General features: G+C 40.7%; 1 protein-coding gene and 1 long non-coding RNA gene across 3 annotated transcripts; both read left to right on the top strand.

Moving 5' to 3' along the window:
• The first annotated feature begins 27,025 nt into the window (after positions 1-27,025).
• LOC121681460 lies at positions 27,026-27,929 on the top strand. Of its 2 annotated transcripts, none has more exons than XR_006022142.1 (3): positions 27,026-27,040; positions 27,140-27,196; positions 27,842-27,929. It is a non-coding gene; the product is annotated as an uncharacterized LOC121681460 (long non-coding RNA). The 2 variants fall into 2 exon arrangements; XR_006022143.1 differs by lacking the exon at positions 27,842-27,929 and adding an exon at positions 27,272-27,451 and having other exon boundaries at positions 27,027-27,040.
• A 3,281-nt stretch (positions 27,930-31,210) lies between these two features.
• Positions 31,211-53,839, top strand: LOC121682501 (CRISP/Allergen/PR-1-like). The gene is made up of 9 exons (XM_042062656.1): positions 31,211-31,309; positions 31,698-31,877; positions 43,527-43,691; positions 46,227-46,245; positions 46,436-46,601; positions 47,615-47,700; positions 48,234-48,311; positions 48,497-48,646; positions 53,461-53,839. The coding sequence occupies exons 1-9, from the start codon at positions 31,211-31,213 to the stop codon at positions 53,463-53,465; spliced, it is 948 nt and encodes a 315-aa protein (XP_041918590.1). The 3' UTR covers positions 53,466-53,839.
• Positions 53,840-72,089: the final 18,250 nt, after the last annotated feature.

Here is a 72,089-nt window from a genome sequence, read left to right as displayed (position 1 = left end):
TTCGTTTCCGTTTCCGCTCCTCGTAAAATTCCGTTCGTTTTCGGTTTTCGTTTTCGTTCCTTGAACCGGTTCGGGGCCCTGGTTGTAAGCCAATAGGGCCAGCATGTTTTAGACGAGTGTAGGTTCTCGTTTCTTGACAGGATGTTCTGCTAAAAGACATGTAACTCCCCATGTGCTGTTGAAAATTCATTACAAAGAATCTGTGTACACTATAGCCTTTTAGCCTACAGACAATTAGATTTTTGTTCTGTCTTTTACACAATGACACTAAGTGTGTCAGCACATTTATATATCAATCAATTTTCATTGTAAAGCAGGTTTTGGGTTGTTGTTGACTATGGGTCTTTCAAGTTCACATAACCTCACATAATTGTTTCATCCACTGCTAATCAAATATGATACAATACTGATGTAATCCAAAGTATTCAAAATATGTTATTCACTTTGAGTACTCTATCGGAATATGTTACAAAATATATTTTAGGGCACATATTCTGTAATCTGTAGAGGAATACATTTTAATAGTAACCTTCCCAACGCTCGTCAGAGATGATTGCATTTCAGCATATGACTGATGAGTGATGACTACTGTTGGATCCTGTTAGCACATGACCAGTAAACATAAATGTGTGAAATGTCTGAATAGATATTTGCATACAGAGTGAAATTGATCAAAGATGATCCATAAAATGATACATAAAAGTAATGGAGATAGATCAGTCAAACTCTTTTTGTTTTCTGATGGGCTATGGAGGGATGCCCCTCTTTTCAGAGGCAGTAAGGTCTTAGGGATTTCAGTATGGACTATTTCTATTTCTATAGAATTATGTATGTACAGTATTGACTATTTTCTCATTCTATTTCAGCAACCAACTCATGTTATTGAATGCTCCCTCGTGTCAGCTTATTTTAGTTGCTTGTCCAACAGGATGGTTGTTTGTCTTTCGCCCTTAATGTCCATTTATTCCCTGACTCCTGCTGTGGCTCAATATGCTTTTGGGGGGCATTCTGCTAACTCAGCTGGGGGTCCCCCTACAGCCAAAGGCTCTCCTCTCAGAGAGAAGAATAGACAAACAAAAAAAACAAAATGGAGGTGGTGATGCGACAGCAGTCGATCCTGCCTGTTGCTAAGGTGTTTAATTATTGCAGTGTCACGCTGTAGTGTTGAGCCTGGGCTGCTTAGTGGAGGAGCGTGTGTGTGTGTGTGTGTATGTGTGTGTGTGGGTTGGGGGGTGGGGGGTGATTGAAGGGTGGTCTGTATCAAAGGGGGAATGGGGTGGAAAACAAAATGCCTCCGACAATCTTGAAATGCCGCCAAATGTTTGATTCAGAAGCAGTTGGCACTTGCCTCATGGAGAGTGCGATGTGTTCATCACCTTATTCAATCATGAGGCCAGTTCAGTTTCCTTTTATCCCAAGCCTCCAGCACTTGAAGGTCACAGTGTGTTTAATTTCTCTCAGCCTCCACATCTCATGGACAGGAGAAAAAAATCTATATTGGTTCTTCAGAAAAATAAAGAAAATACAGTATATATTATGGTGAGGCTTTGGCATGCTATTTGTTATGCTTTGACATTGTGACACTGTCGCTTAAACATGTAGCATTGAGGGAAGCCGCCTGGACTTCTATGCCTCATGATGTACATCTTTCCAACTGTGGGCTCACTCTGAGTTATTAAACACACACTTATTCCAAAGGGAGTGCAGTGGAAGCATGGCGTTCATCACTTAAACAACCCTGCTGTCCTCCTAAGGGTTTGCCAGTGTGTCTGTGTCCAGTAAAATTACTGTGTGAGTGTGCGATTAGGTAGGTCATGCAACTAGCCCCTGAATACAAAAGGTCAAACAAAGGCATTTTTTTTTTTTGAAAGATTTCTTCCCACCTCTAATGTGATGAAAGGATCACAAGGTCAACTTTTTGGTACCTGCAATAACTGTAATCAAGCAGAGCCTTGTGTCATTTCAAAGATGCTTCCATGAAGGTATTGAACCGATGACCTTTGAGATGTCAGCAGCTTTCCTGTGTGCGCACCAAAGCACTCATCATGGCATATTGCATGTCTGCCGTGCATCTGTATTTTCACTAGAAACCCAACAGCTTTAATTAGAGCAGAACTCAGACAGAGCCAATCTGTTACCCGTAGCATGTTATTTCGCTCAAGAATGATACATTTGGCAGTTGCCATATGTGGTTTTCAAAGTCACTTTTCAATTTTCTCCTTTCAATTTTTCAGTAAATCATTAATTAACATGACAAAAATGGGAATTGACAACGTTTCAGAAAACAGGGCAGAGAGTCTGATGAAGAAGACATAAATAATAAACACCTCCCTTCTTTTCATTCCTGAGTGATTTATCTGGGAATAAATCAATATGAGTCAAGATTGGATAATCTCCAAAATACCTTCAGGCGCAACGTTATTTATACCCATCAGTGAAAAAACAATCTACTCTGAAAAAACTCAGGGGATTAACCTGGATAAGGATTGTTCTGCTCCCCACCACAAAAACACTGAAAATAGCAAGCTGACTCCAAATATACTCACTGCTCCAAGCTTACACATCAACATTTTTTTGGAAGTTGTTTTTCGAGGCTTGGACTGCCCAGTGACTGCCCATCTTGTTTATTTGCCATTAATAAATTAAAGAGCAATGAAAACCCCCCACCACAATCAACAGAAGCACAGTGATGAGTACCTCACACTTCTGAAAGGTAACATAAACATTGATCCCATTCAGCCGTGAGTCAGCACTGGATCTCATTAACGAGCTGTATGCTGAATAATACCTCTGAGGACAGACTCAAACACATACATAGCTTCTGTGCTGACACTCAAATACACACAAGTGTGAAGTCTGGCATCTTTCATTGGAAACTGGAGTTAATGTGTATTTTGGCAACTACGCAGCTGTCAATGACTGTGCCTACTTGTTTGTTTATTTGCGCTACTAAAAAACAAGTGATTGACAAATGAATGCATACAATGGATGTTTTAAGTCTCACTTTGTCATAGGCATCATCACCTCTCTAGAACATTCTACAAAGGCACAATAATGTGACCAAGTCAGAACAATGTTTTGGAGGATGAAACTGTCTGTTCGTTCTCTACAGTCTGCACATGGCACTGTGGTGTAGAGAACAGGCTTGTGCAGGAAGGAATGTACACACACACACACACACACACACATACACACACACAAACACACATTTACACACTTGAGCTTTCTGTTTCACTGAGCCCACACACATTTCCAAAATGGAGGACTGATTATTGCACAGGAGATATGCAGAATTGTGGAGTTGAATTATCTTACACACAGCTGCTCAAGAGTTCAAAGAGGCTTTTCAAGACATGCGAAAAGACGAGCAAGTCATAGATTAGCATGCACGGAGCAATCATTCTCTCCACGGGTTCAGAAGGAGAATGCCCCCTCAGTCACCCGTGTCTTATTATATGAATCACTGTATGACTAACTGTCTGGTGGTCCCCCTGCTGAGGTGCTCCGGTAGAGTTGTAAATACTGCTGCATCAATATCAGCAGGCTTGTGCAGGAAAGCATGCAACTCCAGTTGGCTTGCAGACAGCTAGTGTTGGCGGTTGTGTCATGAGCAGAGATGCTTATGGTGATTGATAGAACAGTAGCATCCATTTCCTGCCTTCTGCTCTTCCTGCGTGTGTGTGTGTGTGTGTGTATGTGTGTGTGTGTGTGTTTGTGTGCGACAGGCTGTGTCAGTGAAGCCACTGGCACTGGGAGACATCTCCAACACACCTCTTTGCTTCAGCAATTGGGCCAGTGGAGCAACCTGGCAACACTGAGTTGAATTATTCCAAATGACCTTCATCGAGATAGCATGAAACAAACATCATCATCGGTCACCATAATCATCATCATCATCTTCTTCTTCATCATCTTCATAATCATCATCATATTCATTCCTTCATCATCATCATCATCATCATCTTCATCATCATCTTCATCTTCATAATCATCATCATATTCATTCCTTCATCATCATCATCATCATCATCATCATCATCATCTTCTTCTTCTTCTTCATCATCTTCATAATCATCATCATATTCATTCCTTCATCATCATCATCATCATCATCTTCTTCTTCATCATCTTCATAATCATCATCATATTCATTCCTTCACCATCATTATCATCCAGCAACAACAGCAGCAGCAACAGCGCATTTCTGCTTTTGCAAAAGACAGAATGACAACAAATATTATCTGATTAAATAGATCTTATCTGATTATCAAATCAGACCACATATGGGCTAGCATACGTACATAAGTGTTCAGCTGTCTCTCCCAACAGCCCCAAGACTGCTGTACTGCATTCCCCGCAGCACAGAGCATGAAGAGGTTTCTGACATGAGCTGAAGCAGACAGGCACACACACACCTGCACGTGTCAGATGAAGTGTGGAGTTGTGTGCACTGCATCAGTGCAGCCTTTCAGCCTTTCAGGTAAGTCTGCTGGGTTGGGTAATGCAATTCCCCTTGCTCCCTTTGCACAGTCCGCCCTCTGATTGGCTTGATTGTGTGTTGTCATGTTTGATTTGCCTCTTGGCAAGCATTACCCTAACTGAAAGTGATGCTGTGGTAGGTGTTGATATTGTGTGTGTGTGTGTGTGTGTGTGTGTGTGTGTGTGTGTGTGTGTGTGAGTGAGAGAGAGAGAGAGAGAGAGAGAGAGAGAGAGAGAGAGAGAGAGAGAGAGAATGGACAAAAAGGCATGAGTTTCCCACTGGAATACATAATATCTTCATTCAAATATTCCCCTATTCTGGGGGCCTGGATCTGAAACCATCAAAAGCATCTAGAGAATGCACTACATTAGGACTGAGCAAACTCTGCTGTATCACTCCAGGAATGGCCTTAGGAGTCTATAGATAGCATAACATATAACCATATGGAAAAGTACCACTGTAGGGTAACCTTATTATGTCTATGCATAAACAAAACATATCATCTGCAGAACCATTACTGAAACTTGTTTTATTCAGTATCTGGTACCATATGTTCAGCTGAAAAGTAAAGCTACTGTAGCATGTCTTCCACCACCAAATATGTGGGTGACATCGGAACAGCTTTGAATAAATTTGTCGTCTGAGAAAAAAAAACATTCTTCAGGAGGGAAAACACACCCACAATCATACACACAGACACACAACCACATACACACAAAACCACACACACACACACACACGCACACACACTCACACGCACACACAATTGAGCCTTCTGTTTCACAGAGCCCACACACATTTCAGAAATGAGACTGAAGAACTACTACTCTAAAATCCATGTAAAAACCTATTATTGCACAGGAGATATTCAGAATTGTGGAGTTGAATTACCTTACACACAGCTGCTCGAGAGTTCAAAGAGGCTTTTCAAGACACGCGAAAAGACGTCATAGATTAGCACGAGCGGAGCAATCCTCCTCACCGCGGGTTCAGGTGGAGAATGCCCCTCAGTCACCCGTGTCTTATTGAATCACTGTATGACTAACTGTCTGGTGGTCCCCCTGCTGAGGTGCTCCGGTAGATTTGTAAATACTGCTGCACGTACTTCTGCATCAATATTAATCCGTTTGTGTGTGTCTGTGTTCATCTGCTAGTATAGCACCTTTTGCCATTAAGACTGTTGTTACTTTTGTTTAATGATGTTTGGCTTAATTTGTGTCTCCAATGATGACTTTGGAGATGGCAGCCAAGGAGTAAGGCAGAGCGCTGGAACAGATGTTTATTGCAGATAGTTTGGCCCTTAATTAGGCATTGCGTTGTGTAGATAAGGCTTGTCGGGAACCGCTGAAATGTTCCCTGCAGTCTGCGTACACTTAAAAATTCTGCAAAACAACCCTACCCAGCATTTATTTTTTTATTTATCTCTTTTTAAGCAAGATATTCCTTACAGTACAATTCATATGGGTTATTTGTTCTTATTTGCATGTACTCTGGTCAACACAATGTTCTCAATACACTACATTAAAATAAATTAAAAAGCACATTGTTGGCTCCAGCTGTGGCGCAACTGGCTGGGGCACCTGCACCGTACGCCGGTGACCCGGGTTCGATTCCCGTCCCGTGGTCCTTTCCGGATCCCACCCCTGCTTTCTCTCCTATTCGCTTCCTATTGTAAGAAGCCTTCCGAAATGATATATATATATATATAGCCTCAGAAACATAGAGACGTCGAGCTATATCCTCACTTGAAAGAGCTTGTGTGGACAAATAGGGTGAAGAGTTAAATGGCAATGATATTATTACATACTCGTTAATCTGACTCCATTTGATTAATAATTTGTATCACCAATCAATTACCAAGTAACTAGTTTATCAGCTATGGAGGAGAATGGCATGGCACACTACGAGAATTGAAGTTATCCGATTGGTAGGCAAATGAACAATTTAATAGGCATTAAGTCTTAAAGGTAAATGTAACCAATATCACTTCAGTTGAATGTCCAAGTAAACTCACATGGTCTACTGTAACAAAGTAGCAAATGGTAACAAAGGAAACTTAACCAATTCACAGAGGTAAACTTGACAAGTTAGAGATAACTGATACACCAGATAAAACAATACAAACCCAGAGATAGAGAAAAGGGGAGAGAGAAAGAGAGAGAGAGAGAGAGAGAGAGAGAAAGACAAAGGGAGACAGAGAGAGAGAGGAAGAGAGAGAGGGAAAAGAGAGAGACCCAGAGAAGAGGTCCAAGGTGGAAAAGAAGAGAAGATGGGAAAAGAAGCCCCAAGATGGGAAAGAAGACAGAAGAGCAGAACCCCAAGATGGGAAAGAAGACAGAAGACAGAAGACACCTGGAGGACCAGAGCCTCCACTTTTATCATTCCCTTGGGCCACCCCCGACTCATCAGAGCCTTTGTTGTCTGAGGTGGATGGGTGTGGCCCAGGTGGATATCATAACTTTATGCTACAGTTTAATTCTTAATCTACAACTATGCACAGATACATTCAATTGTACCAAAACCATAATCAGACTGTTGCCCACATTACAAGTATTAATTCAAGACCAAACATAAATGTATTATTCACAACACATATTTACAGAGCAATACTGTATGATAATGAGGTTGGCCTATTTCACCAAGACATCAAGTAGGCCCAGGACTGAGTTATCTCTCAGTACAGGGGTCAGAACAAGGAGCAAATGGTCACTTTATGCATGAGCGGGTGTTGGGGATCTTTGGCCATGGCCAGCTAAGACAATACAGATCAAACACAGGCATCCACACATGTAAATTGACTGCAAAAAGGCATTCCTTAGAAATGCATAAGGTTTGGGCAAAAGACGGGCCTTACACTATCACTCTCCACTGTCCTATCAATAAAGGCCAAAAAAATATACTAAAAAGCACATTGTTCCATCAAAATAAAGTAAGGAGACACATCGGGTAGAATTTGACATGCCAATCAAATCTCCATTTGAATTTAATGGCATAATAAGGCCATGATGTTAATGTAAGATATAAACATTATTAATCGTACATTAACCTTATCTGTGTTTGCACAAGTTGTGGCATAATCATTTCATGGAGAATTTCCAGCTGATAAAACAGTACACTAAATAAACCACCCTTTAAATGGTATTAGCTCAGAAGAATGCGACTCAGGCGTCTCAGACATCTCAGATTTAGCGGCGGCTCCTGTGTCCTACACCACACGAGTCACGACCCTAAGAGTAGGGCATCTAGTCTTTTCTAGCCTCGTCATACACAAGGAGAACTGATCCAGAAGAGATGAAAGGCAGGCAGCTCTATTCTAGGCATAACAAACAAACACACTGCTGGTGCGCACATACGTTAAACACAATGAGCTAACATACAGGTGTGCACACATTAGGTTTTTAAGTTTCTAGATTTTTTAAATTATTTTGAACAAATTTGGAATTCATGTGAAAGAGAAAAGTAAGCAGTACCGTACAGGAAGAGGCAGAAAGCCCAACAGGCTTATTTTACTTCACCAACAATAACAAAATGTCATAACTTTCTAAAACATTATAAAACATGCACTGATATCAACAGTAGCCTGGGATAACCCAGACAAACCTGTTAGGAAATTTGCTCTGCAGGTCAGTCTAGCAAGGAGGCCATTGACACCCATTTCCAATGTTCCAAAATCCCAGGCACCAATCACAATCACTTGTCCAGCATGGGACGGGCTTGATATGATGACAGATAGAGCAGTGCATCCCAATAGCTGTGCAGGGTTAAACAGATATGGACGTGCATTGTCTTTTAAATTGAGTAAACAACTGCATTGAAAACCTTTGTTGTCAAGAAATAATTGATTGTTGCACTTTTGAAACAATTTGGTAAGAGTTTAATGCACCAATTTAAGTTTATTTTCACTGCTGGTTACTCCCCTGGAAGTTACAGTTCAATTAAGCCTTTGCAGACCCACTCTCAATCTCAATTAAGATTTGAGAAGTGGTCTGGTGTTAACCAGGCTACATAATTAACACAGATGAAACATTGCTCTTGCCAATACTCCACAAAGTTACCAGTCCTACTCACATACACAGAGGCTTTGGAAGCTACTCCTTGCATGTCACAATGCTATGTAGTCAGTAAGCACTCAGTCCTCAGTAATTTTAATTTCCTCTGAATGTTTATTTTCAGGCTTCAGAGGAGCAGGATAGCTGAGATGCAGATGCCATCCAATCATTCCTGCCTCGCAAAGCAATATCTGTCAACAGAGCACTTTATGGGAATGGTCTCTGGGACTACAAACATTAGGCTTGATTATGACTGTAAGCACTACGTGGTTGAGCTTTGCCTGCAACTCAACAGGCTGTTTGTGTGTGTGTGTGTGTGTGTGTGTGTGTGTGTGTGTACGTGCAAGTGCATGTGTGTGTGTGTATGTGTATGTGTATGTTACACGTGTGCTTGTGTGTAATGTACCTGTGTATGTGTGTTACCTCTGACAAGGGTTATATTGATAAAGCAGTGAAGACATCAATTACACATGCCAGTCAAATCAATGACATTATTATTGTCTGTAGACAAATTTTGAAGCTCCCACACAAGGTCATTGGTGGACCATGTTGGCAGTTATCAATTGCTTTTAGTGAAAAGATGTCTGATTAAAAGAGGGAATAATGTCAAGTGCTGTGCTTCTTATTACTGTATGTCTTGTGTCTTTCTGTGTGATTTATTTCATACTGCTGTGAAGCACACTTGCCCTCTCGGTCACTACAAAAGCTGAGATGGAGCAGGTCCAGAAAAGTATGTAGCACCACACTCAGTGTAAAATTGCACAGTGAGATATCACTGAAGAGGACCCAGATACCCCTGGTCTTTGTGTAAAGATCCTCTCTGACACAGTGTATTCAGGCTATGGGACAGATAGAATCCTTTGACGTTCTGGAATCATCCACAGAATGGGCTTCATGCCCTTGAGTTTCCATGGACAGCCTGGAGAAAAAAAGTCTCTGCTAATATATATCCAGAGGACCTGGGGAGAAGGGCAGAAACATTTTTCATTTGGTGTGACGCACTAATGATGTCCTCGGCAAAAAACCCCTCGACCAGTGACTAAGAGGACTTTCCGGCGAGCAAAAAGGACAAATTGATCTCTCTGAAACATATCTTCATTTAGGCCATGTCCCTGTGGCAGCTGTGTTCATTAAAATGTTTAATATCCCTCCCAGGACACACATAGCTCATGACTCTGGATGATATTTCAGGACAGTTATGGATAGGTGATGGAAAAGTTCTCACATAAAATAACATCTGCAACATTAGATATTGCTGTATCACAGATTAAAAAAGGATAAGATAACAGCCAATCACAAAGAATGTGTTGAACCAATGTTTGACACTTTGTATGTGTGAAACTGTTGGTCTTTGTAAATTGAGTTTGAGTTTTACAGTTTGAGTTTTCTTTCTAAAATTGATTTTCCGATCAGCCTGTGGTGTTGCACCACTGCAATATTTACATGAATGTGTCATACCAGAATGAATCCAGGCAAGCCACATTTATTAAGATGCTAAAGCAATACCAAGTATAAGATTAAACTGTCCAAATTAATTTAACAGGCTGAATGTACATCATAAGATAACATCTGAACACTCAGCACATTATATTCAGCCATGTTTCTCTCTCTGCTCCCTGAAGACAGCGCCCCCTGGCTCCACTCAAGGCTAACAGATCATTTATTTATACAGAACATGGGCAACTCATGTGTAACAGTTAATTTCCTATTCAAATTAGATGTTGCATTAGGAGCCATTAGCACATAGTTGCCATCACATCTAGGTTGGGTGCCCTTGTCTGAGGTAGACAGGAAGCTGTGAATGGTTTTTCATGTTCTCAGTGGAGGGAGACTTGATGAAATAATATGGTCCACAATGATATACAGTCTATAATAAATCAAATATAGCTTAAATGAATTCATATTAATCTCTGTAACCTTTCCAGCGAGTCTTGTAACCTCATAGTTTTTTATGCCACTCAGGGCACTGTGTGTGTTCCATTGGCTCACTGAAGCAGGCTACACAGGAAAACAGGCTTTTAAATCATCATTGCTTCACTGGTGGTTAATAACATGGGGTGAGAGAGGATTTTGAGCTAATCACACATAAGTGGATAATTATGAGACTTTTCAGAGATCACTGAAGTGTACGGTATCTTGAGAGCATCTCTAGAGCATGGCCATACCATTTGCTTTTTAATATCTCCAGTCGGTAGCCTGGCTATCCAGTCGGACATGCAACTAAGAAACACAAATCAGGGGGAGGTGCCTTACCTCATGTCCTGTCTTCATGTTTAGAGAATGGGTAACACTTTACGGTAAGGGTACATGAATTATCATAAATTTATGCATGAATTAATTCATGATTTATGTATTACTTCATTCCTTAATAGCTCATTAATCATCAGGAATTTACATGAGTTCATAGTCTGTCATTCATCACCTCATACATGAACAACACATCAACTAAAGCATTAAGTATGGTGGGTACATCATTATCATTATGATTTATGATTTATTATGACCGCCGCGCAGCGCATGACCAATTTTCCGTCAAGGATTCCCGGGACACTGAACTTGGTGGGCATGTAGCCCCACATGGATAGCATGAAACCACTGTTTTTCGTTTTGATCTGTAGCCCCCCCGCTGGACTGGACCCCCCGAAAGGAGGGTAGGGCAGACACAGTTTTCTGTGAATATCTCGAGAACCGTACGGTTTAGGATGACCACCTTTTTTTTGTATGTTGTCAACCCATTCCATAACCACTCATTTCATGTATAACGCCACCTAGTTAAAAACGAAAAGGTAAAAATGAGGTGTTGTAATCGCAGGTATCTGTGACCTAACATGGTCAAAACTGCACGAAATTGAAAGTGTAGGATCATTATGACACCCTCCGAATGCATGCCAAGTTTTGTGGACTTTCATTCATGGGGGGCCATACAATAAATTAATTTTATTAATTTACACACACACACACACACACACACGGTAAGAGTACATTAATTCATAATTCATGTACTCTTACCGTAAAGTGTTACCAGAGAAGGACTAACATGGATTTATCATTAATAACAGTAAACTTAACACAGTAAACTTAGTAAACTTAAAACAGTAAACTTAACACAGTAAACTTAAAACAGTAAACTTAACAGTAAATTTAAAAGGAGGATGGTTATTGTCTGGTTTTGGTCCAGGTATAGGTAATGGGGGATGGGTGGTTACTGTCTACAGTAGTTTTGGTCCAGGTATAGGTAATGGGGGATGGGTGGTTACTGTCTACAGTAGTTTTGGTCCAGGTATAGGTAATGGGGGATGGGTGGTTATTGTCTAGTTTCGTCCAGGTATAGGTACTGTCTAGTTTTGGTCCAGGTATAGGTAATGGGGGATGGGTGGTTATTGTCTAGTTTTGGTCCAGTTACAGGAAGTCTTCTGCATCCCCTCTCAGTGTGAGCTCTGGCTACACATTACAAATAAACACCATTTCACAGCTGTACTGAGGTGAGCTTAAAGGGAGTCTAAAGCCTTCTGATTAGCACTTGTTTAGCACCACAACGGGGCCCAGAGTCCAGCTGACTCTGCAATAAATATGGCCCGGGGGTGGCTGGCTGTGACCTGTTGAAGTCAAGGACATCAAGGACAGTCTCATACAAATGCACCATGTTCACTTTATCATAGTCTTTCACTTTATCGGCATGACATTTCGGGGGGGGGGGAATATGAAGATATATAAAGAGAAATACTATAAAAATGTGGTGCACTAATATAATTGTCCCAGCTCTTACAACATACTGTCAATGGCAGAGCAAAAAACATATTGAATTTCATTATAAAAGCTTATCATAGGAGAAAAACAACAACCTAGGATGTCTGATGGCAAATCTATGTCGAGGTGCGCCTTTTCCCTTGCCTCAGCAACACAAATGATAAGTGAAATAAGTGGAAAGAAGGCACATTTCTCTCCTTCACCTTCCACTGAAAACGCTATAGTGTCGTTCAGCAGACTCAGCACATTTAAGTGCATGAGGCCGAGCGAGCAGAAGGGAGTTTCTCACTGAAGCTGAGGTTAATGCATCTCTCCAGGGCGCTGCCCTGGCGCTACGTAAATGCTCCTACTTTGTCAGGCTCGATTCTCAGCTTCCTCATATACAAGTCTGTCATCCCGATAGGTTGTCATAGCACTCGAGTGAGAATGGTGTCTGTGGAACTGGCCTTAAGACATGTGTAGAGAGATAGCTTCCAGCACTCTTCTTCTGTAAGTAGTCCTGGATGACCATGGACATAACTACACAGAGTCTTTTCACTGTGTATAGTACAAATCAACACTGTAATGTGTATAAAGTATTGTAGTATATTCGCTTATATATAAAGCAAGACCGCTAAAAAATGCAACCAATTAAATCAAACAAAAACAAAAATGTGCAACACACACACATCCAGGAGAAAGGTAGTACTGGCATATCAACTTCCTGTTTATGATAAAACATTGGTAAATATGTTTTTTTCTATAGTCATTGTCTTCAGGACCCCATCTCATGATAATGTAGACGGACTTTGTAAAAATGTTGTGTGCCACTCCTTCCAGCAAACAGGAACAGTTTTTCTTAACCTTAATCAAGCAACTGATGTTACTTAACTGGTTAGATAACTTTAGCTATGTTGTTCAATTAGAAATAGCAAGTTAGCCCAGCAGGAGCCTTTGTCTGAGGTATGCTTGTGAAAGTGTGCTATCTGTGGATAGTAGACAGCATAATGAGAACAGGTACTACAAATTGGTGCAAATCAGCTGGCACAAGAGCAAGGCACAAGCAAAGCTAATGTTCATTTTTTTAGGGATTAAACATGCAGTATATTGCTACATTCCTTGCTGTCAATCCCATTAGATAAGAACACTTGACATATCAGTGGATATTGAGAGGTGGTGTTAGTGTAGTGCCCAAGAAGCTGGGCTAGCATATAGTAGCCTGAAAAGTTGTGGGTTCAATATCCAGCTTTCACCATTGTGCCCTTTAATAAGGCACTTAACCCGGTGTTGCTCCGGAGACAATGGCCCTTGTGATATAATTGAGATATGGAAGTCGCTTTGAATAAAAGCCTAAACGTAAATGCTAAAATGAGTAAATGGAATTATCAGCGTAAATGTGAATATATAAATGTACACAGTTGGAAAGTACATGTTGTGGAGGGTTTTACCCAAAGGCAGTGACAGCATCAGTCCCAGTCTTCCAGGTACCCAAAGCAGAGTCTGTGTCCCGCCTCTACACTGAGAATTGGTTAAGCGCATAAGTGGAGAGGCACGGTCAGGGTGACCAGTTTCTAAGAGATCAGATCAGACATATGTCCATTATATGTGATGCGCAATTCAGAAACTGTCTAATCTCTCTCTCTCTCTGTGGGGGTGTTCTCTCTCTCTCTCTCTGTGTGTGTTCATGTTTGTGTTCAACAGTGACATAGCCGCCTTACTTCAGAATATGCAGTCAGGGGTGGAGTTTGTAAAATGTTTCACATATTCGTTTTTCTTACCATTTACCTATATATTTAGCATTTACATTTACGTTGATTTTTTTGACGTTTGCCAATGCTAAATGTGGAAAGACTGAGAGGGATTCAATTTTAAATGGTACCCCATAGTATCCACATAGCCTACTTCAGTAAGTCCTCTCAAGCTCTGCATCCACAAATCTGATATAGAGCGAGAACTGAGTGAGGATGGTACCTTTTGAAGATCTGACAACACTAATAGTACCTCTCTTACAATCACACATCTTTTGATTTCCCAGCCACACACAGCTGAAATGAGTCAGACCCGAGGACCAGCGGTGGACAAAGGCCTGTTGCTGGACCTTCATCCATGTCACAATCTGATATCTGAAGCCTGTTTGTTCCTCCTTTCAAATGGAGCTGTGGCGATAAGAGAGGACTACAAAGGTAAACATTGCACAGTCTTCCATGCTACACTCAGTGAGGATGCAAAACACTTCAAACAGCACACCACAGTGGCCCACAAAATGCCTGTTGGGAATTGACAGACTTGTATTTCAGCTTGTAATTTTAATTTTGGAGCACATTTATCATTCTTTTTTTGCAAAAAAGTAATGAGATTATTAAATGAAGAAATGAAGCCAGTGATTATGAATGGCATCAAGGCATTTACCTTGATCCTTTTTTAATTCAAGTAGTTATCTTTTCTAGATGCTTGCATAGGTGTTTTGTGTGATATGCTTGTTATAGGCATAGAATAATGAGAGGTGAACCGATTTCTGAGTTAACTGGCGAAAGCCCTTTACTTCACATCTTCACTTGTCGCCTACGCTACAGACAGCACATCCAGCACAAGCACTCAACACAGTAACAGAAAAAAGAATGTTCAGAATTCACACATGATTCAGATTAAATTTTGCCCCTGTTATGGATCGGGTTATACTATGCACAACTGAAAATATACACAGATATATACACAAATATAACATTCTACTTGTGGATTTGACTGGAACAGTAGCAACACTTGCATGGCACATTTCCATGGCTTTGGTATGTTTTTCTCCTGTATGGAGTTCAGAGTCTGTTGAGATTGCATCCTGTTGTGTCCACAGTCATTATGCATGAAGGGTCCCAGTGCAGTGACAATGGACACATGCATGCCATGCTAATCCAATGGGGACTGGAGTATCTATGTAAATAGATTAAAGAACACAGGCATAGCCTCCAAATGACATGACTACATTAATCTCTATTATGATTCAGGCACTAATGAACAACGCATGGCATCCATATGCATGCCGTGGTGGTTAAATACAATTGTTTGACAGGGAAGGGGCATAATGAGTGTTGAGCCTCATTCTATCAACTGACTGTGTTTACAGCAGAGCATAGCAGATAGAATCATACAAGAAACCTAAAACCTACGTCATAACTCAAACCAGTCTGACCACTTTGCAGTTTTGTTGATAAATACACTTGCTGGCATCTGTTAGATCTGGCATCTAACAGGCTTGGTATCAACATACTGTAATACATAAAGTAGGCTTCATTTAAATCACTGAGTGTTATTTGAGACGCATGCTTCAGCACTGCGTCATTACTATCATCTTGCAGAGTTATCTGAAGGGGAGAAAAAAGGTGAAAAGTGAAAATGCAAATCATGAAACTAAACTTTGACATTTCTCATCATCTCACTTTAATCAAGCGTGAGCATGTCAGACAGAATATATACTTCCCTGTGCAAACTTCCAATAGAGTAGGCCAAGACAGTGTCATCTGTCAGGCTGTCACCTGCAGACAGCTGTAGGATAACACAGAGCTCTCCCGAGTCACAGTGTGGTATTGGACTGCCGCTGCTTAGAAAGGCAGCGTATTCCAAACAGCCGTTGTAGAAGAGGACGACAGGAAATCCTTTTGTGAGAGGCAAGCTGTGACTTTGTCTTGCTTTTGTCTATGGAGGACCGTCTGCACACTTCTGTGGAGATAAGAGCTATTCAAGTCATCAGTGATCCGCCACAGCAGGCAGAGCACAAGAAATTCACTTCATTTGCACAAAGAGAGAGAGAGAGAGAGGGAGAGAGAGAGAAAACGTGCAAGAGACAGAGAGATAGATAGAGAGAGAGAGAAAGAGAGAGAGAATCTGTGCTTGTACAATTTTATTAAGAGCTGTTACCTTAGCTATTAGACATGCCACACTAACTTGATCAGTAAGTAATACATATTACTGAAGCTTGGTACATTTACAAATAGCATAATGTATTACTTACATATATGTAATTGCACATTGCTGTAAACTCACTTGATTTAAGCTATTACTCAGAAGTTTGTGCCCAATTACACAACAGTTAGGTCCGGTCAAACTATTTTATTAATTTCTGAATGGACGAGAGGCATTACCTTTGAGAGGCAGAGGCAACCATGGATACCATCTCAGCACTTGTGCTGTGTACTCAAGTTTTGTCTCGACTTAAGAAATACAAATCTATCAATGTGACAACTATAATGGATCAAACTGATATGATTTTTGTTAGCAAGCCTTTGCCTGTTAGCACTACCTGTCAGCTCTACACCAGATTAGACTACATATGGAGTGTTGGTTTAGATGCGTATAATATGGGTGCAAAGAGGCTATAAATCGCACATTCATTTGCAATCAGTGAAGGACACACTCTGAAATATGACTGTTCTCGACTGCCAAACATGCTTGCATAAATTCTCCATCTGGCAGCTCCCAAGGCTTTCATTGTATTGTGGATTCACTTTGCGTCAGACAGAGAGCGAATCAGATTCTAATGTCTCATCAAGAGCTAATCAAATCTAGCAGAATAGCTTGTTTTAGGAGATCAGTATCTCTACTGCAAATGCTATACATTTGTAATTTCATTCGGTTCTGTTGTCTACACCATATTATGAGCTATTGTTTCTCTCTCTCTCTTTCTCTCATTTGTAGAACAGTTAATTTGTTTAAAATGTATGGCAATCTGTTGCTTATTTCTGCAGATGAGTTCTTGTACACTGCTGTTTCTGTAAAATGTAATTATTTACTAAATCCATGTGCTGGGGCAAGTTGTTGAATTGTAATGCTTTACACTGACTTATATGTTGCTGATGGCCAGAGTAAACATGCTTTAAATAGGTTGCTTGTGACCTTCACTCATGCGATTCAAAGTTTTGAATATACATAAGACATGAGGGCAGAGATCTAAGACAGGACGTTATGTTATCAGTATTCTCCCCACTGCTTTCCTGGTCTCCCACGCCTGCCTTTCTGCCAGGCAGAGGAGAAAAAAAAGAGCCCAAAGCCTGTCTATGCTTTCTTCTCTCCTTCAAAACGACCCCCCCCACCACCACCACCACCAACACTTGCAAAATTTAATCGCATTGCAGCACATGCTGTCTCTGGTTCATCCCAATGAACCAACCAGCCAAACCCAAACATGCAGAAAAAAATGGACTGAGACAAACAGTCAAAAATGCAAGACTGAGCTTGGACGCTGCACTCCGAGTGCTGCACTTCTAAATATATAAGTATAAGTATAAGTATATATACTCTTTTGATCCCGTGAGGGAAATTTGGTCTCTGCATGAATGAAACATCCAGGGGCTCGTTTCTAGAAAGCGTTGTTTGCTAACTTGCGTTGCAACCTTGGTAGTTCGCTCCATCGTTCTTGGATTTAGTGTTTCTAGAAATTAATTTGAGTATTGCCTTGCTTTTTGATAAGCTAGTATTATAATCTTCACAGACTCTTAAAATCAGCACAGTGATAAATGGTGTAGTAGCTAAAGCAGGTGTCTTGTCATCCCAGCGTAGATTCGTTTTTCTTATGATGTGAGATTTGCTTCTCGCTACCTGCAGGTGAACTAGTGTGACACATAGATTCAATTGTTTTTGACTGATGTCTTGTACCTATGGTCTCTCGATGTAGAGTAACTATATACATAAATATGTATGGTCAAAACCTATTGTTGTGTCTCGTAGGCCTACTCTTACTCAGAGGTGAAAAGAAGAGATAGGATGCGAACTCCGGCCGAGCGCGTAGTGCACTGACGCACTGCCGTTAAGCCACGAGACAATTAAAAACATATGCGATACCCAGACATTCGTCCAGGCTATATATTTTTTCCAACATAGATATTTAACACAAATAATGACACATATTGGTCGGCTTCAGTAAAATGTTTTATATACTTGCAATAGGTTTAGGTTTTTGCAGATTACGATGACAATGCCAGCATTAATCACTCGGTTTAAATTAGAAAACTGTCAGCATAGGCCGTGGCAGAGAATTTCTAGGAGGTGGGGTATTACACGTTGCCACTGTTTCCACCAATGATAAGTATCGCTGCATCATCAACAACGTTGTTGGAACTACAGTGTTCGAACGTTGGAGGTAGCGAATTGCGACACAGGCACGAAGCTTTCTGGAAACAGGTGTAACAATGTCGTTGTTTGGTCGCAAGTTGCGTCGTACCATGGTGGTTGAGCAACGTCGTTGCTAACTTTTCTAGAAATTACCCCCAGAGCGATTCAGATGCACACTGCTGAAGGAAACTGAATAACACAGTAGCTAAGGCTGTTTTGAGATTTAGTTACGCTATTGATTTGTCAGCATGGACCTTGGGAGATTGGAGTTTGAGGGAAGACTGAGCTGGACATCAACACAACTTTGGAAACTGACACCTCTGCTCCAGTTGAGAAGACTATTGACTATTCACTTTTGAGGTGACTGTTGACATGCCAAAAAGGTTCACTGAAATCTCACCCAAGTTGCGCTAATTAAAATCAATAAAAACTGTAATAAAAAACATAATTCCACAACAATATTGAATAATGTATTTGAGTATTATTGTCTAAGTCTATTAACACCCTGGTACACACGTGAAATAAGGCTGTAAAAATCCAGAGAATAATTTAAATGACCTGCTTATGTACATTTTATGAATTTAAGACTAATTGCTTTACATGAGGATGACAGTATCTTAACATACACTGGACCTTATTTCTGTGTATCCAAGTGTATCAAGTCATTTTCTGGCTCCAAGTCCAGGGCAGATTTGGGCTGGCCTTCCATAAAGTTGTGACAGCTGTGCCCACCTTTTCCTGCTCTCAGACTTCCTGTCAGAAATTTTAATGGGAGCTGCTCTCTTCTCCTGTCCTGAAGTTGCTCCTCTGCAGAGGCAGAACTGCTAGGACATTCTGGAGACCTTTTCACAGCTGTCTTCATCTTCAAGCTGCAACATGACACAAAGGTTTTGTATGAGACAGCAGATGTTCACAAAGTTTCCCTCAGCTTGTATTCACCTTAATCTGAAATTTCCTATTCACCGTTTGTGAATAATGAGGGTGTACCACTGAGATGCTGTGATTAATATTGGCCATAAACATTCTGAATGTCTACAAAGACAGCATAATTATTAGCCTAGAAATCTAGACGCGCCCCTAGCATTTGCTGCCAGGGCTAGTCTAGCAACTCTCCGTTGGCTTGTGAGCTCCAGAAATCAAAACTCAATCAGGCCAATGAAATCGTGTATATAGAGTCATTAGGTGGGCTTAACATAATGATTGATGGCAGAGTTGCAACGGTTTGGCTTGAATTCCCTGCTACTTGAAAACAAATAAGATGGATGTTGCTGTTGACGAACAGTGTGACACGAGTTAAGCTTTTATTAAGTTGGCAAACGTTTGAACTAGCCAACTAGCTCCGCTGGTGGGAAACGCATGGGACTCATAGCGCTGCCGCTGTCCTATTGCGTGCAGAGGGAATTTGAAAGACAACTGATTATCCCACCCCTCGGAGCCTGTGAGCACTGCGAACGGTAAGTGCCCAGACCCTACATTTTAATGTGGGTCTGGCTCGTCAGGCTACATAATTATAGAAACAGTTAAGAATGAATTGCTACTTCCCCAGATTCGTTTACATTGTATTATATGTTTGTATTGCAAATCTTCTAAAATGATATGCATACATAATAATAGAAAGTACAGTAAATACAAGTTATAACATCAGCAGTTTTGTTCAGCAAATGTGTGTCACCAAAATAAAAACAAAACAAAATAAAACAAACTAATCAAATCAAATCAAAGATTTTCGAACCAGACTTTATCCAGCTGTATTTGAAATATATGCATTTTTTTACTATGTTATACATTCAAATGTCAGAATATTTGCAATACAAAACAATATCTAACTGTTGTAAATAATCAGCTGGGAAATTGTTGGGGGAACATCAAATTGTCAATTTTTCCCCCTATTCACGTGTAATATATCCTTATACAAGAGGCAAGAAATAGCCATAAACAGGGTAATAAAACTATATTATAAAACTATTTATTATAAATAAAATCTATTCTACAGTGTAAACACAATACATGTCTTGTTTGTGAAAATAATTAGACAGTAACAATATTCATATTATCATAAAAGGATGTCAGATAGTCTTCCCTTAGGGACAGTTTACTGGAAGGATTTAAGGAGTTGTGTAAAGACAGACCTATTAGAGAAGTTTAGTTGTCAGGGGGCAAGGGCCTGCCTGCCAAATGTGTCAAAGGATTTCTCACAGTGACCTTTAAACATCCAACTTTTAAAACATCAAAAAGAGAAGCAAAAAGGAAGAGACACTTTAATCATACCCTATTTAACAAGCCACACTTCCATTAAAAACTTATTGAACTAAAAACCTTCCCAACATCTTAAATAGACTGGGACACAAGAGGACGCTGCAGGGTAATTGGCCCAGTGTTTCATGGGTTATTAAGCTTGAGCAGGACAACAGGTATGAACATGCCTTAACTGATGAGGGAGTCTCCACTTCCCCCCTCATTTAGCTAGGCCTTCGTCCAGTTTTCCATTTGAGGTTCATTCATGGCATGTCCCATTTAAATCTGTGTGAAGAAATGTAATCATTGAAATTGATCAATACAGCGATTATTTTTTAAAATATATCATTTATATTTCAGGTTTTAATATGATATGATGTAATTGACCAGTCTAATATGGCCTTGACCATTCATATCTGACATACGATTTGTGTGATTAAAGAAAAAATGACCATTTCTGGTGCAAGGAACTCCATTAAGGTTCAATTTGTTCCCAGAGATATTGATTTCAAGGAGGTGAATTTCTGCCACTGACACAAACCCATTATGATGAGCGCTTAGGTCATCTTCTGGGTGCAACGGGCACCATCTTAAAGCATTTGCAGTTTGTATTTAGCACCTCTATCCTCATCTCTGGTGAACAACCAAGGACGAACAAGTTTTATTAGGACAGGGAAAGACTAGACACTGCCTCACAAGGATGCTGTAAAGCAATAGCCACCCACCAACAAAGTCCATAAACAAACACAGCAAACCTTTCACACATCCATGACAACATTTATACAAGGTCTGAATATGTAGTCACACTTCTCCTTCCAGGATCTTTCTGACTGCCTCTGTTTAGTAATTCACTACCATGAGGAAATCAGCTCCACTAGTCTTGCCAAGCCAGCTGATGTACAGAACTGACCGACTCAGCTGATCTTCCATTGGAAGTGACTAGACACAGCACTTATCTTGTCATTAGACAGCAATATGCCAACATTTCTCCAATTCTTTCATAGTGCCTCCTAAAAAATAGCACAATCAATTAGGACCACAAATCGTTACAGTTTACTAACACAGGAAAGATCTATGATGGTGAGGCGAAAATGTGAAGCAGTCTACACAGACAGCCTAACACTTTTAACACTTTTATATCACAACTAATATATCCTATACACAGAAGAGAGAAGCACACAGATACACACTGAAAGGAAAAGTTAGTTTCATCCTCAAATTTTTACTAAACTTGTACAACCAAGAAGCTGCTATTTCATTAAAGTTAAACATGTACATTTTAATGTAAAAGTTCACATCTGTATGAAAACACTCTACAAACCTTGTTGAATAAAAGCCTTCAGACTCACAACCTCCTCTTGGAGAGCCATTATCGCCACCTCTTCATTAGGTGGTTGTCAGTTCTGGGTTATCTCCCACAGCTCACACTCATAGAGAGCTCTACTAGCCTTCTCTAAATCCTGCAAGTGAACAGAATATACAGCATGAATGAGAGTGGCGTTGGTAAAGGGTATACTCGCGTAATATGTAATGTCCTGGGATATTCCCACTCATGAAGTGTCTCCCATCCGAGACTGCTATCTGAGACTGTAGGGAAGCTGTACCAACTATCATACAAAGATATGGTTGGAAAGGTATATTTTCAGTTCACTTTGTGTCCCCAGTAGGTTGAAGCTAATTTCTTGTCATTCAAAAGATCAAAACTACTCAAACAAATGTATAAATTCTCAGAAACAAAGGGTTATGTTCTGCATTCAAAAATAGACCTTTAACAAAAAAGTTAGATTCATAAGTAAACATTAATTTTTGATTACCTTTGGTCTATGTGATGATGAAGCATCAACATTTGTCAGTGAAGCGTATGGCTTGGGTCGTCTTGGTCTCAGGTCTTCTGGTCCATCCCCCGGTGTCCTTGATGTAGCTTTCGAGTGTTCGAGTGTCCCTCTTTAAAATGTAAAAAAAAAAAAAAACGGTTTCAGTGCTCAAATATACTACATGACCATACATGGTCCTTTTCAATACAATTAAACGTTTACATTTCCATAATTTAACATGGGTGTGAATGGTTTTGTAAGAATGTCAGTGCACAAAGCATGACAAAGTAGTTTGATAGTGCATAAAAACAAAACACATTAGGTGCTACTTGCAATACCATTTCCATGAAATTAAGCCCCGGTCCGTGTACCTTCTGTTCATTTGATTTTCAAGGTTGAAACAGTGATAAAAAAAAAAAACGGATTTGAAGACCTTTACCTAAAACAGCGCTTCCCAGAGAAAAATAAAACACGAATATTGAAGCATTTTGTGGAAAAAATAATCCAATATACAATGAGGGTTTGAATTTCAATATTGTAATTTCAATTAGTCCTTATTCATGTTAAAAATGAAAACCCAGGCACGCGAGGCTACCGCACCACGCACTCCACATTCATGCTGACAACAATTTTTTGCCACTGTCCGAATGGATAATTGCTAGCCTATGTTCATCAAAGGGAGCAAGATGGTGATGTTGAAGGAGAGTGATCTGCACATAGAAAAAAATCGCCAGAACATTCCAAGCTTCTCGTTTTGATCGATAATTTATGTCCCAGGTGTGCTGCATAGTAGGGAGTGGGATTAAGGTTGCGTGCACCCTTCCAAGAAAGAGGGGAAATGTCACAGAAAGGACAATCGACATCATGCATTTATTAGGCTATGTTTCGTAGACAGGCTTAGCTTGTGCATGTGTTAGTGACTAGCCTTGTGTGTTCTATAATGATTTTTCGACCTGTCTGTGTTCCCCCCGCTCCTGACCCAATAAACGTAGGCCTACTGATTTGAACCTTGTCGCCTCAGTTGTTAGGCCTACAATATGAATATAAATATAAATTAGTCGTAGGCCTATACGTCACTTTGAACAGAAGCGTCTGCGAAATACTATTACCATAACCATAATATGTAGCCTACTTGGTCATAGAGCTGGCTACTATAAGCTTCCTAATCACGTCCACTCCACCCCCTCCCCCCCCCCATACAAGGACGGCTCATTCTGGATTCTTTCTCCATTACAATTCTCTTTTACCAACATAATACAGGCAACGATAGGCTATAGTCGCGCATACAGAACAACAGAGGAGCCCAAATATGCCTAGGCTACATATGTTCGTGCCTCATGCTAGGCCAGTGAACTCTGCGTTCTAAGGCCTCCACTCCCCTTGCTCCTAGTTGAGACAACGTAGCTGACATTTCTGACTTAGTTAGCTTGTTTACAAACATGTCTCTAATTAAAATGTCATAGGTTTCAATGTAGGACAGCCTAGCGGGGATAGGCTAAATGAAAAATTGAAGAAAGTGCCGATTTCACATTATTGTTGTGCGGATTTTCGGTCGTGGGGATAGGCTACAAAGTTTAATATCCAAAACAAAAACACGAGGAAATTTCCTATTTTGTTTTTAAAAAAATACAGAAATAAGGTCGTTTTTCGATTTTCAATTTTCGTTTCGAATTTAAAAATCAAATGGGTACACGGACCAAGCACGGTACTTGTGTCTTCAATTTCTACACGTCCACTCTAATACTCTCCAGCACATATCAATAGGCCTACTGTAGGCCTATACCATTGTGCACTGTTTGCATGACTTTTGGCTATGCTATTACAACATAGGGAGGGAAAGTGAAAACCAGCGCCCCAAGTGGTTGCGTTCCTATCGAAGAGCGGCTCCAATGTTAAGTCCCATAGACCTATTTTAAAAAAAAATATTGTGAAGCCAAATCAGCGATGTTATCCACCAAAAATATTTTTCAGTGTCTATACAGTAATAATATTCTAACTGTGAAAATGTCAGACCCTATTTTGCATCCAAAATTCGGTACAATGGGACTTGAAACGGAGTGGCAAGGCTCTCCATAGACGGGCTCTGGTAGCATGGTTTGTTTATTAGCCTGGTTAGCATTGACACTTAACACTTTGAGCTAGCTCTTCATGTGAGTAGAAGCACAACACCAGTTATCCTGACATAAAGGTTATCACCACGCGGTTTACATCACGTTCCGTTATTACAAAAATATGTTAAGCCAGTTAAGCAAATTGCGTATTGATCAGTTAGAGATTAAGCGCCCAAACATGTGACGTCACATGCAGCTGTAGTTCCTTATCACCTTGTTACGACAAAAACTCAAAACAATTCAACTGATCCTAAAAATAAGGTATGACCACTTGAAGCAATAGAGGTGACCCCAGTGCCTAACATATGGAAGGCATTAAATTAAGATCCCAATGTGCACCGAGATATATTTTTTCAAAAAAAAAAATCGCATCCACTCCGCTAAACTCTAGGAACGCAACCACTAGATGGCGATGAGATTACTTTCCCTCCCTATTAACTATAAAGGGGAGGGGACTCATATTGATACAAATGTAAGCATGTTATACTGCATTAGGCCTACCCTAGTTGTATTAACCTCCATATACTTTAAACCCAACCGTACATTTATATAAATGCAAAGTATGTGTTTTCACACGATATTGAACTGTGCTGTAGCCTAATGTGGAGCTGTAACACGTGCTAGGGAATATACAACCTAGCATAGCTTTAACCTCCCTCACGCAAAGTCCACATTTGCATCAACCCGTTCTCCAACGTACCATAATTTTCAAGCTGGAGATTTTGGCAGGCAGGAGGTCCTCCTGGCGAGAGCACAGCTTATCCGAGGGAGCGCCTGCCGGCTGGCCAAAGCATCTGATTGGGAAGTTTTATTGGCAGTGAGGTGGGTGACCTCCCGGCTGCTTCCCGCTGACAGACCGAAAACGCAGGACTGTAAAGGTCGCAGATGGTCAACCTCTGATGCTAATTATGCCTTGGTGCCAAGTCACCGAAACAACACTGCCCCCGGGCAGGTCTTTTCAAATGCTAATTTATGGATTATGATGAGACAGTAATCTGTCACAGGACTCTGTTATTGGCTTTCATTGATATCGTTTTTAGTTATTTTCAGTTCAATTCAATGTGTGTCCGTGTTTCCTCTAGAATGTCGCAAGATTTAGTTTTTGTATGACTTGTTCAGTGAGTGACTACTACATGTATCCAAAAGGGAAGCCATACACATGAAGAGATGTTGATATAGGTGTGAGTGACTTTGCAAGAGGTGCGTGGCGTAGCCACAGGTGTGCAAGGGACAGAATTGTCGCTTTGGCACATCACATAGGCTAGCCCAGTGTTTCTCAAACTTTTTTTCTGGGGACCCACTTTTTAAAAATGACAGACTATCGCGACCCAACTCGTGACTGTGGTAGTTAACCAACTAGATCAGTGGTTCTCAAACTTTTTCTTTCATTCCCTACTTTGATCAAGGGGACACCTCGAGCCCCACCTGTCATCGCTCTAAGAAAGTGGTAGGTCAAGCTTAAAATTGTCAAATTTATTGAAATAATGACAAGTTCTAAATATATCCTCTTCAACAGAGTTAAAATCAGCTGGTGCTGCAGATATAATAATAAATAAATACATAACACACATATTTATGTTTCCCAGCAACATATTAGGAAGCATAGGCCATTTTACAGCATTGAACAATATATTGTAACAATCTTGCAAAGTTGTCTCATAATGGTTTTATTGGTTACGCACCAAAACACACGAACGTCATTACACAGGCAAAACAAAGGAGGTCAATTAAACAAGCACGATACACAAACAGGGTAGTCACATACACGGGGTAAACACATGAGGTACAACATAAAGAAAGACTATACCAGCTAACACATACATGAGGTAAACGCAATTACTCATACTAAAACCAACATCAACATTACACACACACACACTGCACAGCATTATGGGAGCACAGTCATCAACAGCTAGGCTCAGATCATTACAATATTCAATGAAATACCAACATGCTGCATTAAATGGATCCATAATCCAGTCATACTGAGCACTGCGGGAAATATTTTTGAAATAAACTTTGCAGGGATATGATGTAGGCCTACTGTTTAATACATGGGATCACAAGAGTGCCTCCCAATCAGATGTTTCAGCGATTTCGCTCAGAAATCTCAAAGACATAATAGGCTACTGTCGCGATCGAGGCGCCTGTCCCATACTCCAAGTTTTTGTTGGTGAATGCAGTAATCTTATTTGCTAGGTGAGGTAGGTGCTTGTCTTTGCCTTGTAACTGGACCTTTAACTCAAATGTATCGCTAAGATATATCAAATATATCGCTAAGATAGGCCAGCTTCGTCAAGAAATGTTCATTAGTGAACGTGCTTGTGTAGCAGAATTGAATATTTCCGCCCAGTTAGGGCTCCCACCAAAGCTAGCCGATAATTGGCCAGCCCATTAGTGGTTTTTGTACAAAAGCTTGGTGACAGCCTTTCTGGTTAGCTGGTTTCTGCTCACCTGATTTCCGCCACTCACGCAGCTTGCCTGTGGATTCTCCCCCTTTGTCTGCCCAATGCTTGTTGATGGTAGGTGTGGTTTCACATCGTGATCTTCTTTCATTCACTGTTGCATGTAGTAAACGTAGCCTGTTTACTGTTGCATGTAGTAAACGTAGCCTGAGGAACATAGCAGCTGCTATGTTCCTCAGCGTTTGTCTGGATAGTAGGAGGCAACTTCTATCTACTGGTATGTAGCCCTTCGAGTGTTCAGTCCCACTTTATTCATCAATTTTAGCCCTAACTTTCTATTTTAATATATTAGAGACTGTAGTTGATTGCAGCTAACAGCTGGACGGGGAACAACTACAGCTTCTGTGTGAACGCTGCTGCTTTGCCTACCGAAGTTTGCCTGTATTGGGCCTGTAACTGCCCTCACGTCTCACCAACACGAGTTCCTTATTGCTGCTACTCTTTTATTGTTTCGCCTGTAGCGCTAGCTTACTGCTTGTGCTGTTTGAGTTGCGTTAGCGGCGCATATATGAAGATGATCTGAACTGATATAAAGTGACTATAAAAGCTAGCCAGCTGTACTCCTAGCTGGCTAACCTGTACAAGCAAAAGGTCTGTGACGAGCGCTATTGTTTTTGTCTGTGTGTCGGATGAATGAGAGTCGAGTGATTTATTTCTTTTCAGCTGTTTACCCATCCCCTGTTAGTCGCGTTTTGTCGATTTCTGTCCTGATTTGTCACTGGCAGGAGGCCCTTCTTAGGACTGCGGATAACCAGTGCCCTGTATTTGTTACTTTATGAACTTTCTGTTATTCTGTGTATTTAGTTTTGTTTGACTGTGGTGTTGTTAACCCTCTCTGTACAAATTTCCTTGTCCCTTCCAGGAGCTGAGTGCCTATGGTGGAGGGGTTGCTCTCTTCGGGTGCTGTGTCTTGTGCGGCGTGCCGCTTTACAACCCGGGTGCTGTGTGTGAACCATTTTGTGTGCGTGTGGACACGTGTGTTGTGGTGTGATCTCTCTATACCTCTCCATAGGTAGGCCTCAGCTCCAGTGGACCCTATCCTCCTCCTTCCCTTATTGTATGTCAAGTGTGAATGGGAATTGTGTTGATTGTTTGTTTTTTATTCTTTTGTTAATAAATTAATTTTAACAAATGAAACCACGTCTCTTGCCATCAGTCAACGAACTTGAGTGCTTTCTGTCTAAATCTGGTACTCCTATTTCCCTGGGTGAAATCCCCAGGGTGGCGTAGTCGCAATGTCCATGGGTTTATACCCCCTATTTGTCCCATACTGCCACACTTGCAGATTCAAACATGCGCTCTTCCTCCAAGAAGAGGTGACTCGGAGCTCAAACACGCGCGACAGCACTTTACCTCGGGAAAGCCACCTTGCCTCGCTGTGAAACAGTACAGCCTTTTGGTCAGCTACCATCTCTTCGCAAAGTGCGGAGAATAGACACGCTTTTAAGTGCCGGGTTTTGATATTCACCACTCTCACAACAACGTTCAAAATCTCATGTAGGTCAGGACTAAGATGCCTTGACGAGCGCTTTCCTGTGAATAACACAGTGCGTCCAATTGCGCATCGGGTGCTACCTGGGCCCAGGCTATAGATAGAAAATAAATAAAGAGAACTCCTGTTTTTCACGTCAGTTCGCGCCCCACCTGGTATGTCTCCGCGACCCACAGTTTGAGAAACGCTGACATAGCCTCACATGAATTTCCCCTGGGGATCAATAAAATATCCACCATCGCCATTGGAGACCCTAAACTGACTGTGTTTGTGCTGCAAATTAAGAGGAAAGCATCTTTTATGTTGAAGTTGGAATACTTCGTAGCCTAATTTAGCTTTACTTAGTTCCCAGCATGCATTGGAAGACAGTTACCGTGTTTATTATTGTTTTGATGTCAAACAATATGGTTGAAGCAGTTTAGCCAGAGAATGTCTAATAAGGGGAGAACTGCCACTCTCGGAAAACTTCCGGTTTCTGAACTGGTTGCAGTTCCTTCTGTGGTTCCACATGAGGGCGCTTGTCCACGAGTGCAGAATGCATGGAGGTCTATGGAGCTGTACCCCTCAAAATCCACTTTTCTCGGGATATAATTTTTTTTCAAGTCATTTGAATATTGTATTCGAAAGGGGAGGCAAAGAAAATACACTTGGTTGAGTATTATATTTTTTTCAAGTCACTTAATTGTTCTTAAAAGCCTTTCAAACGTGTCAATGACGTCACTCATTAGCACAATGCTAGCGTGTTATGGGCAACAACGACCCAACCTGTAAGAAAACAAAAGGACATAAGTACTCGATCATTCAACTTTTGACCTATAACCCATGTTGAAGTTATACAAACTACAATCAAATCTGAGATTTGTCAACGACAATCAGGTGAAAGAGACAAATTTAGCCGTCTAGCTCCATTAAATCCCATTTATTCTGCACTCATGGCGATCGCCCCCAGTGGAAATCGGGTGGAACTGCTACCAAAATTCGGTACAATGGGACTTAATATGGAGTGGCCAGGCTCTCCGTAGACGGGCTCTGGTTTAGCCTTCTTTTGCTAGTGCTTTGAACAATATAACATGATGGGATATGCCTATGGAAAATGTTTTATTTAGGCTAGTTTATTGTGAAGAAAGACACAGTAAACGTGAAAGTAACCCTAAATATACAGCTGTTCTATGAGATTTTGTAGGAGGATACAGACAGTTATCGCAGGCTTGAGATGAATGAAAACATTTTTACGCAAAGGGCATGATGAATATTAATAGTGTATGAACGTCGAGTTTATACATGCACTTGATCTCTCCTTTCGTGAGCTGATATACATTCTCCAATATCACATAATTTTCAGTGCCTATTTAGTAGTCCACGAATTTTCTCTGCTCGAGTTTTAAAGATGAGTCAAAGAACGTTCCACTAACATCCCCGGAACCAAAACTTTAACTGTGAAGGAACGTTCCGTTAGCCTGACGTAGTCATACTCAATTCTAGTCAGAATATGAGTCTGATACTGCTCCATTGGGACATAATTATGGGGCATGTTTCAACCGATACATGGGGGGAATGCCTCTGCACTCAATTGGATAGACCTAACCAATCAGAGCAACGAAATAGCTTACCGTGAGGTGTAGGAAGAAAACACACGAACCATCCTTCTTCTCCACAAATGCCTTAACATTGTTTTCTGGTCTTTTGTAAAAGTTAGTGCCGTCAATAACTCCTACAACACTAAGAAATCTAAGAGATACATAGTAGGGTAGGCTATTAGGAAGAACTGATAACCTATATCCCCTCCATTTTTAAAAATAATTCTGTTGAATACTGATATGCTTCAAACATGTCAAACAGCTGGGAAAGGCTGTCGCATATCCCTCAAACAGGTGGTCAATCAGAGATTTCAAACGAACGAGGGAACATGTCGCAATGCAGACATGCAATGCATGTCACAATGGAGTTTTCCCACATCTCAACTTTGGCCAAACTTTTCAGTGATAAAACCTCATTAAATAATATGCATCTTCCATATGGGGTCTTAAAAGCCATGTATCCTATCCACAGCATTTTTGTTTCAAACATTAGCCTAATCTAAGCGTGCTCAGATGACGTGATAGACCAAGCGCTGTTGCTCACCTCTCTATCATCGTAAAGCCCGATTTGATTGGTCCGCCCGATCTAGGGCGAGCATACTTGCTCCACAATGGAGCAATGCCAGACCGAACTTCCCGACCTCAAATGTTGTGGGCGGGACTAAGTTCGGAATCGCACCCAGGTTAACGTTCCGTTGCCGTGAAGAAAACTTCCCTGAGCGACCGCGAGGGAACGTTAGTAGCGAACGTTCCCACATCCTTCCGCGATGTACCGCATCCGTTCTTCCCCGAACCGACAATTGTTTGCTGGAATGATCATTTCTGGCTAGTCCCTGGTGTGTACTTCAACCCATGGCTTATTTCACAGAGAAAATCCCAGCAGTCCTTAGATGACCTCATCACAATTTCAAGACAAGATTTCTCCATAATATAAATTTCCTTATAAGTCTGTGGTCAAAATTAATCCAAGACAACTGGTGTGAGACTGCAGCTTTATTCACGACGCCGGGAGCATGTTACCCACATGAAATGTCAAAGTAACAAGCCCACACATCTGTGGGTGAAGCCAACTCTTATACCCTTACCCCACACCCATGGAAAATCACAAGTTGTCACCCTCCAGTGATCACTTAACCATCTGGTATTTTAACAGAGATAAGAAATGTTTACGACCCCCCATCCTGAGGGTTACCCACAGTTCGGTGACACAGGGGTTAATTTAACTAAACATTCCAACCTAGGAGTTGCAAAAGACACAAGGGTCAGAGTAGGGTGATGGCAATTAGATTTCACTACATGTATGTAAGGTATACTAAACATTCAATGAGAGACATATAAAATTTATCCCACAAGTCAATAATACATAATGTATGATGTTTGCTATCAATTCATACAACTACATAATTTAAATTCTTTTCATATGGCCCTTTCAGAGAGTTGGCCTACAAAGCATAGGCTACTCCTAAAAAAAACTCTAGATTTGCACTCAACCAGGCAAGTGATTTATATTATCAACATCTCATAGGGCTTTTTTCCTGCTGATGCAGCGCAATTGATTTCCACCATCTCAAATGTACAGCCATGTTTTTACTCCTCATCCACATTCACTCTTTTGTGTAGCCCAGTGCAGCTCTTGTATCTGGTTCCAGATGGCCAGGAATAAAGAAGCAGCCACCAGCTCAAGATGGCAAAGTAGAAATGCCAGAGGGCAGAAGCCGTGCCAGTCCGCCGAGAGCCTGTGTGGTCTGATAGAGGGCACTGCCCCTCTTCTGCTATGCCCACATCACCCCGGGCAGATCACGGCCGCACTGCTCTTACTCAGCATGACTGTCAGGAGCCGGACAGCACCTTCCAAAACATTCCTACCCCCCCCCCCCCCATCTCCTCCCTCTCTCTCCCTCCCTCTCCTCTCTCTCCCTCCCTCTCCTCCCCCTCTCTCGCCCTACTCTTTTTTTTCTCTCTTTTTGCCACCTAGACCAAAGTTGATGTGGCAGTGAACAAATTATTTTCACAAATACCCTGAAATTGCCCCTTCCAAAAATATGTATACACAATATGCTTCCATTGTTAACCAACAACCATAAAAAACTGCTGTACAAATACAGCATCAGTCGTAACCTACCCTGATGTAGGAGCTCGAGTGTAGTGTACAGCATTTTCCACCTTCAATATGAATACAATCAATCGATGGATACATTAAATTCAATTAATCAAGATCTCAAGTGTTGCAAATAACGCTCTGCATTTTACCCATCAGGGGGAGTGTGCACACATACACACACTCTAAGTGCACTGAGGTCATCAGGGGCACACATACCCAACCAGGGGTACGTTTCCCAAAACCATAGTTGCTGAACCTGAAATTCGGGACGCTTTTTTCCCCCCGCGGGGGTGGTAGGCTTACAGCGAATTTTCAAACCTGTACCAAAACACATTTTTATTCAAACATCAAGTCTGCCTCAAAATACAACAGAGAAATCATGAACTCAAAATGTCATTGTGGGGGGGAAAAAAAACAATGACTGCGTAACAGTGCAAATCAGACCTTTCAGAATAAGGATAATAGCCTAACGCTAATAACAAGCCTTGCCAAAATTATGGGTCATTAAGTAAGAATACAAAATAATTGTTAGATTAAGTAGATTATGTTAAAACGACATGGACATTAGGCCGAACTTCCGACGTATTTTTCTTGCACACACGCTGGCTCTGCCTGCTGCGCTGCCTGCACAATGTCCTCGGCTTCGCGAAATCAGTGCATATTCTCGCCTAATTATAGAACGTCAAAAAGAAACAAAGTAGCCGGGCTGCATCCAGACACTTAGCTGCCGTCGGGGGCTGCATGCAGTCGACTCAGACTCTCTACGGACAGTTTTTAATGTTTATCAGAAAATAACTACTCAGGATTCTGATTGAGTATAATTTTCGGGACAATTAGGGCAGGATTCGGGATTCAGGACAACTGCTTGGATATCGGGACTGTCCCGAATTTTTCGGAGGACGGAGGGCACCAACCAATCAAATTACGGTTATACTTCAAGTCATTTACATAGCTACCGTCGGGAACACCCACTGGCATGCATTGACGGAACGCAACTGTGTGTAGGAGCCGTCTCTCTCTCCCGTCGTGTGCGCGCTACACTCAGATGCACATGTGGTCTCGCATGCATGCTCTTGATTGCTCACTCTAGATTCCGGGAGATTTTATCTAATTTGCGGGCGTCAGGGAGCCACTATCAATATGCAGGAGACTCCCGGAACTTCCGGGAGACTTGGGATGTCTGCTTTGTCAGCAACTATGGTTTTGGGAAACGCGCCCCAGATTAGTGGGCAGCTACTGATGCGGTGCATGGCTGGGGGGGGGGGGGGGGCAGTTCCCTAGTGTTAGGTGCCTTGGCAAAGGTACCTTATCCGTTGATGTGGATATGGGAAAGTGCTGTTCAATCACTATCATACTTGATATACAGGCTAAATGCAAATATGGCAATGTATTATATTATTTTACATTAACAAAATGTAGGAAAATAGAACAGACTGAAAATAAAGTAGGCACTGATCTTTAAAATCCTGTTTCCTGTAGCCTAAATGTTGACAGTCATTCTTAATATTCACAATTGGTGCACTGGCATGTTTAACTGTTAGCTGCAGTATAATGTTAGATTATGTGTAAGTTAAGTACAGAACTGACTGTGCGCCCAAATTTTTGTCTGTGCTCCTAAATTTTTTAACTTGGGCGCACAAGTGCTCCTGGAAAAAAATGTTAGTGTAGAGCCCTGCCTATCGAGTGGGCTACGGATGCCCCTGAGCATCCAATGAGAACATGAAAGCCAATGCACTGTGCTGGTTGGACATGAGAAGAGGTTGCTGCAGTGCATCTTTTGCATATACCCTTGCCATACATTACGATGGAGTAGATAAATGACTTCAATGACCTCATCAGAGAATTGGAACTTCTGGCGCAGTGACAGGCCCATCCAGCATTGACGATGCTGGAGACCAATCAAGGGCAGGCCTTGGTGAGGGCAGCTGGTGAGGGCAGGATCAAGCTGGGAAACCCTCGCTGTGTCTCTGATTGGTTGTTGGCCGAACACCAATATGTAATTAATTACCAAATCATCTAGAGGACTAATAGTGACAGGACTTGTCAATCAAACTGGAGTCTTGTGTCATCTTTAGGCAACTCATAGACACAGCTAAGGGTGTCATAATCCGGACAGACAATATGATTCTGACAGGGAGAATTTCCATAGGGTGATCTGACCAGCAGGTATCAAATACTTCCTCATGATGGTGTGATAGTGTTTTACCAGCATGCTTTGTCACAACATTCTACATGCCATGGATAATGCCCCATGTTTACGTAAATATGCAAACTCACTCTCAAATAGCCCAGTAAGTTCTCTCACTAATACCTAGAAAACCAACGAAATGCTGAACAACAAAGGAAATATTTGAAAACAATTCCATATCACATACCACTAGAGGGAGTAAAAGATTCACATTATCCACAGTTTATCCCCATCACTGGAGAACACTTAATATGTTCAGCTCTTTGTCAGGAGCATCAAAGCACCAATAGTAATTTCAAATGTCCTTATTCTTATCTTAATCTGAATGCACTGTTAAATACTTAACCTGACCACACTTGTCAATAGGACATTAAAGCACTTGTGAGAGAGAAGAACCATAGGTGGTTAGTTAAATTTGATCCTACTCCTGATCCCAGCTATGGGCTGTTGTTGACTAATTGTGCCTATGCAGAGCCCAATGTTAGTTGCACTGCCTTCGCAAGGCCAGTAGGGCAGCAGTGTTATCAGAATAGCATCCCAGCCCTCCACTACTCTCCTGCTGAAAGCTGCTAAATAGGACTGTGAAGATTGACAGGAAGTAAGTGGGAGGGGGAGGTAGTGTGGGATTGGGAAGTGACCATTTGTTAGATTCAAACCTGGGTCCCTGTGGGCACTTGGACCCATACAGTATATGGCATGGACCAGGGATGCCACTAGACCTAAAACTCACAGCAGTTCAATACTGGGGAAGGTGCCCCAGTAAAATGGGTCTGGTAACGTCACTGGCACGGACACTGCAGTCGAATACGCCACAGCTTCCTTGAGTCTTCCTTATCTGTTGCTATGAGGAACATTTGCAATGGAAACCCAACCCATTTCTAGAGTATTTGCTGAAGTCCCCTGAAAGTTTAGCTTGCTGCCAGTGTATCAGGGAGGAATTAAGAATAACTTTTAGAATTTGTTGCATAGTCTATTCTACATATGCAACACCTTAATTAATCGATAACAATTTCATACCTTTGTAATACCTATTCAACATCATCCTCTTGTGGCAGCAATTAGAATTGTATTGTCTTTAGCCATCATTATGTTGCCAAATGCTTTGAAAAAATGTTTCCCAGTTTGTCTTGAAACTTACTCATCTAGATGATGAGAGACAACAAAAGATGAGGAGTTTTGCAATGTATGATATTAACAGCCTTATGAAATGCCTTCAACAATGAATAAAGAATGTTACTCAAGAAAACTACGCAAAATTGACAGCTGATATATGCTAACAGAAAACAGATCATGTTTGATCACTAGGAAGCTAGGATGTTTTATATGTCATTTACAGATGGTGAAATTAAGAATAAACATGAACAAAGATTTTGTCATAAACACATAAAATCAGGAGCGTCCATAGATACAGGCTAACGAGTGCAGAGCGCAACAGGATATACGTCCATAGACACTGGCTAATTCATATAGTGCAGAGGGCATATTTCCCAATAGAAGACTATGGCAATGCGGAGGCTATGACTCACCTTAGGTAAATCATGTACCGCCAAATGTCAAAACATTTAAATCCTAATCTAAGATTAAATGCGAATTCGATTAAATGTGAATTTGCATTACCGAGGTGAAGTTAGTTTGATATTCGGATATTCGACAGATATTAACTGTAAATACAATTTGTTGAAGTAAGTTAGAGCATGTTGTCATTCATAGACAATATTGATTTGAAAATAATAGTTTAATGTGACCTTCCATTTTGCTGTTCTAAATGGCGTTTACAAATGGAAGTTCGGGAAGAGCGTGACGGAATTTGCCACGCTTCCTTCTTCAATCAGTCAGATTACTTATTCGCAGTCCTGGCGAAGTTACAGCATTGGCATTACTCCGCTCGCAACCCACCACCTCCCCTTACGCCTCGATCCTCTCTTCCATAGTTAAAGATGGGTGTATGGCAGAATCCTGCCCAACTCCAGCCTGTGCAGTCGACTCCGGCATGATTCCGCGAAGCACTTCAGGACCCTGGCCAGAGACCAAACAGGCTCCTCTATTATGCTTTTATGTCTTTATGCAAATTTCGGAATGTGAACTAGTAAAACACCATTTGTATCTGTGGCCTAAAGCCATTGTTATGACATCAAAGATCAGAAATATCAACACATCTGTAATTACACGTGTAACATCTGTACCACATCTATATTCTAAATAGTTAAAGTGAAGGAATGAGGAATATTTGCAAGGTGTTTAACATGAATCCCACACTTAAGTTATTTTGTGGCATGTCTTACATAACAATTCTCTGTGACACACATACATAGGTAACATGCACAGGCACATATACTGTGTTTTTATGATCAGTCAGTCAATCTTTACTGACAGGGCTGTTCTTCATCAGCTCACCACGGGCCAGCGCCAGACATCTGGAGAATGGGCAGATATAAAATCATGACCTTCTGTAGGTATGACCTGGGTTTCAGAACGTCCACTCACTCAATCAGACGTCCAATAGTAAATAAGTAGGCTACATTTTTTGGAAGATTTTATTCACTGTGCAGCACATAGAAAATAAGTAAAACACAAAATGTATCAACACTATCACAACAAATATCATTACAACAAAATACAAAAAAATGAAATACATAACATTTGTACCATTTGGGAAAATACGCTCATTTTTCACCTCCCCTCAAGTTACACAATTGATTTTTACCTTTTTCCAGTTCATTCAGCCATTCTCTGAATCTGCCGATACCACTTTTAGCTCCAGCCTAACATAGATCATTGAATCGGATTAGACTTAAAACTTGTCTCTTCTCAAGTTAGAAAGTATAATAAGACTAATGGAAAAGGAAACGTGGCACTTTTCTAGGCTGATTTGACATGAAACTACAGTATACTCTCATTCAAACTTGTTGGAAGTTATAGCCTATGGATACTATTTTCAGGTGCTGCGTAATAGTCATTGTTGTGCCGATCAATCAGCTGATCAGCTGCACTATATCAGGCCTACCTCCACACACACACTTTGTCTGGCCTCGTCAATGTTAAATCAAGGAACCAGCCATAGACTCGCTCCCTCACCTGCTCTTTTTTGGATTCAGTTAAGTTTTGGACGTGTGAACTTGTTTCTATGGACTGATGAACTTTGTGGGACATTGCCCTCTATCTTCAGTTGCCTTAGTCTGTTCTCCTGTGTGTTTGCCTTATTTTGAATTCTGGACCTGCAAGTACTTTTCTGTTTACCTTACAATAAATCCCCATTACCATGAACTGTATCTCCTAATCCTCCTTCTGTGTACCGTGACACTAGCTTAAGTTGCTGCAGCCAGGCCCAGATCTAGACTGCTTGGAGGGGCAAAGATTGGGGGGGCAAAGTGAAATTTCGGGTGGGCACAATGAGAGGACCATTTTCCTAGTTTTAATACTGTATATGAGTATATTCTTGCAGTAACATCATGTAGGCTTTGTTTTGGGAACCCCAAGTGTTTATGGTTATAGTATTTAACAGATGTTTTTGTCCAAAGCAACATATAAATAACAACAATACAAAGGAAAAGAGTTACATGTGTCTTCTTTGGCTGATTGAAGACTAGGCGTGCTGCATCAATCTGAATCAGTTTTAATGATCTTGCTGCACAAGCAGGTAGGCCAGCTACCAGTGAATTACAATAGTTCAACTTGGAGATAAACATGACCTGTACAAGAAGTTGTGTGGAATCTTGTGTCAGATAAGGTCTGATCTTCCTAATTGTGTAAAGGATAAACCGACATGATTTTGCAATTGAGACTACATGCTCAGAGAAGTTAAGTCAGTCGTAAATGACGACGCCCAGGTTATGTGCCGATCTAGTTGGGGTCAGTGGAGATGAGTCAAGCTTGATGTTATTCTGTTGGGGAATAGCTGTTTTAGCTGGAAACACCAAAAGCTCAGTTTTTGAGAGATTACGTCGAAGTTGCTGATCTTTCATCCAGACTGAAATATCCTTAAGACATGCAGAAATCCGATGGGAAACGCTAAAGTCCTCAGGTGGGAAAGGTTTCACCTGGTGTAAATAGAGAAAAGCAGGGGCCCTAATACTGATCCCTGAGGCACCATCCTAAACACAGGGCTGGGACACTTCTGCTTGCTAAATAGGTTTCTCTGCTGTTGACCTGCTCACAGTCCTTGGTGGCCCTGTCAGTGCTTTGTAAAATGTTGCATTAAGACCACTAAAGTCTACACAAAATAAATGCGAGTATCTGAGGTAATGTTCATTACCAAACACCCACTAGACTACTCGCTAGTTTCTGTCTTCAATTTCTTACATTTCAAGAAAGGTGTTTCAAGTAAGGAAGAGGCTACAAAGGCTAAAAGTAAAGTAAAGTAACTGATCATACTTGTAAAATATTTTGCTTGCATAAAAGGATAGAGTCATTAAGTATAAACTGCTCACAATGTAGATTGTGGCAATGTGGCAATCACAGAACAAAGACCTTTTTATACGTACTATTCTTTCTATTCTATACATTCTTTTATTTCTTTAAAAAATAAATTACTGTATATGAAGAGACTTTCATTAGAAAACTCGATAGTTAGGCCTATTCAAATACATAATGCCCCACCTTGATTAGAACCTTGTTATGGAAGAACATTTTTGAATTGTGTTAAAAATTACTATCGGCCGATATATATCGGTTGTCGTTTTTTGAAAAACTCAAATATTGAAATCGGTATCGGCCTTCAAAAACCCCATATCGGTCAGGCTATAAGAGATGGAGACAAATTGACATACACACACACGCATGCACACACACGCACAGACATACACACATGCACACACACACACACACACACATCTACACGCACAGACACACAACCACACATGCACACATGCACACACACTCAAACACACACACTCACCCACTCACACACACGCACGCACACACACAGAGGCACACACACAAACACACACACACAAGCATACCCAAAAGTTGTAAGAATAGGGAATGGAGTAGGAGATGGAGAGAAATTGACAAGCGTGATTTATTTTCGTGGAGAGGATGTACAGGACTGAGCGACGGTCATATGTTGTACCGCTATGCGGTACGTCTAGTTTATTTCAGCATTTATTTTAAAGTCATTTTTGGTCCTCCATATGATTGGCAGATTCAAAAGCTGCAAAATAAAGTTAAGCAATTTCGTGGGGCAGAAGACACATTAGCCCCATTCTAGATCTGGCCATGGCTGCAGCCAACAGCTGAAGTAGCCAGGCAGATACAGCGCTATAGTCTGGGGGCATAAACATGAGGGATCATGAACATGCCCCCAGCATGTCTGGGACAGGCGTGCCTGCAGGTGTACGTCCATACGCACTATGCGTACCATCACTCAACAACAAGAGAAAATTTACCTTGTGTGTGTGTATATTCACACCATATTGGCCTACCATACCTTTCCAACTATGCACAGTATCCCATTAGTTGCATGCCATCAGGCTATTTACAATTTTCTATTAATAAAGTTAGTGAACACTTATCAAAATTAACACGGACACATGTTTGAGCAGGAGAGAATACGCATGCAGGCACGCATAGGCTACTTGTTTTCTCTTACTCGGCTTTCTATATGGTTATCAGCACACAATGTCGAGCTAATTCACTAACTCAATACTCATCATGGATATCACAAGTTTAAACAACGGAAACAGAAAGGATGGAGGCAGCAAAGCTAGAGGAGCAATTGGTGTGCTTGTCAGAACGACTGCATTACAGCTGTTTAAAGCCAGACGTTACAGTAGCTATAACACAACTAAAGGTAGCTTTAGCCTGTATAGGGATGTATAAAGTTGCCCAAATGAATAGGTAATTGTAGACGTTGTTGTTGCATTATTGCATGTGGATGTTGTTATGCTATGAATGCACAAACCTAAAGGAAAAATACTGTCCACGCGTGAACGTTTTTTTTTGGGGGGGGGTGATGGGTGTGCGTGCCATAGCATTAATTCCTGCAGGCGCCCCTGGTCTTGGAACCAAAGATTCTAGAGCGCTCCTTTCTAAGATTTTTGCTTGGAACTGTCAAATTGCAACATTCTTATCAAATAAAATTCTAATTCTTTGCCCCCTCAAGAAACTACTGTATCTTTGCAGGATATAACAAATACCACATTACCACAGCTATTTTTGAGCCAACTGAGGTACACTTGTATTGCTTGTTAGTTATGAATGGGGCTTACTCATCAAATGTTTTTGAACCTTTTCAATGTGTCAATTCATTATCTGTCTGTAGACCTTGAAGAACACAATGCACTTCTAAAATAAATTCTTCAAGCTCATTTTTATGCATAATGACTAATGATATAGAGAATATGAAGTATGCCGATAATGCTTGATAGTGCACTATGTAATGTTCATCAGGTAGGATCATGACCCATTTAGTCATTTTTTGACAAACTGTCTTTGTGCTAAATGGTGTTGAATATTGGCATTGCATTGACACCAATGGCATCAATTTTACCATGGTGTTGTTTTAAACTGCAGTTCTGCAGGAGCCCCTGATTCTCTGTAAGCATGGTATTAAAAATATATCACCATTGTATTTGATAAGCATCTAGTCTCATTAGACATAGGAAGAACAATGGTACCTGCCTCAGTGCTGGCTAAGCTATCCTAAAGATCCTAACATACAGCAAAACAATGTAAAAGTTAACTTAAAAAGAAGGGGGTGGTATTTGCAATTGGAATAGTTACAGTCCTTGATTATGATTGGCTGATACTGTTGTAAAATCCAGCACAAACATACACCTTGGCCACATTTTGTTATGTATTACTGCCATAATAAACCAACTTCCCCTGGGAAAAAATGAAAGTTGTATCTTGTTGGCCATTGGGTAAACAGGATGTAGCTTTATTTTATGGAACCACAAGGAGCCAACACAGAAATAGTTCACAGTGTTGTGTATAGGGGTAAATCCTTACCATAAGCCTTGCGTGATGATGGCTTTACATAAACTGGCAGAATTGCCATCACTTCTGAATGATATTGTTGATGATATAATTATAGTGGTGAATAACAGGATTACAGTTTTTCTTAGTTGCTTTGGTGCTTTTTTCAGATCAGAATGAAAATTCTCATAACTATTAGTTCAACCTCCACAACATTTAGTCATTTGTGCACATCATAGTAGCAATTTCTCCTTCCTCTGAACAAATTGCAAATACTTTTGGACATGTATCAGTTGCTTTCATACAATTCTCTGCTGTTTTTTAACATTATCATTTGCTTATGTCATGTCAGTCAAAATGAACTATACTTATGAATGCTGAATAGTCGTTCCAAATAAAACTAATAGTCTTCATTTCATTGCTTGAGTCATTACATACAAAATTGTTGAACTAGTTATCAAATTCTGTCACAATGCTTTAGAATTGCAAAGAGCATACAGTAAAAATGTACGTATTCAGTGTCTTGTACTTACTTACTCACCTAACTACAGCAATGTGTAACTTTACTGTAGTTTTCAAATGGCTGTGCAAGTGCTGTATAGTGCTGACTTGAGCATGTTCAGGTAGTGTCACCGAGTTCTGACCTTTTTTTGCATTGGAAAACACTGAGAGAACTGTCATAATGAAAACATGACAAAGCCATTTGACTATCTTGTTCATAAACGATGGTGTCAAGACTTCTAAGTTTGATGACACTGACAGTTTCATTGACATGAATACCTGCTTTTGAGGAATGGACTATCCATTTTGAGCAAGTGACGTGCTTTTGCAGGTCATCCACTAGGTTTTGCAGTTTGCACTAATTGTTTTGAGAATTGCACTAACTGCTGTGCAAATGTTAATAGTGATGTGAGAAAAGCACCAAAGCGACTGAGAAAAACTGTAACGTCATTGCCATGTTAAGTGATGGCTGAATTACAGCCACAAGAACTTAAGAGAACCTACAAGGCTTGGAAATCATGTTTTGATTCTCCTTTCTCTGGATGGATTTGAATAGAAAGATTTAAAGGTCACTGAATTAATTTACAGAATAATGCAAGCAGGTGTGTGTCTCTCTCTCTCTCTCGCTCTCTCTGTGTTTGTAACAAACACGTGTGTGTGTGGGGGGGGTAGATAAATATATAGATAGATAGATAGATAGATAGATAGAGAGACAGAGAGAGTTACGAATGTAGACCAACAAGGAAGTATACAGTATGGAAGTGTAATGTAACATAAAGGTATGAAGGTCAAGGAAATAAATGGATACATACGAGTTGGCATTTATCAGGACTTGTTTCCCGTGTTCCCGTGGTGACTCTCCTCAGCCTAAAATGCCCGTATTCTCTCTCTGCCATCTCAATAGTATTTTTTATTATTATGACAAAAGTCTAAATAACTAATCTAAGAGTTTGTCTTACTTTATAGGCTGTGTTTGGTCATATTTATGAAAAAAGTTACATTAATCTATCCGTTGTTGCATTTAAACATAGTAAAGTGGTCAATGTACTGTGACATCGACCTTATGTAAAACTCACATCATCTTTATATTATCTCACTTGTCTGAATAGCCACATTGTATGGAGAATATGATCCTTGTGGCACAGAAAAAGAGAAAAGACCCGGTGATTACAGAGCGCAGAGGGCCCATCTGTCAAAATTGTTGGTGCCACATTCCACTGAAGTCAACAAAAGTAATATGCAAATCCTCAGAGAGGTCACACAGGCTCAAACCTGTCTTAATTTGCATAGTTTGGACAGATGTTTGCCATTTTCTTTTATGTCAGCATTGAAAGATGTTGTCGACTTATAGAACATATAAAATTGCATGGCAAAGCTAAAATGTTTGCAATAGGATGAGCAAAAACTTATGTCAGTGATATGTATGTAATGGAAGCACACTGTGTCGGACCATGTCTCCTATTGAGAGAGAAATTACATAATAAACCAAAGCACACAGATTAATTCAGTGAAGTTGATTTAGTGAACAGGTCTAGTTTGACGACTTTGTTACTCTTTTTTTGTCTATTAGTTCCACGTTCAACTTAACACATTAGTGTTGAAAACCACATTCACTGATCACATTTTGATCATTTACATTTAAATTTAAATAACTTTGAATAATTATTTGTGGATTACATCTCGACAGAATAACTCACTCACATACATGGTACATCGTGACAAAAATGGTAAGATCTTAATTATGTGGTGTTTATGAATGTTGATGGATTTCAGGTCCCCAATGCAGACCCCTTTTATGAGATTCTTTTACAGAGGCAGGAGAGTTTTATGGGCAACCGTGTCTCCAGACCCCTCATCTTAATGACTGTGCCATCTGGCTGCCAGAACTTCTATCTACCACATAATTATTTACAAAGACCCGACCGGTGTGGCAAACAGGTTTGTGGTCATCTACTCCCTCTCTCTTGTTTTACGCTATCTTCCTCTCTAGCTGTGTTCATACAGCCTATATATTTGTCTCACACTGAGGAAAAAAGAAATGACTCATAAGAACATCTCTTCCATGATAGACAGCTGTATGGTATTGTACAACAACAGGCATCCATGTAATCTATATTGTTGTATGCTGTAATCTTAGACTAAACTGAGTAATAAAATATGAATGTTTCCACTTCAATTCTGGAAAAACACTGACGTAATGTCTTTAGTGTTTTGATTTTGTCGGAAGCCAATATGAAATGAGCGCTTCTGCACAAGAGGGGTTTAATGGTCAAGACCATTAACAGGTGGGTGTTGCACACAGGTGTTGCACCAGAGCTGGCTTGCTGTTGACGTCTTAGCAGACAAAGCAAAGACGCAACCAACTGGACCAAAATAATGACCTTGGCATGGAGGTGTGGACAAGATGACCAATTTCAAACCAATGATTTCAGCATCCAAGATCATCAGTCTAAGTCCTTGATTTAGACATCCAAATTGTATTAATTTCTTATGTTTAACATAACAAACATGATGAAGGAACTCCCCTTTTTCATCAACATACTGGGTGCCTATTTAGCGCTGTAAGGGTATGCAATTTGTAGAAAAATGGTGAAGTGTCATGCTCCTATCCGTGACAAACAATAACATTAGGCAGTGACTCTACATTAGAATGAAATTTTGTTAAGCTACTTCCATCATTTTTGGTTTCACTTGTGGTTATCATTCTAATCTGACCTAATTATTATCTAGGGCTTAAACTGATTAAAGGATAAACAAATAAAAAAGTGTAGAATGTGTAGAAGAGTAAGTAAGAACTTAAAGGGAAACTTGGCAACTATTTCAACGTAATAAATCCGTTTAGAAATCATTTGGATGGTTAAATGACCTATTCCGGTGAAAATGGTGACTTTCCCTGCTGCCCCTAGCGTCCCCAGGCGGAAAACCAACCTTGCAACATTGAGACTGCCGTCCCAGAAAGAGAAGTGAGAAACAAGAAACTCGTTTTAAATCGTGTTTCTTACCTTGTAACATCCATATTGTTCTGCCGAACTTATGCTAACCGTTTCGGAAACAAATCCATGTGCTTTATCGTTACCTTTTTCCACAGTGTAAAATAGCATAATGCACAATTTCTCCAGCAGAGGGGGAAATATAGCTAATCCTGCCAAGTTTCCCTTTAAGTAAGTTAGAAAGATCACAACCAAAAGGCCTGGACATTCATTGGGAATTGTTTGGAATTATGTAACCGATAAATACAGAAAGACACAGGAAACTTAAAACTTTGAACTCTATTCTATAAGGCAAAGTTTGTTCTCCTGATGGCTTATTGGTCTCCCCCAGGTTTTACATGAGCAACAGCAAGATGCTGTGCAGCTGAGGAATTCTTGTTCACTCTGTTGTTATGTAACTGGGTGACTTGACTACATTGACTACACTGAGGACCACATGAAAAAGGTCTGTGCTGCATTCACACAACCAAGCTGTGTTTAATCTCTGGGAGGGTCCGTAATTAACAAAGAATGCAGTCATTTCAACACACTCAGGCGGCACTGAGCTCTCCACCTTAAAGTGTTAAAAAATCTCTCTCTGACAGGTAATAAGCTCCTTTACACGCATTTTAGGACACTGGAACAGGTCTGTGTATACAATGGAGTTGAGTTGTGCTAAATATAATTTGGTTTTACAAAACCTTGTAAATCATTGATTAATGATTTCCTTTCAGGAAGCATCAAATCTTTTTAGACGGTTAAAAATGAATTCATGAATATGGTCGGCACAATAAATGATGAGCATTGTTCTCAGAAAATGGCTCTTCATTATATGATGATAACTAACTTATACACACATATACCCATATACATACCCACCCATTCACACACACACACACACACACACACACACACACACACACGCAGACCCTGCTTACATACTGTCTTACACACCCATAAACACACACCCTTGTGAGCACCCTTCCCCATCACACAAACACACACACACAAACACAGTCATGCACTCTCACACCTCTCCATCAATGGAAGAATACCTGCAGGCCATGAGAAGGTATGTCTGCATCTTTGTAGGTTGAGCACAGGCATAAAGCAGGTTGAAAGGATGGGGGGGGGGGGGGACATGGGAAACACATATAAAGCCAGCTGTGGGAGGCTCAATGCGACAACAACGACAAGTCAGCGCAGCTAAACCATACTATTTCCAAACCCTCCGCACGTAAAGGTGAACCACTGAACTCTCTCTATGAGGGACTCTATTAATTCTTAGAGTTAGTCTGTTAACTGGAAAGACACATCTGAATATGATGTATTAAGGTAACAGTGTGTTTTCACTAGCTATCATGTATGTATCTGCATCTTGATCATTATCTTGATTTATTTTTTGACTTTAGGAGTCTGCTTTGTCATGGAAATTTCATGTTGTGCAAATTGTAATTACTAATTTATTTATTGTGGTGTTATCCATTTATTTCTTCATCTACAGACCAAAAACACAATGGCAGGTGAGTTCTTTCTCCCTCTTTGTTTAAACAACGTTTTCTTGCCTATGGTAAAATATTTTGTACAGTACATCTTATTTATCTTCTGGTCCATAATATATTGCTATCAGATAAACATCAACACACTGCAGCAGGTCTTAACAAGAACAAAGAGCGCAGACGTTTAACCATCATCACCACCCTCTGTTGACAGATGCTAGATTCAAGACAGAGTTCCTGCAGACCCACAACGAGTTGCGGGCCAAGCACGGCATGCTGGCCCTGACCATGAGTGATGCCCTGTGCAATTCCGCTCAGGCCTGGGCCGACCACCTGGAGAGCATCAACAAGAACAGCAGCATGATGACCCTCCAGCCAGGGCTCCGAACCGGTTCAAGGAACGAAAATGAAAACCGAAAACGAACGGAATTTTACGGAATTTTACGAGGAGCGGAAACGGAAACGAAAACAAAATGGTCTTCAACTGTTCCGGAACAGAAACGTTATTCTGAAATCCACAAAACCGGTTAATAATGTTTTTTTTCGGTCTCTATATATTTTATAAAATTTCACAAAAGCATATCCTAAGTGTTCTACTCGTTTGATTGTAGGCGAACAGCCTAATAATTTCATTTCTGCAGTTTGAAAAAAAAACCCCGAATAAATGGACATTTGGTCCAAATGTGTATATTTTGTCTTGCTGTTGTAATGTAACCTATCCGTCTGCCACTTCGGATCTTAGGCCAGCTCGTAGCGTAGGCTACTGAAACTGATTTGGAAATTGCTTGTAGCCTATGCGTAATAGCCTATTTTGCCTGTCCACGCCTTGTCGTTTTAAAGTCGGGATTTGAAATGTTTGCGCAATTATAGCCTATTCTATGCAAACGGGATTAACGGGAAATTTGAGATAGGCCTTGTCAGCAACAGACAGGTTCGTTTATAAACAGGGTTGGAATTATAGCGCAAGCCTTTGAAGATCTCCATATGGATAAAACTTAGGCTACAACCAGGTAAGGAGTTTAGCACGTATCCAGAAATATTTTTGATAAGAAATGATTTATAGGCATAGGTTAGGCCTACAGTAAGTCTATAGGCTATGGGATGGATAGCCCATCTGAATGTTTTTGGATGCCGGCTGTGATTTATTATTTTTGGGCATAGTTACGGTATAGGCTAAATCAAGGGGAAATAATGAGTACGTCTATTCTAAAGTCCACAAAAATAGACTTGATAGGCTCGCCAAACACTGCCGGAACTTTAAGAACGAACGATATTTTGCGTTCCGAACCGGTTCAGGACCGATATGTTGGTGGCGGAACGCATGCAAGAACGAAAACGTTAAACATAGGCCTACCTGAACCGTTCGGAACGGAACGTTTGAAAAATAATTTAGTTTTCAGCCCTGCCTCCAGCACAGCGACACCAAGAACGGAGAGAACCTCTACTTCTCCTCGAGCTCCGCACCCATCAAACTAACCGGTATGCCTGCCTGCCATGGCTAACACAGGGCACCAGAGGGGAGTTGTCTAAATAGTTCTTGCTTACTGAATTCATTTAGTAATTAAATTATCAATCAATTTAATTTTGTTTTCAATTTAATCCCATTAAAAGTCCAGAAAACATGGGATATATCAGGGCTTGGCTTGTCTGTCGGTCATACTTTACTTGAAAAGTGCTTATAGACTACAGATGGTGAGATGGTAAACAAACTATCTGATGACACTCTGTTAATAGCAAAGTATGGTTGAGGTTAAGGTTAGATGTTGGGTGTTAGATGTGCTTTTCAGTAATTGTTCAAGAACAATGTGACTGAACCTGAATTTCAAGAAACTATTTCTAATGTCTGTATAGGTGAACTATCTAATTAAAGTCATACCTGCTTGTTTAATTACTTGCACTGCCAATGGGTGACATTTTCTTTTTGTTAGTTTATTGTTTGTTTTCTTTACATTCCTATCTTCTGTCTTTCTCATTCTGTCTGTCTTTTGTTCCTCGGATGTAAATATCTTTAGGAAAAGAGGCAGTTGAGAACTGGTACAGTGAGATCAAGGATTACGATTTTAGCAATCCTGGTTTTGGATCCAACACAGGTAAGCTGACTGTTACAGTACACTATTAAACTCAACCTGGCTATTAGACATTGAATTACATTTCTGTGTGTACTTGTGTTTCAGAATGTTTCAATGCTCATCTTAGTCTGCTTTTGAAAATTTTGAAATGTGAAGCTAGGCAAATTTTGTCCTGCTCATGTGGCTATTCGTATTATTCTTTTAAGGCCACTTCACCCAAGTTGTGTGGAAGTCTTCAACTGAAGTTGGTGTGGGTATTGCCATGGTTGGAAATGCTGTCTTTGTTGTAGGCCAGTACAGTCCTGCAGGAAACATAAGCAACGAGGGCTATTTTGAGAAGAATGTCCTGCCTGCAGGTAAGCATAGTTAAATACAGACACTTGTCAGGTTTTCAGTTCTAGACCCTAGACTTAAATTTAGGTCCAGCAATATTCTATCTTATTGGGGGCCAAGCAGCGAAGCTGCGAGGACCTCATTGTGTTTCTACGTTTTCCTATTATTATGACCGCCGCGCAGCGAAGCGGCGGTCATATAGGTTTAGTCAGATTTTTTTTTCTTTTTCTTTTTTTTTTTTTTTTTCTTTTTCGCATGCCCAAATTTCCGTCAATGATTCCCGGGACACTGAAAGACCGGGGTACACGAAACTTGGTGGACATGTAACCCCACATGGATAGCATGGAACCATCGTTTTTCGTTTTGATCTGTAGCCCCCCCGCTGAATTGGACCCCCCGAAAGGAGGGTAGGGCAGACACAGTTTTCTGTGAATATCTCGAAAACCGTAGGGTTTAGGAGGACCATTTTTTTTTTGTATGTTGATCTCAAGGGGCCATGTCAACCCATTCCATAACCACTCATTTCATGTATAGCGCCACCTAGTTAAACACAAAAAAGTAAAAATGAGGTGGTGTAATTGAAGGTATCTGTGACCTAACATAGTCAAAACTGCACGAAATTGGAAGTGTAGGATCATTATGACACCCTCTGTATGCACGCCAAGTTTTGTGGAATTCCGTTCATGGGGGGCCACACAATAAATTAATTTATGTTACTATACACCAACTGGCCTGTAGGTGGCCGGAGACAGTTTTCTGTGAATATCTCGAGAACCGTAGGGCCTAGGAGGTCCACCTTTTTTTTGTATGTTGGTCTTAAGGGGGCATGTCAACCCATCCCATTACCACTTATTTCATGTATAGCGCCACCTAGTTAAAAATTAAAAAGCAAAAAATTAGGTGTTTTCATCTCAATATCTCTGGCTGACAAGGTCAAAACTGCATGAAATTAAAAGTGTAGGATCATTATGACACCCTCTGAATGCATGCCAAGTTTTGTGTACTTTCGTTCATGGGGGGCCTTACAATAAAATAATTTATGTGTACATTTAGTGACGTACACCAACAAGGATTCCCGGGACACTGAAAGACCGGGGTACACAAAACTTGGTGGGCATGTAACCCCACATGGATAGCATGGAACCATCGTTTTTCGTTTTGATCTGCAGCCCCCCCGCTGGACTGGACCCCCCGAAAGGAGGGTAGGGCAGACACAGTTCTCTGTGAATCTTTTATGGTATGTTGGTCTCAAGGGCCCACATCAACCTGGCTCATAATCACTCATTTGTGATTTGCCCCCCCCCCCGGTCAAAAATGAAAATGCAATATTATTCTGCTTTAATCGCCCCTATCTTCAGTTAAGATGTTCAGAACTGCACCAAATTTTATGTGTATGATTGACCTGGCATTCTCTGGGGGTATGCCAAGTTTCGTAGAATTTCATCCATTGGGGGGGCTAAAAAAATTAGGTTATGTGTACATTTAGTGACTGTACACTCATTGGCCTGTAAATGGCGGTGCACACATATAAACATGCACACACACAGGCACCCACATACTATCGGTATTAGAACGGCCGATACATAATTACAAATTCAATAGGATCAAAAGAAAGCCAAAATATTCATCATCATCATCATGGCTGCATTTTCAGTATTGGCGATAAGTAGTCGTTTGTCCACTAGATGGCGCATCGTTGCAGTGAGACGTAATTTTTTTGGAAGTTAAAAGTGGGTTGAAAAAATAATGGACACTTCCTACAAGGACTGTAATTTACCGCAGCGAACATCTAATAAGGACAGGACGATGTTCACATGAAGTGTAAGTGAGGATGAAGTGAGGATGTTTATCGGACATGCTTGGTTTTTACTGCAGGTACGTTAATCTTGTAATATCAATAAGGACCTAGGTAATGTTACCGTTAGCGTTGGTTGAGTGATGGAGGCCCATTTGATTGATTGCATTTGTAGAAAACTATAAATGCGGTTATACCAAGCAAATTGATAACAGCACTGTTTGTATCTTTCGACTGTCATTTATTGCACGTGCTACAAAATCATTCTGTGCAATGGAAGATTTACTAACGTTACACCGGTCTGATACAGTTTTGCCTATACATGCGTGAGACTGAGACGCCTGTTTATTTTGTTTTAAGTGCGTGCAGGGTGTGAGAGGGGAATCGATGTGCTTTGATTCCAGCTTGGTAGTTGTAGTCTGTGAAATTAAAAAGCACGTGTGTGTGAAGTATCCAAACAATGACACCTTCATTTCATTATGGCTGCTTTAGCAACACACCTTAAGCTACTGTGTAGTGGGTCCCATTTAGAAGTGGCTACTTCATTTGCGCTTTCCTTGACTCATGGAACTGCGTGAATGTTATTACGACTTTTCGCCACGATATGGCAGTTTAAGTCCGCTTGATACTGTAAGTCGTAAGCCATTGGTTTCCAAAGGAGATTTTATTTGTGTCGCCAGCATAGCCTATTGACAATTTATCTTGTAAATAGGCCTACCTTATAATCCTACCTGTAGCTTAGGGAAGCTAACCGCTTTCTATTATGATCTAGTTTGTTAGTTACAGTTTTGTCATAACTCCCTAATGCATTTTTGCATTTAGAATAGCCAGAGCGTGTATATCTCAATCTGAAAATTAAACAATATCGGGTGCCTATGGACTAGGCTGGGTGAACCCAGCCTGACCTGCCCGCTATTTATTTTTTGATTTCTTAAAAGATTGAGCTTGGTCTGGTGAAAGCCAGACTAGCCATGGACCTCAGTTACACAATGCAAGGGAACATGAATCAGCCTATATTTGCACGAACAATAACGGACAAAAGCTCTTCAACTTTGGCCCGTTAAAATGTGTATGAACAGTCTAGCGACGCATTTCATCAAGGCCCATTTGGACATGTCAGTTATTTGCACCACTGGTTAGATGTAAAACAGCATTTCGTTTCAGACTACTGTTACTTAATTTGTGCATTAACAATAACGTTTCAGACTACTGTTACTTAATTTGTGCATTGACAATAAAGTATTACATGAACTAAAGATCTTATGTAGAAGAAGAAATATTCACAAAAAATCCATCCATCCAAAAATGACCTTTGTTTTTGATAGCTGTTGAAAACGGCATGGAACTGACAGAGATGTTTTTGTTTATAAATACATAAAAAATAAATAAATAAATAAATAACATTATGCTGATACCTTTTGCTTTTCCCAAATACAATGTAGCCTACAGGTGTAAGTGACCTTTCATCAATCCAGTTGCAATGGATGAACTGTGATGACCTGCCCTACTTGTGATTGTTTAGAGATTTTAAAGGTTTTATAACAATGCTACATCTTCTTTGGCTATTCTACAATCTATTCACCTTTTCAGCACAAGTAGGCTACTTTCTGTGCAGCCGCACACACACACTCAGGCATGCCAAACAAGCATACACAAAAGTTTCAAGAGTGGGGGATGGAGTAAAAGATGGAGACAAATTGAAGTGTGATTTATTTTCGCGGAATGGATGTACAGGACTGAGCGGCGGTCATATTTTGTAACGCTATGCGGTACATCTAGTTATTATTATATGCAATGGGAGTCTATGGCAGCCCATAGAACCGTATGGTAAAAAGTTGGGAAATTTGGCACACTGATTGGGGACGGTCCCATGATTCATGTCACCAAGTTTCATGTCGGCAACTCGAACCCTCTAGCGCCACCAACAGGCCAAAGTTGGATGTGCGTTCATGCACGTAACTTTTGACCTGTTGGTCCGATTTTCAAAAGTCAGGTATTGTTGGAATCCTTGGACCAAGCCGAGTATGACGTCATTTTCCGCCATGATGGATTTTCCGGCATTTTGGATTTCATCAAAAACACTTAAAATGTATCAGGGGTCACATACTTTCTCTGATTCCCACCAAATTTGACACAGATCATCTTCAGACCAAACCTCACAAAAGTTATCACTTTTTGTCTTCGGAAGTATTACCGTTCGCCCGTAAAAGCCAATCAAAATTTGTGGTGAAGCCGCCAAACAGGAAGTGAGCTCATATCTCAGCAACCCTTACATGTATCAAAACCGAACTTGGTACATTGACTCATGACCCCATCAGGAGGACCCTCAAGAAATTTGGTGACCTTTGACCTCTAGGGGGCGCTGTAATTCACAAACATGCCTTTTGGCCTGTAGCTGCTGCTGTGCTTAGAATTAAATTGTACTGGTGTCTGGTAATACTGTGAAAGGTCCTTAGGTCAACTGAGGGCAACTTGTCACATCAATATAATTTATTCGGCCGCCATATTTGATTTGATCAAAAACACCAACAATTTCGCACAGGTCACAAATTTCATCTGATCTTCACCAAAATTGGCACAGACCATCTTCAGACCATGCCTTGTCACTTCATTTATTTCTGTAACAATTGATAGAAGCGTTCGCCCGTCACATCCAATCGAAATTTGTGCGAAGCCGCCAAACAGGAAGTGAGCTCATATCTCAGCAATCGTTGCATGTATCAAAACCAAACTTGGTACATGGACTCATGACCCCATCAGGTGAATGCCGAAGAAATGTTGTGACCTTTGACCTCTAGGGTCACTGCAATTAGCAAAAATGCATTTTGCCTTGTAACTTTTGACGTGCTAGACGTGAAACTTGCTTTGACAGCTTATGGCCATACGTCTGATTGCAGCATTGAGCTAACAGCATTTCGTTGCCATGGTTACTCCGGCCTATCTGCTTGGCCCCCTCATTGCTGCTTGCAGCTATATTTATATATGTGATTTAATTCTTCCCTGTATTAATGAACGCTATTTTCCTTAATCCTTTCCTTTCAGCATAAACATACAGGACCCACTCATTCCTCCATCGTGCTCCAAGCCATAGCGATCATGTCAATGCATTGAAAAATCAATCAATCCGTCAATAAATCAGTCAATCAATTCAATGTCAATTCAATCTTTTTATCAGACTCACGAGTGCATAGCATAGAAAAAGTTAAATAGTTCAAGATCAATCAATCAATCAATCAATCAATCAATGATGTCAGCGTTTTCTAAGCCTTGATGAGTGCTGCAAACAGCTTTTTCTAGGGCTGACACACCCCTCTAGTCTTTGTCTTATTATGTGAGTATGTTAAATGCAAATTGGTATTCTACACAGAGAATAACTACTCAAGTACAAAATATAATCATACAACTGAAGTATTGTCCTAGAGTGAATGTAGAAACATTGATCAGTAAAGATATGGTTAGCGCATGTTTTATCAAATCTGTTTTTTTTGTATTATTCGAACTACAGTGTATGAATTCAGTGTAGAATGTTTGTATAGGCTATGGCATTTATAATCTATTTCTAAAACAGCTAAGGGACACTGATTGTTTGGGAACATTCTCATTTTCTGTGAATAAAATATTTTATGAAAAAAAGACAACAAAAAACAACAAAGGTCCTTATTTCATGTGTCAGTTATGCACCTTTTATATATTTGCTCGTGATGCCGATTAAATAGCAGCTACATATGCAGTTCAATATGTAAATGGTGTGTACAGCTACATACAGTATGTGACAGTCTTCAGAGTCAGTAAAGATACACAGTATTGATTGATAACACTGCAATGAGAACAAAGGAAACATTATTAGAGACATCTACATGAGATTTACTCCTCAACTTGAACTGTGCAGACTAACCTGTTAGCAAAATTGAATTAGCTCTGAAGGTCCGCTTGGAAAGGGTCCCATTGATGCCAGTTTTCAAACTTCCCATTTTACGACTTGGGTGTAACCAGCAGTGAAATTCAACTTAATTGGGTGCATTGAACTCTTACCAAGTGTAGCAAACACATATTTCTTGTAAACAATGGTTTTAAATGCAGTTGTTTACTCAATTACAAAGAAACCGTGTTCAAGAGTTTGGAATTTTCTGTTAATTTGTTTTGTTCATTCAAGTTTGAACAACAAACACACAACAGCAATGCTTTGAAACTAAAAAGTAAAACAAAATGGGTGTAAAGGAGGGTGGGGATGTTGAAATAAAATGACAAAGGGGGTGCATACAATACACAGCAAGTGTAGAGTTTTATATCAAACATGTCTTAAATAATGGAACACACTTCCTCTAAACTCAGGGCAAGTCGATCAAAGTTGGAACTTAAGTCTGACCTCCGAGAGGTCTGGAATGCAGCGTGAGATGAATTTAGGGACTTTCATTGACTTCCTGGCTCCATGGTTCTTTCAAATGCAAATTCAGAAGAAGGTTGGATAAATACATGATTCAGTGCTCCTATCATATCTCATTTCATGCATCTCATTGACCACCCTGTTTCGTCTACTATGGCAGTCAAGTCATGACATGCACTACCACATCTCACATCATCTCAGACAGGGGTGCCTTAATACCACCTGAAGCCCCTGGGCTATGGTTTTTTTTGAGGAGACCCCCCCCCCCAAACTGCGAATATTAATTAAGACAAAATGATTCCCGACCCGCGATCCGACCCGCTTATTTACAAAATGTGCGCTTTTGGTTAATGTAGTCTAACATGCAGTGTAATCTTTCCTCCTGAGCCTACAGTATGTAAAACCTATACATAAACAAGAACAGAAAGTCCTCCTTAATCACGTCAGCCTACCCATGACCTCGCTTATCAAATACCGCACAAAGTGATGATTAATCAATCAAGAGGCGCTTGAAATGACTGAGGCAGGGACTGAGCCTGTGATTCTCTGTGCATAGTAAGGTAAGGTAAGGTGCAAATGAGTCCAACAGTGCAACAGTGCAAGAATAAAGTCTATATATCTATATATATATAACTATTTTAAGAAAAGGTATAAGTGTGGCCACAGTTCGGCTGTGGCATGGAGGGATGGGTTATGCATATGTGCTAATATAGCACGCAAACAGTGAGGCAGAAAGACAGTGGTAAAAAGTGGCTAGTGGACAGGCAGTATCCAAAAATGGAGGGGGTGAAGAGGCAGACAGACTATGCAGAGAAGTCTATCTCTCCTCTTCCCTTAAGTGAAGCATTGAACAGTTCAATGGCCCTGGGGACAAATGACTTTCTCAGTCTGTCTGTTGAGCAAGGCAGTGAGCGAAGTCTCCAGCTGATCAGGCTCCTCTGCTTAACAATAGTGCTGTGGAGTGGGTGACACTCATTGTCCAAGATGCTGATCAGTTTGTTCAGGGTCCTTTTGTCTGATATTGAAGTGATGCACTTCGGTTCAGCTCCCACTACAGAGCCAGCTTTCCTTACCAGCCTGTCAATTCGCCCCGCATCCTTCTTCTTTGTGCTTTCTCCCCAGCATACCACTGCATAGAAGAGGATGCTGGCAACAACAGACTGGTAGAACATCCTGAGGAGCTTGTGTAACGGTAACAGATTATGGGCTATTCTCCCCTCGAAACACACAACAACACAACGACGTAGTATAAAAATATATAGTTTATTAACAATCAAGTTTTAAAAACACAGTTCAATAAATAGCTTCGGGTCAGGTGAATAAGTATACTAGCACCTTAACACAGCGGTAGCAGAGTGGTCCTTCCTAAACCAGGGGCTGGGATGGGGCTAAGCTCCATACAGAGAGAACCAACCAAAAGGGGGCCGTGTGTGCGCGTTTTAGCCAGGGGCTCTATCTAAGTATATGGGCGCCACTAGGGGTTGCCTAATGCACCAAACAAGGAAGGCTAAAGAGGTAAGCTACAATACACAAAATCACTCACAAAATGGTAATAAGACACACAGCAACCTTTTGTGAAAAAGACACAGCAAACATATACGTGGTGACTTAGAGGAAGTGATAACACAAGCTGCTAAGCTACGGAGAAACACTAGAAGAGTAGCAAACATGCAGGGTACATATAACTCGCTAGAGCCTCGCTACTGACGCACGATAAGGGTTGGCTCCCTCTACTGGCGACTAGTGGCAGTTGTAAGTAAACACGGGGTAAGCAGGTCGTGGGTGGGGCCACTGATACTAATTCCCCCAACTGAGCCTACACTACAAGTGGCAATATTAAGCACTACACACCAATACTACACACCAAGCACAGCACACAAATTCTGTAGATACCACACACACTCACACACGTGATATCAAGTAACATTAGTCAGTAGGTAACACAGTCGAACTAATATTGTACCAGCGGCAGCCCCTCACTACTTGACCACACCCTGCAATGAGTCACAGACAATGCACTAATAAGGGGGAGTTGAACTAGGTGAACAATATATTATTGTCCAGTACCACTCGTGGCCCAACCCCCAGGATTGAAGCGCTGCCTTTGGAAACAGTCTGGAGTGATGCGTCCACCAATGCGCTGTCCCTTTAAATGCGTGGCCAGACACATCCGTCGGGGATTCCTCCGCCCCCTTGACTGTGAGACAGAAGCGTCAATTAAACTTCCGCATACACTCCCAAAACACGGCCCAGATCACTCATACAATGCTCAAGGGGATGGAGGTTTTACTTTCCTTAAAGGAGAATTCCGGTGTGATATTGACCTAAAGTGTATCGAAACATGATACCGAGTGTGAACGTATGTCTCATAGCCCATCTCGGCTTGTCCCCTGCACTCCAAAATCTGGCGCTAGTTAGCCGATGCTACCAACATCTTTTTCAATAGTGGTGCTTCGGCATCGGGCTAGCCATGCAAATAAATCACTGTTTTACACCCATTTACGAGGCTCAATGTATCTCCACACTTCATTGGTAGACTTCCTAGGGCCCTGACATTTAACCCTCTAGGCGCCACAGGCGACTATAGTCGACAAGATGCGGTACTGAATAAAACGGCCGATTTAGTCAAATAGGGTGTCATATTTCGTTCGACTTCCACTCCACTAGATGGCAGACATGTCATACGTCATCCCCGAGTCGAAAAAAGGACACGCTTTAAACAAAACTTTCTAGCTACAGCGCGTTGAATCAGTGTATGAAATACCGGAGCTAGTGTACGTGTGAGCCACTTTGTCAGAGCGATATTGTCAACGTCAGCGAGTATTTGCATTAGATTATCGTCTAATGGCATCAAAAAAGTTTACCTGAAATGAAGTGTTGGGTCTTCTATTCGTGGACCCTGATTCTGAAGGGGAATATCTGCCTTCAGAAAATGACGGTGATTCGTTTAGTGAGGCTTCAGATGCGTCCCTGCCTTGCAATGATGCAGCTGGACAAAGTGAGAGTTTACTCCATAGTTTAGCTTACACCAAGCACAAACGTTGAATCGTTTGCCCAATGTCACTGGTGGGAATAATGTTTCACAGGTTCGGAGTGTTCATCGGGAAGTTAGCAGGGTGTTAGTGGTGTGGCGAACGAGGCTGGAGGTAGCCTAATATCCATAGCGCTAGCTTCTGTCTTCTGAACGTGTGCCTCTCCACAATCGCGGCGACAGTAACGTGGTGGAGCCTTTGTCTAATGCCACTGGGTATGTTAGACGAGGTCGAAGTGCTCATAGGACAGTTAGGGGGGAACGTAGTGGCAGTGTGGGGAGTCGCAATGAGAATGACAGTAGGCCTAGTCCGAGCTGCGCAAATTCTCTCCACTCGGCGCGCGCGAGGCAGATCTGGCCATGCTGCTCGCATGGTGGAGGTGGTGACACGCTCTCTCCCTCTCCCACACACACACACACACACACACACACACATTAGGTCATGCATAGTCTATCACAAGATGATGGGAATGCCGGCCCTGTATGGATAGGGATAGGGAGTCATTATCTCTACAGCAAAAGGCCTGCTACATAAAAAAAAAAAAGTCAGCCATTTAGTAATGATTTACACTGTTGATTTGCTATCTACTTCCCTGATCATTTAGGACATACAGTACACTATGTGTTCCTTTTTGTGTGTTCATGTCCTTGTGATGTGTGTGTCTTTGTCAGCTAAGAAAAAAAACAAAAAAACATCAACAAAAAGAAAAAAAATACTAACATTGTCTCTTGTCTTGTCTCGTCATCTCACTCCTGATCTGTGCCTTGCCTTGGCAAATGAGCTTTTGAACTAAACAGGTCTTGTCTACTTGTGTTTGTGTGTCATCTGAATAATATATATGTGCCCCATACATGGAATCAGAGTGCCTACTGTATGTAGTAAATGGAAAATCTCTACAGCAAAAGGCCAGTCTACTGCTACATGCATTTGGTTTGTTTCTGCCATTTATTAGTAATGATTTACACAGTTTGTTCACTACTTACTATTTACCTGAGCATTCAGTATTGTGCAATATAGCATTCAGAAGGTGAGGGACATTTTGGGGGGAAAGAAGTGGTGCATTTATCATTCAAACATGCAACTTTTCATGAAAATTCTATAATCCAAGATGGCCGCCACCATATGACGTCATAATATGCAAATTAGATATAAACATTTAATCTCTACATACACTTTGGGTCATCCTTAATATTTCTCTAATTTACAGAAAGTCTCTATCTCTTATCACTTTTAAGATATAGCCTTTTGAAATGAAGATGTCAAAATTGATCGTTTCGGAAAAAAACCTCTGGCGCCTAAAGGGTTAAAACGAGACATTGAGAACTTTGAAAAAGCACTGGTAGTTTACTTACAAGACGATTTATACAGACAGTATCTTCACGAAGTTTAACGTTTGCAGCCATCTTGAATTTAGTCACGATAAGTCGAGCAACGAGTAAGAATGAACAGCTATGATAAGGGATCAGATTCCAAAAATAATTCAGTGGAAATGCATGGATTCCAGTTGCTGCTACTGGAAGAAACTGGAATCCATGCATTTCCACTGAATTATTTTTGGAATCTGATCCCTTATCATACCTGTTCATTCTTACTCGTTGCTCGACTTATCGTGACTAAATTCAAGATGGCTGCAAACGTTAAACTTCGTGAAGATACTGTCTGTATAAATCGTCTTGTAAGTAAACTACCAGTGCTTTTTCAAAGTTCTCAATGTCTCGTTTTAAATGTCAGGGCCCTAGGAAGTCTACCAATGAAGTGTGGAGATACATTGAGCCTCGTAAATGGGTGTAAAACAGTGATTTATTTGCATGGCTAGCCCGATGCCGAAGCACCACTACTGAAAAAGTTGTTGGTAGCATCGGCTAACTAGCGCCAGATTTTGGAGTGCAGGGGACAAGTCGAGATGGGCTATGAGACATACGTTCACACTCGGTATCATGTTTCAATACACTTTAGGTCAATATCACACCGGCATTCTCCTTTAATGACGCAAAATCGGGTGCGTTGAGGAGTTTCAGGTTGGCAGTTCATCACGTCTGGTGGTGGAGGATTTACTTTCCTTAGCGATGCCAAATCAGGTGCGTTGAGAAGTTTCAGGTTGGCCGTTCGTCACGGGAGGAAGGTCGAACTCGTTCCGGACTGGAAAGGAATGGGGAAACGCGCAAAGGCAGGGCTACTTTCCTGTAACGTGTGGAATTGAGAATGTTGATATGAGGTCTTTCCAATTCCTTCTACTGACGGATGTTCAGGGGGTCGCGATCTCGGCGGCAGGCCTTCAAATCAGTGTGATCGGTGCGTCCTTCCAGTAGTGAAGATCCACGGTGCTTTTTTATGCAGTGGCTGCACCAATCCTCGTCGTTCGTTGATCACTTAATTATTTTTGGCCAGCTGTAAAGAATGGCTCACAGCCAACCATGGTAATCATCCCAATTCAGTCCTGTCCCACCCCCCGCATAGTTCAATGTTACACACACTCACCAAACCATAAACCTATCTAGAGTCCAATTTATATGAAGTTCATGTAGGCTTATGGTCATACAGTCTTAGCCATGCATCCACCCTCCCCTACACTTGCTGCACACATTGAAGGACCGCAGCCTCCTCAGGAAGTACAGCCTGCTCTGCCCTTTCTTATAGTGCATCAGTGTTGGCTGACCAGTCCAGTTTATTGTCCAGATGGAGACCCAGATTCTTGTAGGTGCTTACCACCTCCACATTGACCCCATCAATGGGGACTGGTAGCAGAGTGGGCTTAGACCTGTGGAAATCCACCACCATCTCCTTGGTCTTTGAAGTGTTGAGTTGAAGAGGATTGAGTTTGCACCATTGCACAAAGTCCTCCATCCGGCTCCTGTACTCCTCCTCCTACCCGTTCCTGATACACCCCACAATTGCAGTATCGTCAGAAAACTTCTGCATGTGGTATGACTTGGTGTTGTAGCAGAAGTTAGATGTGTACAGGGTGAACAGGACTCGAGAGAGCACAGTTACCTGTGGCACTCCGGTGCTGCTGATCACAGTGTCAGAGAGACAGTTCTTCAGTCTGACGAACTGTGGTCGCTCGGTCAGGTAATCTGTAATCCAGGTTACCAGGTGAGCGTCCACACCCATCTGCAAGAGCTTGTCTCCCAGTCTGAGGGGTTGGATGGTGTTAAAAGCACTTGAGAAATCAAAGAACATAATTCTCACAGCACTTTTCCTCTTGTCTAGGTGAGAATGTATCCTGTGTAGAAGATAAGTGATGGCATCGTCACGCCCACTTTCTCCTGGTATGCAAACTGTAACGGGTCTAGTGCATGGCGTACCTGGGGTCTGAGCATACCTAAGACCAGTCGCTCCATTGTTTTCATCACATGTGATGTAAGAGCGACAGGTCTGTAGTCATTAACCCTCTAGGCGCCACAGTCGGGTTTACTCAACAAGATGTGGTACTGAATAAAACGGCCGATTTAGTCAAATAGGGTGTCATATTTCGTTCAACCTCCACTCCACTAGATGGCAGACATGTCATACGTCATCCCCGAGTCGAAAAAGGGGCATGCTTTAAACAAAACCTTCTAGCTACAGCGCATTGAATCAGTGCGTGAAATACCGGAGCTAGTGTGCGTGTGAGCCACTTTGTCAGAGCGATATTGTCAACGTCAGCGAGTATTTGCATTAGATTATCGTCTAATGGTATCAAAAAAGTTTACCTGAAATGAAGTGTTGGGTCTTCTATTCGCGGACCCTGATTCTGAAGGGGAATATCTGCCTTCAGAAAATGACGGTGATTCGTTTAGTGAGGCTTCAGATGCGTCCCTGCCTTGCAATGATGCAGCTGGACAAAGTGAGAGTTTACTCCATAGTTTAGCTTACACCAAGCACAAACGTTGAATCGTTTGCCCAATGTCACTGGTGGGAATAATGTTTCACGGGTTCGGAGTGTTCATCGGGAAGTTAGCAGGGTGTTAGTGGTGTGGCAAACAAGGCTGGAGGTAGCCTAATGTCCATAGCACTAGCTTCTGTCTTCTGAACGTGTGCCTCTCCGCAATCGCGGCGACAGTAACGTGGTGGAGCCTTTGTCTAATGCCACTGGGTATGTTAGACGAGGTCGAAGTGCTCATAGGACAGTTAGGGGGGAACGTAGAGGCAGTGTGGGGAGTCGCAATGAGAATGACAGTAGGCCTAGTCCGAGCTGCGCAAATTCTCTCCACTCGACGCGAGCGCGAGGCAGATCTGGCCATGCTGCTCGCAACAGGAGCAGAGGTGGTGACACGGGGCAGGAGAGCCATTAGGCCATGCATAGTCTATCACAAGATGATGGGAATGCCGGCCCTGTATGGATAGGATATGGATATGGATAGTCATTATCTCTACAGCAAAAGGCCTTCTACATAAAAAAAAAAATTGTCAGCCAATTTATTAGTAATGATTTACACTGTTGATTATCTATTTCCCTGACCATTTAGGACATATATGTGTTCTTTTTTGTGTGTTCATGTCCTTGTGATGTGTGTGTCAACTAAGAAAAAAACAACAAAAAAAACATCAACAAAAACAACAAAAAGAAAACAAATACTAACATTGTCTCTTGTCTTGTCTCGTCATCTCACTCCTGATCTGTGCCTTGCCGTGGCAAGTGAGCTTTTGAACTAAACAGGTCTTGTCTACTTGTGTTTGTGTGTCATCTGAATAATATATATGTGCCCCATACATGGAATCAGAGTGCCTACTGTATGTAGTAAATGGAAAATCTCTACAGCAAAAGGCGCCTACCGCTACATGCATTTGGTTTGTTTCTGCCATTTATTAGCAATGATTTACATAGTTTGTTTACTACTTAGTATTTACCTGAGCATTCAGTATTGTGCAATATAGCATACAGAAGGTGAGGGACATTTTGGGGGGAAAGAAGTGGTGCATTTTATCATTCAAACATGCGACTTTTCATGAAAATTCTATAATCCAAGATGGCCGCCACCATATGACATCATAATATGCAAATTAGATATAAACATTTAATCCCTACATAAACTTTGGGTCATCCTTAATATTTCTCTAATTTACAGAAAGTCTCTATCTCTTATCACTTTTAAGATATAGCCTTTTGAAATGAAGATGTCAAAATCGAACGTTTCGGAAAAAAAACCTCTGGCGCCTAAAGGGTTAAGCTCGCTAGGGTGTGGCTTCTTAGGGACAGGGGTGAGACATGATGTCTTCCACAGTGTTGGAACTTGTCCAAGGCGTAGACTGAAATTGAAGATGTGCTTCAGTGGCTCCCCCAGGTCAGCAGCACAGGCCTTGAGTAGCCTTGGACACAGTCTGTCAGGCCCCGCTGCTTTATTGATGTGCAGTTTCTTTAGTTGATCTCTCACTTGATCTGTTGTGATGATGGGGGGTGTAAGAGGAGGGGTGCATCTGGGATCTGTGTGTCTGTATCTGTGGGATCTACTTATACAGTTCACATCCAAACCACTATTGAATCATACATTTTTGAAGTATTTTTTCTCAGTATTTTTTATATCAACAGGCTTTATTAATTCACAACATCATTTTGGAGTCTGGAGATTTTTCTATTACCGTAAACCAGTAAAGTAGATTTAACTGAGTTTTGCTCTGACTATGGTAGTTGTAGATACAGTATGAGTAAGTCTGCTTACATTATGGACATTTTGTTGTGTTCAGCATCCTTTCAAGTTTTCCCCCTCAGTGTACTCATGACTCTTTCTCTTCATGAGCACTAGATGGCGGTAGATATCTTTTGTAGAGGATGGTCTAAATGTGACCATTTGGAAGGCATAGATAGTAAAGCATTCCTGGTAGTGACACAAAAATATTTGGATATGTGACTCCACCTCAAAACCAAATAGGTCCAGTGCATAATGTTCTGGTTGTCAGACTTTCAGTGTGTCTTTATGTACAAAAAAGATTTACATACATAGCAAACAGCACAAAACTACCATATATGAATATTTTAAATGGCAATGCTCTCATTCTGGTCATCCTCAGTATTTGTACAGTGGTGATGAAAGGGAACTAATTGCGAGTGACATTCAAATGGACGCTTCTCTTCGCGCCGGACGGTTCACGGCTCCATGTCCATTTATTTCTGATGATGGACACCTCGTCGGGCATTATTCCTTACATATTAGTGTAGTTTAACACAACTCTGTGATGTTCATTAGAGAGACTAAAAAGCTATAGTGCCCTCATTAGCTGTAAGTGTGTCTTAAAAAATAAAACTATCTATATAGACAAGATAAAGTCTTTGATACAGATGTGATATACAAAAAACATCTATAGACACAATAAAGAGTCTCTCACACACACACACACACACACACACACACACACACACAAACACACACACACACACACACACACACATACACACACACGTCAAAGTCACAGTAATTAATAGTCAATTTTCTGTGTAGGCCTACTGGGGGTTGGGTTCCACTTTAGTCCTTTTTCAACGTGCAGCGTTCCATGAAAGTCTGTGGGACTGCCTTGCTTAGTGGGAAATTGCATTATGGGGTGTGTCGGTGATCAAATAGGGTCACTTTGAGGTCCACTCCACCAAAGTTACATAGTACAAAACCAGGTGTTCAGGGCACACAATCAGTGGCAAAAAAAGAGGCGTTTTTTTTCCCTATGATTAGTCAGTGTTAGCCTGGATGCGAGCTGAACTTAGCCCCGCCCACAACATTTGAGGTCTGGAAGTTCGGTCTGGCATTACTCCATTGTGGACCAACTATGCTCGAACAATCAGATTGGGCTTTACGGTGATTGTTTCAAGGCGGTTCTGGCCCAAGCTCTTCGTTGTCTAGGAGTGTTGTTAAATCAATCTAAAAGCCTACCGCAACTCGCAACCAACAGAAAACAAATACAGAAAGACCTAACTGCTACCCTACACGCTAGCCCTACGTGTGGTGCACAGACTTGTAAGTAGGTCCTAAACGTGCGTTAATGCATGTGTGTGTGCGGTAAACATACCTGTGGCGTGCTTGTACTCCCTGCCCGGTGCTCCTCAGCGCAAGCGCCAGCGCCAGCTATTTACCAATACCCAATGTATTATGCATGGGCAGCATACTAATGAGGAGGGTGGGACATGTCTCATGTCATGTTAGATCACATCCTGAGGGTCTAAGCTTTATATATAAAATATATGGTTTATATAGTTGAATCAGCTTTCCTTTCATGGTACAGACCAAAATGTATTGAATTGCATTGAATTGCATAGCTAGTAAGCATATTTGATATATGTCATGCTTATGCTTTTTAAACATATATGCTGTGTTTACAGTAGTAGTATACAATTAAAAACAGTATATGGTTAATATGATTAATTCATAAACTTGTCATGTTTTAGTATTATCTATACGGACCTGACTTTTACAGATTATAAATTGACTTATCAACCGTTTGGTTGCGCATGTTTTCAATAAATTATTTGAGCATGAAAACATATACATATATATTTAATAAAAGTTAATACATGTGTTATTCCACTTCATTTTAACATAATAATGAAGAAAACTTGGTAGATGTGAATCCACAAAATAAGGCCTTCGACATTACAGGGGTACTGAGCAAATATTTTGTGCTTAACATGTAGTACTCAAATGGTAGATATAGCTTTAAATTCATGATGTTTAAGATGTGGTGTCTTAAAGTGTGCTCTACCACATGGTTGAGCAGGCAGTTCATATTTACAAAATATTTACAGTGTCCTCTAAAACAGAACTATAATAAAAAGGCATGCTCCCTCGGACAGGTGAGCAACAGTGCCTCGTCTATCACGTCATCTGAGCAGCTTAGGTTGATTTTGTTTGCAACAAAAACGCTGTGACTAGAAGCTAGATAGATGGCTTCTAAGACTACATATGGAAAAACGCATATTATTTCCATGAGGTTTTATCACTAAAAACGATTATTTCTGAAAACTTTGGGCAAAGTTGATATGTGGGAAAACTCTGATTTCACTTTCATCAAGGGAAAACAGCGTGTTTGCATTGTTGACATGTTGTTCCGTCGTTTGTTTAAAATCTCTGATTGGCCACCTGTTTGCTCGAGGGGTTTACGACACCCTTCCCCAGCTGTTTATAACATGATTGTAGCATCAGTGTGAACGGAATTATTTTTAAAAAGAAGGAGGGGAAATATCAGTTTTTCCGAATAGCCTACTCTGCTACTCTGCTTGTCTTAGATTTCGCTTTCGGGTGTTGTACAAGATATTGACAGCACAATAACCAGAAGACCAGAAAACAAGGAATTTGTGGAGAAGAAGGATGGTTTATTTGTTTTTCCAACAGCTCATGGTAAGCTATTTCGTTGCTCTGATTGGTTAGGTCTATTCAATTGATTGGTTAGGTCTACCCCCCCCAAATAATATAGACAAAAACAAAGCTAGTTTAAACATGTGGGTATATCAAGGTATCAAGGTGTCTATATTATCCCCAAGGGGCAATTTGTTATGCAGCCAGCAGAGAGAACACATTCATAAATTGGCATAAACACAACATGAAGGCTCACCAACAGTGGACATCAATACAACATGAAGAAATATTCATGTATAACATAAAAACATTCAAAATAAATAAATGAAAATATATAAAAAACATAAGAACATATTAAATAATACTTGTAAAAACACTCAAGGAGAGTGTTTAAAAACCTTAGACAAAAAGTTCTTGTCTAGATCTATTCTTAGATCTATTTGTCTTACATATTTTGGACAAGGATCCAGATATGATCTGTCAGTCTTTCAATTATCTCTCTCTCTCCTTCCTCCTCCCTCTACCTCTCCTCTCTCTCTCTCTCTCCCCCTCTCCTCTCTCTCCCTGCTGTTACTGCTGCTATTGCATGTTGTCTTTTGATAGAGGCCACAGGAAAAGGTTTGTTTTTGCCACCTGGACCAAAGACCAAATATGTATACACAATATGCTTCCATTGTTAACCAACAACCATAAAAAAATACAGCATCAGTCGTAACCTACCCTGATGTAGGAGCCCGAGTGTAGTGTTTAGCATTTTCCACCTTCAATAGGGATACAATCAATCGATGGATACATTCAATTAAATTAATTGAACACAAAGAGTGTTGCAAATAACGCTCTGCATTTTACCCATCAGGGGGAGTGTGCACACATACACACACACACTAAGTGCACGGAGGTCATCAGGGGCACACATATGATGTAATGCACATCATAATGGAGTAAATAAATGACTTCAATTACCTGGTGGTGAGGGCGCGATCAAGCTGGGAAACCCTCGCTGAGTCTCTGATTGGTTTTTACACCGACATGTAATTAATTATCAAATAATCTAGAGGACTAATAGTGACAGGACTGGTCAATCAAACTGGAGTCTTGTGTCATCTTTAGGCAACTCTCCATATATACACAATCAAACAGGAGTCTTGTGTCATCTTTAGGCAACTCTCCATATATACACAATCAAACAGGAGTCTTGTGTCATCTTTAGGCAACTCTCCACATTGACACAATCAAAAAAGAGTCTTGTGTCATCTTTAGGCAACTCCCCACATAGACGCAGTTAGGGGTGTTACAAAATATGATTCAGTATGTTCTCTCGCTACTACCTAGAAAACCAAAAAAAAGCTAAACAATGAAGGAAATGAAGGAACAATGTAATTCCATACTTTATACCACTAGAGGGAGTTAAATTATCCACAGTTTATCCCCATCACTAAGAAACACTTCATATGTTCAGCTCTTTGTCAGGAGCATCAAAGCCTCAATAGTAATTTCAAATGTCCTTATTCTTATCTTACTTTCTGTCATTGATCTATTTCACATCAGCTTCCATATTGCACGTTATTTTTGGCAGCATTGAGGGTGGCAGTTAGCCTAGAAATCTAGACGCGCCCCTAGCGGCAGCAAATTACATTTGCTGCCAGGGCTAGTCTAGCAACTCTCCGTTGGCTTGTGAGCTCCAGAAATCGAAACTTAATCAGGCCAATGAAATCGTGTATAGAGTCGTTAGGTGGGCTTAACATAATGATTGATGGCAGAGTTGCAACGGTTTGGTTTGAATTCCCTGCTACTTGAAAACAAATAAGATGGATGTTGCTGCTGGTGAACAGTGTGACGCGAGTTAAGCTTTTATTAAGTTGGCAAACGTTTGAACTAGCCAACTAGCTCCGCTGGTTGGAAACGCATGGGACTCATAGCGCTGCCGCTGTTCTATTGCGTGCAGAGGGAATTTGAAAGACAACTGATTATCCCGCCCCTCTGACTGAGCACTGCGAACGGTGAGTGCCCAGACCCTACATTTTAATGTGCGTCTGGCTCGTCAGGCTAGGTGGCAGTAGAATAAAAACTGTGTTTGAGTCTATTTGTCCTTGCGTTAATTTATCTGTACCGTCTGCCTGAAAGCAACATTTCAAACAGGGAGTGACCGGGATGATTGGTGTCTTTCAGTGGCGCCGGCAGGCGTAATCCTGTACGCACTGTGCGTACAATTTTTTCACGGCTTTATTTGTGAAATCATTCAATATTAGCCTACAACAATAAAACAAAAGAAAGAAAACTTGTGTGACAACTAGCCTATATTTATTGACTCATGTGCAATCTGAATATTGGCATTATTCCGAATAAAACCGGAATATGGTGTGCATGGAAACCATAGACTATATTATATATGAAAACGTAGCATTGTCATGACATGATAACGATTGACCTGTGGCGGGTTTTGGGCATGGCTTTGGATAGGATATTCTGGCGCTTAAAAACACAACGTTCCATTCATTCATAGGATAATAGCCTAAAGGCCCATTCACACCAAGAACGATAACGATAACTATAACTATAACCATAACGATAAAAGCGTTCACACTGAACAACGATAAACAAAGTCTCTCATTGTGTTAATAAATGTGAGGGCTAAAATTCGATGGGTTCTGATTGGCTATTAGCATTTTATCGTTGTGAAAATCGCTCTGAAAGTGATCCCCAACGATATCGTTCTTCATGTCGTTATCGTTGGGCATTTCTCAGATTTTGGGCCTATTTGGGTTACTGAAATTTTGAAAAATTAAATTCAAACTTTTACTAATTGGTATGCAACAAGTTATCAGTCATTTTGATAGGAGTAACCTTGTGAGCTTGGTTGAGACCACAATATAAGGGAATTTATGTTTTTTTGTCATTTTTCAGGTAAATGTCATTACCATCACATTATCTAATATGTACATTTTAAAGATGAAATGGTCAATCAATGATCAATTAATGATCAATTATGGTTTCACATGAAGTCTATTTTATCTTGAACTTATTAGAATTGTTGAATTTTACTTACAACATGAATTATAGTCGTTTAAGTATCTTATTTTTTTATTTTTTCACTCGACCCTGGCTTGGAATTTCATTTATTTGAAATAAATGCCATATATCATATCTGTTTTCATCCAGTGGCAATTTAGACTGTCCAACATTGTCAAAAATATCTAGTTAATGTAATTTATTGTAATTTATACATATTCTATTGGCAAAAATATGCATGGTGATGGTGATGACATTGCAGTTCTGGTAATGACATTTGTTGCGGTGATGACAAATCACTGATCGTAATCTATTGCAATTAAATGTTTATAATTTAGAAACCCAAGTTGAACTGACTTTGTGAAAAAAAAAAAAACGTATTTCTTTTAAAAATATTACTTTAAATGTATCTGCAAAAATGTCATCACCAACACAGTCGTCATTACCACTACATTTCAATCTATAATGTGCTGGTAATGACTGTGTTGATGATGACATTTATACCGAAAAACTACCCTAAGAAGTAAAAATGATCACCATGCAAGTGTAGCTAGCTTTCTACATGTAATGTACATCATTTCAACTATTAAAGTCATTTTAAAATTTCAGGAATATTCAAAAATACAGAAATACAATGCGTATGGTAATGACACATAATAAGAGGGATAAAGAGTAGATTTTCTTATGTTTCTGGACATAAAGGCATCAATCTTTCTGCTTGACACCCATGTATTCCACTGTGATATTAGGTGACCATGGTTACCAAATCTTTTTTTGATGAAAAAACAGTAGCAAAGTGCCTTTATGTAGAGTGTGCTGGTAATGACGGCTAAACCATGGGACAGGTAAACATTAAGCAAAATAAAACAGGAAATGCATATATATGCATAATGTGTGCATGCAGTTCATTAGTTCAGGTAACATTTAATTCATATGCATGATTTTTTTAATTATTTTTTGATAAATAATGTTTGAGATATGGCACAATGTGTGAAAACTCTGGTTGCGGACAACACCAAAACACTGATATTGTACCATAAAACACCAATAAAATGTGTCTAAATCATGAGTAGGAGCAACCATTAAAATAGTCTAGGCTTGTTTTTCTTTATACTAATTAGTGATGCTAAACATTATTAGATTTAATGTGTTTTTAATAGAATTACACCCTGTGGACAGAAATAGGCCCCAATTCTGGGAAATATCCCGTTATAGTTTATGTGTGAACGTCGTCATTCATATTAACGAGAACGATATTTATTTATAGTTATCGTTATCGTTATCGTTTTTGGTGTGAATGGGCCTTAAATCATTCAGTCATGAAAAGAAAACAACAGCAGCAGCTTAATATTTTTCAGGCGTTTAACCGTAACGAAGATGTAGGCGTAGGCCTACTGTTCTTAGCAGTGATGCTGACACGCGGTCTACACATGTTTAAAATGTTGAATTGTTTGCTTACCTCTGTAGGCTTATTTAAAAAAAAAAAAAAACACTGGTTGGAACAGGGATTCAGTTAATGCGTAGAGCAGAAGTTCTCAGCCTTTTTGGGGCTAAGGCACGTCATGACGAGTCGGGTTGGTGCGGGTGTTAAAATTCCTTGACTTTGCGTAGGCCTATGCCTATCATCTAAAAGTTTGGGACAACCAAAACAGCAGTGCAATGTATTTAGAGTGTTGTGAGCAAATCCTTATGGTTAGTAAGTTACCATAACATAACTGTGTTTTTCTCTCGCAAATCGCGACATAAACTCATTGGTTTATTTTTTATTTTCTTTCCCTTTTTCGCGGGTTGGGCAGTGAAGTTATAATGCGCATAAGCTATGTTCACCTAATTTGAGTCAGAGCCGCTTGCTTTGTAAAGGCATTTCTGTCCTTTCCAAACTGCATTAAAATAGTGTGTTTAGCAACCAGAATTTTTAAAAAAATCCCAGGAGAGAAATCTCCCTCATCCCAGAACTTTTAAAAAGCGTGAAACACCCCTATAAGCCCACGTAACCTACAGCTAGTGTTGTAAAAGTTAGAAGCTTAATGCAGTAGGCTATTTGAAAAGAGATGACGTGGGTAGGTTGACTTGATTAAAAGGGGCTTTCTGTTCCAGTTTATGTAAAGGTTTTTCTTAGGCTCAATAAGGAGAGGCTATAGCCTACATTTACCAAAAGCGCAAATTTGGTAAAAAGGGTATAGTAGACTGAGTACAGTTTTGCCCACACAAAATCAAACAAAAAATAGATACTGAAAAGAAGTGATTTTCCACACAACATTCCACATGCCATTTCCTTAGCTTGTAGACTAAAATATTATATTTTCCACAATTAGCTCATAAACATAAGGTGCATTTTTTGTCTTGACTGTACCCTATAGAGTACAGTTGAGACACCCACCTGGTATAGTTGAGACACCCATCTTTAATTACATTACATTACATTACATTTAGCAGACACTTCTTGACCAAAGTGACTTACATATGTCAGCTATATTACAAGGGATCACATTGTCCCCGGAGCAACTTGGGGTTAAGTGCCTTGCTCAAGGGCACAACGGTGGAAGCCGGGAATTGAACCGACAACTTTCAGGCTACTGCACGCTAGCCCAGCTCCTTAACCACTACACTACCACCGCCCTATGATGTATAGTTAACTAACCGTTAGTTGGAAAGTTTAATAAATAAAAACATAGCAATTGCAAAGTGTTTGTAGTTCAAATTCATTCATTTCATTTAAATTAGCGTTGGTTAAAAAGGAATACATCATGAACAAAATGTGACACAGGAATAGCGAACAGTAGCCTACAAATGGAATGTTCAAGTAGCCTAACACAATCCAATGTGTGTCTCAATTGTACCCCGCTGACCACCTCACACATTTCTCTAGATTTTGCAACGACCTTACATGACACAATGCCATAAAATATGCCAGTTTTTAGGACACAGAATAATGTTTGTAATGATACCAGCTACGTTTAACAGTAACATAAGTGTAATGAGCTATTC

This window comes from Alosa sapidissima, chromosome 14, assembly GCF_018492685.1.
Source record: "Alosa sapidissima isolate fAloSap1 chromosome 14, fAloSap1.pri, whole genome shotgun sequence".
Lineage (NCBI taxonomy): Eukaryota > Metazoa > Chordata > Actinopteri > Clupeiformes > Clupeidae > Alosa > Alosa sapidissima.
This window is presented reverse-complemented; position numbering and strand designations above follow the sequence as displayed.

Coding starts and splice junctions, on each gene's coding strand:
- LOC121682501 (XM_042062656.1), top strand. CDS start 31,211: ATGTTTACGACCCCCCATCCTGAGGGTTACCCACAGTTCGGTGACACA. Junction 31,310..31,697: donor GAGTTGCAAAAGACACAAGG/GTCAGAGTAGGG, acceptor ATCTGGTTCCAG/ATGGCCAGGAATAAAGAAGC. Junction 48,312..48,496: donor TGGTTTTGGATCCAACACAG/GTAAGCTGACTG, acceptor TATTCTTTTAAG/GCCACTTCACCCAAGTTGTG.